General features: G+C 39.8%; 12 protein-coding genes and 2 pseudogenes across 18 annotated transcripts in view; 4 read left to right on the top strand and 10 right to left on the bottom strand.

Moving 5' to 3' along the window:
* LOC135318647 (uncharacterized) overlaps positions 1-1026 on the bottom strand; it is a 1393-nt pseudogene extending 367 nt beyond the window's left edge.
* LOC116147779 (histone H2A type 1-B) overlaps positions 1-1607 on the bottom strand; it is a 1688-nt gene extending 81 nt beyond the window's left edge. Inside the window, exon 1 of the mRNA XM_031435487.2 lies at positions 1-1607. This exon is cut by the window's left edge and continues 81 nt beyond it. Coding sequence (XP_031291347.1) covers positions 1215-1607 — 393 coding nt within the window. The 3' untranslated portion in view covers positions 1-1214.
* LOC116147067 (histone H1.4) overlaps positions 1-10423 on the bottom strand; it is a 16460-nt gene extending 6037 nt beyond the window's left edge. For 5 of the 6 annotated variants that reach the window (XR_010376716.1, XR_010376717.1, XM_064476011.1 and 2 more), the window contains exon 1: positions 9809-10423. Coding sequence is in view for 4 of the 6 variants with exons in the window: in XM_064476011.1 (XP_064332081.1) it covers positions 9809-10369 (561 nt within the window). In the remaining 2 variants the exon portion in view is untranslated. Of the gene's footprint in view, positions 1-7792; positions 8161-9808 lie in introns of those variants that run through there. The other variant, XM_064476009.1, reaches the window with a different exon arrangement.
* Positions 1937-2317, top strand: LOC105089179 (histone H2B type 1-C/E/F/G/I). Its single transcript, XM_031435499.2, has one exon. It carries the CDS (start codon positions 1937-1939, stop codon positions 2315-2317), a length of 381 nt encoding a protein of 126 aa, XP_031291359.2.
* On the bottom strand, positions 6079-7660 carry LOC105089180 (histone H2B type 1-M-like; annotated as a pseudogene).
* LOC105089181 (histone H2A type 1) lies at positions 6769-7161 on the top strand. The gene has a single exon (XM_010980189.3). It carries the CDS (start codon positions 6769-6771, stop codon positions 7159-7161), a length of 393 nt encoding a protein of 130 aa, XP_010978491.2.
* On the top strand, positions 9170-14459 carry LOC105089183 (histone H3.1). Its single transcript, XM_031435505.2, has 3 exons — positions 9170-9514; positions 12801-12806; positions 14099-14459. The coding sequence occupies exons 1-3, from the start codon at positions 9186-9188 to the stop codon at positions 14418-14420; spliced, it is 657 nt and encodes a 218-aa protein (XP_031291365.2). The 5' UTR covers positions 9170-9185; the 3' UTR covers positions 14421-14459.
* A 5738-nt stretch (positions 14460-20197) lies between these two features.
* LOC116147081 (histone H2B type 1-C/E/F/G/I) lies at positions 20198-20740 on the bottom strand. Its single transcript, XM_031435498.2, has one exon. The coding sequence runs from the start codon at positions 20612-20614 to the stop codon at positions 20234-20236; it is 381 nt and encodes a 126-aa protein (XP_031291358.1). The 5' UTR covers positions 20615-20740; the 3' UTR covers positions 20198-20233.
* An 8693-nt stretch (positions 20741-29433) lies between these two features.
* Positions 29434-36312, bottom strand: LOC105089163 (histone H2B type 1-C/E/F/G/I). 2 transcript variants are annotated; one of them, XM_064476015.1, is made up of 3 exons: positions 36164-36312; positions 34888-35278; positions 29434-31569 (listed from the first exon to the last, which is right to left on the bottom strand). In XM_064476015.1, the coding sequence occupies exons 1-2, from the start codon at positions 36193-36195 to the stop codon at positions 34897-34899; spliced, it is 414 nt and encodes a 137-aa protein (XP_064332085.1). In that variant the 5' UTR covers positions 36196-36312; the 3' UTR covers positions 29434-31569; positions 34888-34896. The 2 variants fall into 2 exon arrangements, with proteins under 2 accessions (XP_064332085.1, XP_031291340.2); XM_031435480.2 differs by having other exon boundaries at positions 29434-31132; positions 36164-36305.
* Positions 36313-36339: 27 nt separating this feature from the next.
* On the bottom strand, positions 36340-37046 carry LOC116147775 (histone H1.4-like). Its single transcript, XM_031435474.2, has one exon. It carries the CDS (start codon positions 36973-36975, stop codon positions 36340-36342), a length of 636 nt encoding a protein of 211 aa, XP_031291334.1. The 5' UTR covers positions 36976-37046.
* A 2106-nt stretch (positions 37047-39152) lies between these two features.
* LOC116147798 (histone H4) lies at positions 39153-55802 on the top strand. The gene is made up of 2 exons (XM_064476029.1): positions 39153-41190; positions 55516-55802. Exon 1 carries the CDS (start codon positions 40763-40765, stop codon positions 41072-41074), a length of 312 nt encoding a protein of 103 aa, XP_064332099.1. The 5' UTR covers positions 39153-40762; the 3' UTR covers positions 41075-41190; positions 55516-55802.
* LOC105089160 (histone H2B type 1-C/E/F/G/I) lies at positions 45896-46406 on the bottom strand. The gene has a single exon (XM_010980167.3). It carries the CDS (start codon positions 46299-46301, stop codon positions 45921-45923), a length of 381 nt encoding a protein of 126 aa, XP_010978469.1. The 5' UTR covers positions 46302-46406; the 3' UTR covers positions 45896-45920.
* Positions 55803-56031: 229 nt separating the features above from the next.
* On the bottom strand, positions 56032-61790 carry LOC105089161 (histone H2B type 1-M). The gene is made up of 2 exons (XM_031435493.2): positions 61339-61790; positions 56032-56430 (listed from the first exon to the last, which is right to left on the bottom strand). The coding sequence occupies exon 1, from the start codon at positions 61726-61728 to the stop codon at positions 61348-61350; it is 381 nt and encodes a 126-aa protein (XP_031291353.1). The 5' UTR covers positions 61729-61790; the 3' UTR covers positions 56032-56430; positions 61339-61347.
* Positions 61689-63383, bottom strand: H1-4 (H1.4 linker histone, cluster member). Its single transcript, XM_010980166.3, has one exon. It carries the CDS (start codon positions 63331-63333, stop codon positions 62677-62679), a length of 657 nt encoding a protein of 218 aa, XP_010978468.2. The 5' UTR covers positions 63334-63383; the 3' UTR covers positions 61689-62676.
* Positions 63384-69412: the final 6029 nt, after the last annotated feature.

Genomic DNA, 69412 nt, shown 5'->3' with positions numbered 1-69412 from the left:
ATCCCGGCGAGAGACCAAGCGGCACTCGGATGGTTAGAAAACTCAGGTTTATTACGCCGGCAGACCCATAGGAGTTAACACTCCAACCTCTGGACCCCGTTTATAAGGTTTAAGAAAATTTTAGTTTTCGAGAAGATTCGCGCCATATGCAAATGAGGTGTTATAAATGGACCAATGAGGAGTGAGCTTTGGGAACATATAGAATTTTAGGGCTAAGTATGACTTTCCTAGAAGCAAGCGGTTTACAGAAGCACAGAAGTCAGATAATGCCGCCGGGCTGGGGAACCAGATGGCGCTGGAGTAAAGTAGTGGCCCTGCCTGTGGGTCCTGCTGGTCTTTTAAAGGGGCTTCCCACCTCACTTACTGCAAGCCATTATAACAGAAAAGGAAACTGGCTGGAGAGCATACCGTGCTGGTGCTGTTTCTGACCTTATTTATAAGAGCAGGTCAGTCTGGTTCCTAGTGTCCCCGCTGTGATTTGTTCTCAGGTTTCCTTCTGGAGAAGTACAATTGGATTTCCACTAGCATTTGAATACAAGTCGAAATTTTATTCATAGTCCACTTTGAGCCCGTAACAGCAAGGTTTCATGTAGTATTGATTTTAGTGTACTTCATTTATTACATTTTTTCTGAAGAGAAATAACCAATGGATAAAATGTCTCACAATTAATGGTCGCATCCTCCAAATTTAAAAAGCCCGCCCTAACATGTCATTGGTCAGCTATTCCTTTGTTCTCTCATTTATTCATATTTTACTTTTTGAGAGCAAGTTTATTTGTATATACACATATATACTGCACATATATTCCAACCTTAAGAGGCATCATGGTCTTGTCATTTACATGTCACCTAGAGCCCACAAGTCCTAATTTATGCCCTGACACAGAATTCGTTTATCAACGATCCTTTCTGCTCAAACCTATTTCATCATTCACTAAAAGGGAATGACATTTAACTTCATAAATTCTTAAGATATTACGGTGCATAGTGACCAACAACTAAACTGACCCTATCTGTGGTAAACATGGGAGCGGATCTCCATTTTCAAACTCAAAACATTATCAGACTAGCATGAACAAAATGAAAAGACAAGCACACATTAAGCATTGAGACATGTCTCCTGGACTTATGAAGTGTTTCAGCGCTTTCCAGAAAAAGTGGGTGGCTCTGAAAAGAGCCTTTGAGTTCCGGAAGCAGAAGTTAAGAACTATGTTTCACTTGCCCTTGGCCTTGTGGTGGCTCTCAGTCTTCTTGGGCAGCAGCACCGCCTGAATATTGGGCAGGACGCCGCCCTGAGCGATAGTCACGCGACCGAGTAGCTTGTTGAGCTCCTCATCGTTGCGGATGGCTAGCTGCAGGTGGCGCGGGATGATGCGGGTCTTCTTGTTGTCGCGGGCCGCGTTGCCCGCCAGTTCCAGGATCTCGGCCGTCAGGTACTCCAGCACCGCCGCCAGGTACACCGGCGCTCCAGCACCAACACGCTCGGAGTAGTTGCCTTTGCGGAGCAGGCGGTGCACTCGGCCCACGGGGAACTGGAGCCCGGCCCGCGAAGAGCGGGTCTTGGCCTTGGCGCGAGCTTTGCCGCCCTGTTTACCACGTCCAGACATACTGAATCTCAACAGTGACAAAATAACCACAAGAATGGCACAAAAGAAATGTACTAAGAGGAGCAACAAGATGACAGTTATAGTGCTGAATGGAATACTCAAATGCGAGATTGGATTGGTTAAAAATCATCTTTGACTATGAACCAATAGGAAAGGAGACTGACGCAAGTAAATTTGCATAATCTCGTCACTTATATTATCAAATCAGAGCTGGATATTTTTCAATACCTTATTTGCATAGGCCGGCTATAAAAGACCACAATTTCTTTGTGTAAGCAGTCATTTCGAGACCTGTTTTTTTCGTTGGGCGGTTTTTGTGCTTTGCTGAAATGCCTGAGCCAGCTAAGTCGGCTCCAGCCCCGAAGAAGGGCTCCAAGAAGGCGGTGACTAAGGCGCAGAAAAAGGACGGCAAGAAGCGCAAGCGCAGCCGCAAGGAAAGCTACTCGGTGTATGTGTATAAGGTGCTGAAGCAGGTTCACCCGGACACCGGCATCTCGTCCAAGGCCATGGGCATCATGAACTCCTTTGTCAACGACATCTTCGAGCGCATCGCGGGCGAGGCGTCGCGCCTGGCGCACTACAACAAGCGCTCGACCATCACGTCCCGGGAGATCCAGACAGCCGTGCGCCTGCTGCTTCCCGGGGAGCTGGCTAAGCACGCCGTGTCTGAGGGCACCAAGGCCGTCACCAAGTACACCAGCTCCAAGTAAATGTGCTCGTAGGCACTGTCAAACCAAAGGCTCTTTTCAGAGCCACTCACGCATTCACATAAAGAGCTCTAATCCTGAGTACTGCTGTAATATGTAGGGTAGAATGAGGCTCTGTTCTTAGTCATTCGCTCTACTGAAATAGGAATTTTAGTAAACAAGATAAGTGGTCCTAACAAGTCAGCTTAGTGCTGAATTTTTCTAAGTTTTATATTTTCATTTTCTCACTTTCTCAAGTTAGTAGTTGGCAATACAGCCTTATTACCTGGTTGTCCTTACCTGCAGAATTTCCCAATTTGTCAATCTCATCTAAAGTTGGATGTGCTATATAGTGTTTCTTTGAGTATCTATAGAACCTCTGCTCAGTAAAGGAGGCTTTTGTTTTTCTCCAAGTCTTTCCGGGATCTTCCTATTTTCTATGCTAAAGAAGGCAAAGTTTATGTATACCGCAATTTATTTTCAGTTAGGAAATCTAGAGAATGGAAGGATAGTTAAGAGAAAACTTCTGTAATTCTAACAATGGCTTGCACGCCAGTAGCAGTAATTGGTGTCAGTTCCTTGTTTGCCTGGGCCCTCTATCCAGATTGCATTTTACACTCCTAGAATTATCACCCTGCGCCACAGAATTCAAATGCTTAACCCCTACCAGTTCTCCCCTACTAAGATTCTTGTAACTGCCTTTTTTTGTGTGTATGCCTGGAGCCTTACACGTGGTTCTTGTTTCCTTCAGTTTCTGAAACAGATCAGCTCGGGTTTTGCTCTTTATTCCAAAACTTGTTTCTTTTGTTAAATTAACTTTGTAAAATTAACATCTTTTTCTGCTTTCCTAGCCGAACATTGGCTAATACATGATGCCAAGCCTCCCGTGATTTAAACCTTTTGCTTATTTCACTTTCAGCATCAGGCACTTTAATAATCATATTGCATTTTCTTAACTCTTAAGGAATTAAATCTTGGAAGGGTTTATCACCGTCCCTTCTCCCAAGTAGGTAAAGCATTTACTCCAGGAGACAGGAGAAGTGAGTTGCAGTTGAATGCAGCCTACAAGTGTCTGGGATATGCGGCTTCATCTAAGCTAACCAAAGCTTCCTTTTTGATTGACTCAGAACACTTTATAAAAGATGAATAAGAAGTGCCCCAAGAAAAGAGACAGCCTAGTGCGGAGAGAGGAGATAATTCATTTAAAAGTACTTCCTAAAGTTGAGACATCTGTATGTGAAATGGCTTTTGAATTCTATCTGTACATCTTTGAAAGTGTATTGGATCAGAAGACATTGGTTGGAATTTGTGTTCTGCCAGGTAAATAATCTTTGGTTTTCACACCCTCTGTGCCTTATAAAATCAGAAAATTATTAAAACCAACTCCATTGACACTTTTGTGAAAATAAATACTATAGTTATAATAAAAGCAATCATTTTATGAGAATTTACAACTCATGAAGTTGTTTATGGACAGTATGAGGTAAATGTTTCTATTTCTCCACTTATAAAGACAAGCTTTTTGAAGTGGTATTATAATCAGAAGTAAAAATGATACTATACTGAGTGAAGAAACTGCTGCTCCAAGAAAGTTGACTTTCTGCTATTACAGACACCCTGGACACTCACAAAAAGGAATATGTAAATGGCTACTATTAAAATAAAAGCAATTTAAAAATTATGTGAGCCTGCTATATTTAGAGACTTTACTTGCATCTATAGTGGTTTTTATATTTACACATTTAAATTTAAATTGATGTAGTTACTTTAAAGAATATTGAATACATTAATCTATAATTCCTAACCTTATGTGGGTGCATTAAATTCCTATTGGTGATCTGACAAATTATTTCAGGGGGAGGGTATATTTCAGTGGTAGAGTTTAGGCCTAGAATGCATGAAGGCCTGACTTAAATCCCCAGTACCTGCACTAAAACAACAAATAAGCTAATTAACCCCCACAAAGATTAAAAAAACAAGTTATCACAAATATGGTGGCTTCAGATAATAAATTTATAATTTTATGGCTTTTTAGATCAACATTTGGGCACAAATCTCACTGAGCTAAAATCAAGCTGTCAGAGGACCACATTTCCTTCTGGAAACTCTTAAGAGTGAATCTTGTTCTTTGCCTTTTCCAGCTCCTAGAGGGTCATCCTTGTTCTTTGGCTTATGGTCCCTTTCTTAGATTTCAAAGCCAGAAATCTCTGGCCACATTCTCACACTGCCATCTCTGGATTTATATTCTAATTTCCTCCTTTACTGTTAAGTGTCCTCATAATTATATTGAGTTCAACTGGATAATCTAGGATAATCTCCCTATTTTAAAGTCAGGTGATTAGCAACTTCAGTGCCATCTGCGCCCTTAATTCCTCTTTGTTATGTATACTAACATATTCACAGACTCCAAACATTAGAAGGTATACATAATTAGGGAGGTGTTACTCTGGATAGCAGCCCTAGCAGACTAAATGAAAGTATTTTTAGAATTTAATAAAATGTTATATACTTTCTGCTCCAGGAGAAGGAATATACGGATTCACTTTTGTGTAATTTCTGGGTTTTATGAACTCCCCTAAAGCTCATATAGACCTGGTTTAGATATTTATGTCTGGGATTATAGAAAGCAAAAATTAACAATTTATGACCATATAAATTCTCATATACAGATATCTGATATTTTTAGTTTTCATTCATTTACATTTTTCTTGTTGCTTTCGCTTTATACGTTTATTTTTTGTTTGAATGTTTACATATTTTCTGAGTGTGATGTGTTGTGCATGTGTGTATTCATGTTTTGCTCTGGGAGTTAAAAGCCTCTTATTCAATACAGCAATTACACAGGAGTATAGAATATTATTACTTTTTTCATACCAGGGTTGAAATCCTAAAAATACTTTGAATATAAATTCTTAGCATTTATTTCAAATGAGAAGCCATTTATGGTGGTATATAACCTTAAGTAGGTTTATAATTGCAAGGAGAAAGGTGAACTGTAAATTTTCCTGGCAATGGTATTTCTCTACATAGGACAAGACAGTGGTGGTGGTGAACTAAAATTATGTGTGACTTTTTTTTTTTTTTTTTCATTTTAAAAGTAGGATTTTTGCTGACCCGGGTAAAAATACATAAAACCAACCTCAGAAAAAAAAAAAAATAAGGGAGAGGCAACAAAATATCTAAAGCACATATATTTTCTGGACTGCTAGTGTCTATGAGCCCCATCATGGTATTTTAGCAATGGTCTAACTTTTTAGACAAGCTTTGGAAAAATCCTAATATTAAATTGCCCTGTCCTTAAGCCTGTGATGTTCGTTTTTCAACTTCCATGCACATCAGTTGTCCCACTACTATTAATATTTAGGAGTCCTATTGCTTTAGCAAAATAAATGAGTTACACATTTCCTTCTTATCACATCACTAACAGAAGAGGTGCTGCCAAGTTTTAAGTCACTTCATGGAACTAGTGTGTAAGGTACACTACATCACAGGAGGTTGAGTGATAGTCACATGTCCAATGTCCACAGCTGGCCAGCTTTGCAGCCAAAGTGAGTACCCTATCACTAACCTATAAAGAATAATATTTGCTTTCAACGGATCAAAAGGTCTGTGTATTCCAAGGTTTTAACACCCCAAAGCAGCAACCTTAAGTTTCAACAAAGTAAACAAAACCTGTTCTACCAGTCCTATTAAATATAAGTGATTACAATTCTTATGCTGAAAAAAGTGGATGCCTCTTAAAAGAGACTTTGGGGTTATATAGGAAAACCTTTTATTCTTTGCGATTATTTGGAGCTGGTATACTTGGTGACGGCCACGGTGCCCTTGGACACACCGTGCTTGGCCGACTCCCCGGGCAGCAGCAGGCGCAAGGCCTTCTGGATTTCCCGGGAAGTGATGGTCGAGCGCTTGCAATGCGCCAGGCGCGACCCCTCGCCCGATGCGCTCGAAGATGTCGATGACCAACGAATTCATGATGCCTATCACCTTGGATGAAATGCCAGTATTAGGATGTACCTGCTTTAGCACCTTGTAGATGTACACCGAGTAGCGGGCCTTGCGGCTGCGCATGCGCTTCTTGCCGTCCTCCCGCGTCTTGGTCATGGCCTTCTTGGAACCCTTCTTCAGAGCCAGAGTGCACTTAGTTTCTGGCATGAGCGAACACAAAATACACTACTCAGCTAAAGAAAAGAAGCTGGGACTTGTCTACAACGCTCATAAAATTCGTAGCTCTCCTGAGCAAATATAGTGTTTAAAAGGTTACACTTCGATTGGATAGATTTTTCCAGATTGGAAGCCGGTATGCAAATTAGGTGACTCTAGTTCTTCTTTGTAATTGGTTGCAAGCGTAAAGATTGTTTAGCCAATCAAACATCTGAATTTACAATTCGGCTTGCAACTACAATTGCTTCTCATTTGGTAAGAAATTGTGTTCTTTTCTGTTTTTCTTTGTTAGTCTTCATGAGATTGCTGAAATGTCAGGACGTGGAAAACAAGGTGGTAAGGCTCGGGCTAAGGCGAAGACCCGCTCTTCGCGGGCCGGGCTCCAGTTCCCCGTGGGCCGAGTGCACCGCCTGCTCCGCAAGGGCAACTACGCCGAGCGGGTCGGGGCCGGCGCGCCGGTGTACCTGGCGGCTGTGCTGGAGTATTTGACGGCCGAGATCCTGGAGCTGGCGGGCAACGCGGCCCGCGACAACAAGAAGACCCGCATCATCCCGCGCCACCTGCAGCTGGCCATCCGCAACGACGAGGAGCTCAACAAGCTGCTGGGCAAAGTCACCATCGCTCAGGGTGGTGTTCTGCCTAACATTCAGGCGGTGCTGCTGCCCAAGAAGAGCGAGAGCCACCACAAAATCAAGGGCAAGTAAACTGTAATACTTGGATTTTTGGTCTTTTAAGTCAACATTAATTCAAAGCTCTTTTCAGAGCCACCCACGTAGTCATTAAAAGGGCTTATCGTTATGCGTATTTAAGCAGGTACCTGGAAACTTTTCAGCACAATATGTCAATCTGGAAGAAGATGTCAGTATTTAAACTCCTGAGAAATCCCAAACTACTCTAGTTTAAGTTTATGAAACTACAATTCCTTTCAACTAAGTAAAGGATTTAGACGGATCTTGTATCACAAGTAATTAAGCTGATCACTTAACAGGCACTCAGAATTGTAAACCCGAGAAAAAGACAATGGGTAGAATGAATGGTAAGTGTTGATAGTTTAGATGCAAATCTTGTTAGTGACCTACAGATTCTAAAACCACTCCTTCAGTACTGATGGTGAAGGGAAACTGTTTTGAATGTTGCCAGTCTTCAACTCTACTGAACTGGGCCTTAATCAATTCTAAATGGGTATACAATACTTGGTATTCTTGGTAACCTAGAGTCAGAAGTCATTTAAGGCAGAGCTTAACACGGTTCAGCATGACTTTTACGGGATGCACAGTACCCTGTATCATTTACATCTGATTGAGTATTTTTAACACCATTTTACACAACGCTCAGTTGAAATTGTGAATCGTAGTTGGGTGCTTTTATGTGAGGATGTTACAGTAAATGAAAAGTAAACGTGTTAATGTTATAGCAAGTGTGAAATAATTCTGTGTTAATCGTCTCAGTGCATTCAGAAAAAAAATAGAGGGTTTGACTTCTGGGAAGATAAAGTCGTCTTCTCTAATAAAACGTCTCACATAGTTGGCTTTGAAATCTTGCAGCAAGGAGTGAAGAGACTGAGGCCTCATTTATCTGGATTTTCAGTTGAGGTAGAGAAGCTCGAGGTTATAATCAGAACCTCCAGAGTTGGGTATATTTCCCTTCAGAGTTTGTCACTGTTAATCCAGCCTGGGCTTCATGACAGACTTAGAAGAGGATTCCTTAAGAAAAAAATAATTTCTAAAAGATGGTAGGTACTTTTCTCCTTTCTCTTTTCAAAATATGGCTCCAAAGAATCCTAAGACATGTGATCACATCACAAGATATATAGGTGTAAATCTTTTACTTTTGTAAATTCTGCAACTTGTATGTCTTTAAAATACAATGCATCTTAACCCTAGAGATTTCTTCCTCTTCCCGTGGCCACAGCACTCACCCCAATCCAGAAAAGTGACACTGGCACATAATGGCTTGCAATGCAATGCAAGGTTTCATCCAGTGAACAGCTGTGAGCAAGCCACGATAAGTCTTATGGTAGAAGACTCTGTTCAGGGGGCCTGGTTTGGGGATGACAGTGTTCAGGTTTCTTTCCAAATTCTGCTTTGTTATGATCTCTAGACCCCTAAACTGATGGTTCTCAATCCCATCAGATTCAACTGAAAACTTTTCCTGTAACAAATACTTTACCAACTTTAGTAACCTGAAATGAAATTTACAGGTAGTACAAACCACCTAAGCATGTCTTAATTGTAATACATAAGGGAGAAATAAAAGGAAAATATGCTATTTTTAAAATATCAAAATTAAAGAGTAATCAATAAATTGATGTGAAATTTGCCTTACTAAACTTCAATGAGGGTATAAAAATCACCTGGCCAATCCCATCTAACTCGCCTTTTCAAAACGTTGATCAAAAGAAAGCCATTTTCAGGTGCCAAAATTAAAATATACATATTTTTTACAAACAAGATATAGCATTGTAATAATTTGTTTTAATTCGACGGAGAAAAACCAAAGAATATTTTAAAGAAACGGCTTAAAAATACAGGCGAGCAAGGATTGAAAACGGTCTCTCAAAGGGAGGCTCATGTGATCAGAGAGTGAACCTCGCTACCAATACCTTCACTGTGAGCAATAAGGAACATGTGCCTTGTCCAATCAGAACGGGACTCCCTTTATATATATGGGTAGACGGAGCTTAGGCTTTCATTTTTCTATCAGCTAGCTGCTTTTTCGGAAGTTTGTTATGGCTCGCACCAAGCAGACGGCCCGCAAGTCCACCGGCGGCAAGGCGCCGCGCAAGCAGCTGGCCACCAAGGCGGCCCGCAAGAGCGCGCCGGCCACGGGCGGCGTGAAGAAGCCGCACCGCTACCGGCCCGGCACGGTGGCCCTGCGCGAGATCCGCCGCTACCAGAAGTCCACGGAGCTGCTGATCCGCAAGCTGCCGTTCCAGCGGCTGGTGCGCGAGATCGCGCAGGACTTCAAGACCGACCTGCGCTTCCAGAGCTCGGCCGTGATGGCGCTGCAGGAGGCGTGCGAGGCCTACCTGGTGGGGCTCTTCGAGGACACCAACCTGTGCGCCATCCACGCCAAGCGTGTCACCATCATGCCCAAGGACATTCAGCTCGCGCGCCGCATCCGCGGGGAGAGGGCGTAAAATTTGTATTTCACGATTAAGTGCCAACCTTAAACCCAAAGGCTCTTTTCAGAGCCAACCACCTTTTCTGAAAAGAGTGCTGTGAACTGATGTTACAAGCTCTTTAGTAAGTTAAGTAGGCAGCTCTGAAAAGAGCCTTTTAATTAAGTATTCAACTAGTCTTAGTCTTATCAATTCTCTTTTTTGGGGGTTGACTTTCTTGACTTGCTTACCTTGGGCTTAGGAGCTTTGGCCTTGGACACTTCCTTCGGTTTGGTTGTTTTAAACTCCTTCGGGCTCTTGGCCACCTTGGCCCGGATAGTCGCTACTGTCTTTTTCACCTTCTTGGGGGTCGTCTTAACGCTTTTTTCCGGGGTGGTCGCGCCCCTCGCCTTGGACTTAACTGCCCCAGCAGCCTTTTTAGGATTGGCTGTTCCTACTTTCTTAGCCTTGGGCTTGGCATGCCGGGTGGTCGCCTTTTTGTTGAGTATAAAGGAGCCCGAGGCGCCGGTGCCCTTGGTCTGCACCAGAGTGCCCTTGTTCACCAGGCTCTGAAGTCCTAACTTGATGTGGCTGTTCTTCACGTCGTATCCGGCGGCCGGCAGCGCCTTCTTCATCGCAGCCAGGGACACGCCACTGCGCTCCTTGGAAGCAGAGACAGCCTTGGTGATGAGCTCCGACACCGGGGACGCGGACGCCTTGCGCTTCGTGGCACCGGCGGGCTTGCGGGCCTTTTTCTTCCCAGGAGTCTTTTCCGCAGGAGCAGGAGGTGCGGCAGGTACGGTTTCAAACATGACTGTTGCTCGAAGTGTCTAACCGTCCAAATAAAAGGTCTTAAATTTGAGTAATAGGCGTGGGACTGTGTATATATACGCAAAGCGCTACTGCGCGCTGATTGGTTCCCAGCTGTCTTCCAGCTTGACGGCAAGCTAGTCTCAGCTCTGCCCCTGAGTTGTGTTTGTTACAATTCAGGAAAGCCAAAATATTAAAATTTCCTGCTTAGGAATCACACCACTTATACTCTGTCATGAACCAGGACAGGTTAAGGTTTGAGACCTTCGTAGTTTCTTCCTCCAGTGTTTATCACGTCGGTCCCAGCCTTTTTCAAAAGCCCCTGACACTCCTAGAGATTCACAGGTCAGGAAGGCAACTTTTTGATTTTCATTTAAAATAGAAATTCTTCCCTTGTGTTTTGAATAGCTTGCTCTCCAGTGACATTCTACACATTCTTGGATTTCCATCTGTTCAACAACTGCTTGGTTCTCATTGAGATTTACCCCCAAAATATGCTTCATATGAGGAGAAATAACACAGGCTGTTTCAGGATTTCTCTACAAGAAAGGATGCTTGGAATAACAGCATTTTCTGATGTCAAGTTATTTTCTCTGAAAAAGCTTTATCATAGCTCCCTGTTACTAATTAGAGTGTTAGTTAATTGAGGGGCTTCAGACATTCAATATTTGTTTAGGAAAATGTCAAAAGCAACAATCAGTGATGCTTTTGATATATTGGTTGGGTCTGTGTTTCAATAGCTGATGGCAGAGGACTTCCAGGTAAAGATGTAAAGGAGAGTTGGGCCCCTTTATGGGTTTAAAAAATTCTTTTATTTACATTGACTTTATCAGGGAGGATCAGTTATTAAAATGTTCACCAGCTCTTGGGTACAGAGGTCTGTCATTGTTCAGGAAGGTAAACTTTAGCAAAGTTTTCAAGTAACAAAATTAAGGAATATATACATGTACAACACTGTCACACATGCTTATGTAGACTTTCCTTAAGAGAGGGAAATTTCAAAACAAGCATATTTTGTATTCACCACTACAGTTCTTACTTAAAAAAGGATATAGTTTTATAAGAAACAAATTATAGCTTATGATATATATTCGGTAGGAAATAGACTGATGGTAGAAAGTGAATTTTTCACTCCAAAACTATGTTTTGTTTTGTTTTTTTAAATTACGTTTATTTTGAAGCATGTAGAAGTCTGTGTTTCCCTAGGACTATGAATGACAGAAATGCTGGGAGCAGATAGAAGAAAGCCCAAGAGGTAAGGGTTTAATATTCCCCTTTGGTACCATCAAAATCAACAAATGACAGATCACTTCATGTAGTACATTCAAGTTAAACATGAAAACATTAATAAATATTAATAAAATTGAAAATTTTTAAACAATTTATTTGGAGTGTGTATTTACTTGTTATTGATTCATGCATTCCTAACCTAAAAATGACCTTAACTCATAGTTGGTTTTCTGCAGCAACACAAAGAAAGAGTTCTCTCTTAGCTATCTAGATATAGATAATCTTCAAGGTACCACCCCATTCACCTTCATGGGTTCAGCTCTCATGTGTAATTTGTAAAAGACTCCTAAGCTAATAACAGACGTATATTTTTACATATCTAGAGATTATTTGGTTTATAAACTAGGAGATTTCTTTCATTGTAAAAACTGGAGACTGGGCTTAATCCCTAGAAAAATATAACTGTATTCCTAAGGGAAGAGTGAAAGCTCAGACTCGCTATTTCTCCAAGAAAACTCTCTAAGAGGAAGAGGAAATGACCTCTTACTATTCATAAGTGGAGAAAATTGTTTTCATTTACCCTTAGCTCTATCAGAGTACTCTTACTAATATATCAGTTTCATTCCAACATTCATGGAATTTCCCAATGTTTCTTTCTGCACACTTTTGAAACCCAGCATCTTTCCAGACTTTCAAGATCCTGGAGAAGAGAGATTCTTAAACATTTTTGTAACACAGGCTACTTTGTATGTCTCATAAATTTCATGAACCCCTTCCCAGAAAAGTACTTTTAAATGCTTAAAATAATATGCACAATTACAAAGGATAACACTTATATTAAAATATCATTGCCAATTTTAACAAAAATCCAAAATTGTGAAGTATTAATATGTGCTTCTTTTTTAATACTCTAAATAATAAGATTATCCATATGACCATTAATTACCACATTTTAGAAAGAGTAACATGTTTAAAGAATATTTTGAGATATTGACAGCTGTGACTGCAGCGTGATAGGAACAGAGCATGGGTCCTGCCAATCACCCTGTTTGTTGACTACATTTTCACAAGAGGAGGAAACGCTAAGATTCAATTGGAGTATAGTGAAAATAAAGATGGAATTTTTTTTCGATATAAATTCCCAGATACTCTAAGCCCCTATGTGTATCCAGATTAACAACTCCATTGTAGAATTTGTTTTAGAGCACTGTAAACTCTTGGAAGAGCTTTGATAACAGGGTCCTCCTCACCATGGAGGAAAAAGCCAAATCTATCCAAAGTCAGCTGGACCTCAAGGGAAATAACGAGAAATTAAATTGTTATGTGTTTATTATTTTGAGGAGTTCGCAAAAGAAGGTTTTCCAAATTAAACACTTGCTTAGGCTTCTCACTTTAGAGGGGTGAATACTTAAAGGAGGATTTGAGAGCAGCCACGATAGTATAATATTTCATAATAAATAATGTTGAGTCATTGCTTATTTGCTGGTATTATTTTAAACATTTTGGATTATCTCTTAAATTTAAGTACTCTGTTATTCATAACTACCTATACATTTTTTTTGGGGGGGTGGGAATTAGCTAGCTTCTTAATTTTTAGAGAAGGTGCTGGGGATTGAATCTAGGACATTGTGTATGTTAAGCAGGCACTGTACCACTTAAGCTATACCTTCCCCCATTACCTTTGTATACATTTAAAATGAAAAAAGAAAAGAAAAAAAAAAAAAAGTAAGTATAGATTGCCCAAGACCACAAGCTTCTATCTGGAGGAGGCTGTCTCTGGAGCTTGGCTGGACACTGAAATGCCACGTGGTTGGAGAAATAGAATGTGGTGACAGATACAGTGCCAGATAAAACCTGTCCATAATTAAATACACAATCAAACCATAAATCTTAGACTTACAGTAGAGTACGTTTCTTATCACTTTGAGATATACATATTTATAAATCTCCAATTTAGCCCTCAGTGATTTTTAACGTTACTTGATCTCTCAAACACGTAAACTTACATTCTTAATTTCCTCGGTTGGGTTATCCAGCCTGTGTGACAAAGAGCTCTGCTTAGTTAACGGATCAACCAGAAATGGATAAAACTTATGGAAACTTAATAAAGATAGGACTTGCTTAAAACTGCATTTAAAGCGTTTAAGGGGCAATAGCGTGTATTAACTATTTCATATTCTGGGAAATCTGAAGTAGAACGATCGGGTTTCTTTATGGAAAGTCTATGAATTATTGCCCTATTTAATGGCTTCACGTGTTGTATGCATACACAAAAACACATCTCCATGTATAGAAGCCTTTATTAAATTTCACCTCCAGGATCCATTGTCGTTTTAGGCGCCCCACCTAGCCACCACCGCTCTAAGCGAGGGACAAATAAGCGAAGGGCGGGACTAGCTGCGGTTCCCGCCCCCGCTTTTGCAGTTTTCAAACAGGTCCGTCACGGTTCTATAAAAGCACTAAGTGGCGCTGTGGATACTAGCATTTTGCGAAGTTGGTAGTTTTTTCGCGATGTCTGGGCGTGGTAAAGGCGGGAAGGGCCTTGGCAAAGGAGGCGCTAAGCGTCACCGCAAAGTTCTACGCGATAACATTCAAGGTATTACTAAGCCCGCTATTCGGCGTTTGGCTCGTCGTGGGGGCGTCAAGCGCATTTCCGGTCTCATTTATGAGGAGACCCGCGGGGTGCTGAAGGTGTTTCTGGAGAACGTGATTCGCGACGCAGTGACCTACACCGAGCACGCCAAGCGCAAGACGGTCACGGCCATGGACGTGGTCTACGCGCTTAAGCGCCAAGGACGCACTCTCTACGGCTTCGGCGGCTAAGCTTCCGCTGATCGCCTCGCTTAACACGGCAAACCTCAAGGCCCTTTTCAGGGCCACTTATCCGTTCACTTGAAAGAGTTGTCACTTTTTATTTCAGCGTGATAAACGAAGATGTTTGGACTACTAGTGTTCTCAACCTGTAAACTTCACCTGATGGTAATAAGATTTCTGTAAGTTTCAGCTTACGTGGCTTGCAGATAGTTCATAGTTGGTTTGATCTACGTACCGTAGACTATCTTGCTTTGTAGCGAGGAGGCTGACTTCAGGTGATAAACTAGGTTACATTTTGTACAAACGTCAGTGAAGCTGGGAAGTTTTGCAGAAGACGAGGTAAACGTGTACATAGGTTGACACTCGAGAGTTAAGGACATTAAAACAGCCTGACTGACATCACATGATAAAGGGGAGAAAGGAGAGGACTAGTCATGTTGAAAGTAATCAGTTTCTACGAGAGAAAAAGGAGTTAAGAGTATGAGAGGTACTCTCGAGTTTAAAAACGGAATGGAGACAGGCTGACTTGTCTTTCCCATCCATCCAGAGCTACTGTTTTACAATCAAAAAGAACCTATTGATGCATCTATGTCTGGTATAAGTATGCCGGTTTATGTTTACCAAGTTATTTTGGCTCTATCTTGAGTAACAGACTTAACTACAGTCAATTTTGAAATACTCTAATAAACTGGTTGCGTGCCACATACCCTGACAAAAAGGCTGGAGTGAGCCTTTCAAACGCAGGTTTTCATGATCCCAGTCTTGTTCCCTTCACAGCAGAAAATGAGGCAAAACAAGCAGTTCTCAAGTGCGTTACCCGTTTCTTGTTACCTGTTGTAAACTGTCTACAATCTCAGGACTGTCAGCCTGTCACTGTATTCTTTAGTGTCCTCAGAATGGGTTTTATTCTGTGAAAAAATCTTAGGTTATTGTAGTACAACTGGCATTTTTTCAACTAAAACTTGTTCTCTTTGTTGTAAGAAAAGGAATACCTGGACAGATAACTCCCGGGCCTGAAGCAATATTTCTGGCTTATCTGAGAGCAGGGGTGAGCATGTGGCTACCTGCTCCCTAATAAGCACAAGTAGAAGACATTCCTAGGCTTTCGAGCCTTCATCCTTCTTGCTGCCTTCTATGAAGGTGTTGATCTTGTCTGGGCAAGCAGAGAACTTCAGGCGCTAGGGATGGCAGAACAATGACTTGGAAGGAACAACAGATCCCGATCAGGAGGAGCAGCGCTGCACCACAGAGCTGGACTGATCACAGTGGATCTGTTCCAAGTGACAAGACTCAACTGTCTTTAAGCTAATTTACTGTTGAGTCTTTATTATAAGAACTAAAGTTTACCATACCAAGTATGTTTTTTTCAACTCATTTTTTTCAACTCTTTCCTTGGTATTTCTTCCATCGTATTCCATGCTAGAACACAGAATAAGGGCTCGTTACCTGTTAGGGATGGATGAATGGAATATCCACATGCCTTAAACAGATGTAATCTGGATATTTCAAAGTACTGTCTCTGGGGGAGGGTATAGCTCAAGTGGTAGAGTGCATGCTTAGCATGCATGAGGTCCTAGGTTCAATCCCCAGTACCTCCTCTAAGAATAAAATCAATGAATAAACCTAAATACCTCCCCCCACCAGAACAAACAAAACAAAAACCAAAACAAAGTACTGTCTCCCTTAGGAGTGTAGTTCTCAATATGTGGATCAGAAGCTCCTTTGAGAATATGTGCGTATATATGTGTGTGTGTGTGTGTGTGTGTGTGTGTAATACAGGTATTTAATGGAGCTCATTCAAGCAATTCCCAGGGCTCCATGGATTCCTGTGAACAACTTGGAGTCTAGGATTTTGGAGTCTGAGGTTGTAGAAATCCAAAATTTAGGGCTACAGAGAAAAGGGCAGACCAAATGCATAAGAACACATCAAACAGCAGTAAATTTGGCACATGTATTTATTCACTGTGTGCGATAGATCTATATATTCTTGACAAGTGAGATGAGTCCTTTACACTGTAACTAGAATGCAAGAAAGATAACCCATTTTGAAAAATTTTGATTCTCAGAGGCGTTAAGGCCCAAACTGTATCTCATAAGATTTAGGAGTAAATAAAAATAGTGGGGAGTTTATTTTTAGGCTGTTTAAGGCAGAAGTCCGTGAACTGTTTCTTAAGGCTTTCTTTGAACTTACCTTCCATTGCTATTCTTGGTAAATATATAGTAGGGTCTAAATATTTAGTAGTCAGTGTCACTGAGTAAATCATTTGTTCTGTTTACAAGAAACAGTCCCAATATCCCTCTTCAAAGATAAAAAGGAACCGGAAAACTTGTACAGAAGGTAGTTTGTACTCTTTGTGTCTTTGGTTAAGTCACTTAACCTCCCTGTGCGCGTTTCCTCATCGGTAAAATGGAGATAACAGTAGTTCCTATCTTATTGGTTTGGGGGTAAATAACATTAAATATTAAGCATTTTGGCCAGTGCATGGCCATGGGAAATGCTCTGTTTTGATGACTGGTATTATTATTATTAGGGTTCTTATTTCTCATGACATGAAAGAGGCCCAGAGAAAAAGAAAGGGGGCATTTGAACCATGAAGATATACACTTTAATCCTGAACTACCATTTCCTATCTTTGTGATCTGTGGCAAATTACTAACCACTGTTCCCTTATCTATAATGTAGGAGAAACTTCGTGTTTTTGTGAGGACTGAGTGAGACAACATAGGATAATGTTTTTATGTATGTGTTAAAGAAATATAAGTTTACATATGATGGGAAACAAGCTGCACCTAAATTTCCATGAGCTTAAAATATTATATTCACACTTACTTGCTTAAAATGCACATGCTTGCTTTGTTTTAATTGTTTACGTAGATGACCTATAACATGTATTATGCTAAAGAAAATTTGTGAGGGGCAATCCTGATGTTTACCATAAGGGCACGAAGGAGGGCAGATTTTTCCTTAGGGTAAAACAATGGACGGTCCTGGAAAGCCAGATCATCCATTAATAGAACTTTGTTTTGGCATGAAAGCATGAGGTTTAACCCAGGGGATATATTTGCTATCTCGAGATGTCCTGGAGGTAATAACAGGATAGAGTTAGAAATTTTGCATACACTGAGGAGGGTGATTGTTCCTGGAAGGGATAGGCCTGGAATTTATCAGTAAGCAGAACTTAGTGCTTATTGCATGGAATGTCCAAAGCCCCACCTCTTTGATTGCATTTTTTTTCTGAGCTCTATACTCCTAAGAAATATGATGTTGGCCAGGATTTCAGCACTCTAGATCCATGAGATCTTGAGTTCCCTGGTCCCATCTTTGCTCTTTATTTTGTCTCTTTGTTTCTTAAGTCTTGCGCCACCCGTCCTCAGACACGGGCCAGAGCTGCGCTGGATGCAGCATACATGTATTCTTGAGAAGTGGCAAATGTATTAATGAAAGTTCTTTTGGATGCAAACATTAAACAATTCCAGGTAATTTAAACAAAATAAGAAGCTCTCTTGAAAGTTGTTTGCTAACCACGCTTAGGGAAATACTGAACACTCAGGCCTGTCTTTTTCTTTAGTCCCTTTTCTCAAATTCTAGGCAAAGAAATCTGATTTATCCAGCAGGCAGATATCTGCATTAATGAGATACAGTGGCACAAGAGAAAGGGTATCATGAAGGTGTCCCAGAAGATGTCTGGGTTGCCCTTTACTACCTGTAACCCAAGTTCCCAGTGCTCTCCATTTCCTGTGTCCAAAGCTCTTGTTTGTTCTCAGCCAACTATATACATCACACCAGTTTGAAAAAAGGCCTTTTTCTTGAAACCCTCTATTTTCCTGACTTTTGTGACTCTGCTCTCTTAGTTTTCTTCCAAGCTTACTTGTCACTATTTAGAATCTTTTTCTGTCTTCTTTCTCACTAAAATTTGGATTGCTTCCAGGATAAACCCACTTCTTTATTCTTTCTCCATGGGTCATCTCCAATCTCATGCCATGCTGACATTGAAATATCTATTGCGAAAATGTTCAAAATTTGTATGTCCATTCCCCATTTGCCTCTGAATTCCAGACTCACATATTTGTTAACAAAAGATAATGCAAGCCATATCAATAAACAACAAATCCTGAAGCCATCAAGTCATCAGCTGCTGCAGCCAACCACCACAGTGAAGAGAAGCAGGCAGCTTGGCCTTTGCATTTGAAAAACTGTAGGGATGGGGAAAAAAACTAAACAAAACAAAACCCAAAATGAGAAACAACAAAGAAACAAATAAAACAAAATAAAAAACGAGAGAGAAAAAGTTCTCTGAGTTTGGCTTGAAAAGTTAGGTGAGGACCGGACTTTCCAAGGCCTGTGGCCATAGCACAGAATTTCTAGTTTTGTGCGGTGGGGTATCATCCAAAAGCTGTGAAGAGAAAAAAAAACAAAAACAAAACAAAAAAACCAGGGTGACTCTGGAATGGAAACAAAATTCACTATGGATGATGGAGTGTAAGTATTAACTTAAACTAAAATCAAGGTAATAAGAAAAGTTGAAATTCCATTGTAATTTGGTAACCTGAAAAATATAGACTTGTTTCTTTGTGCTTATTTTATTTACCTTTTTGAGACAATAAAGGGGAGACCAGATAGACTAGCCGAGTAGGCTGATTAGGAGTGTTTCTCAGGAACAGTGGGAGCGATTCTTGGGTGTCTTGATATTTCCATTTATGAGTGAGATGCCCTCCACTGAACCTTTTCCACCCAACTTCCTGAAGGAAGCCCCTACATTGCAGTTTCCGGAGAAATAATGGAGCGCCTGACTCAGTCTCCCAGGGTTTAGTCTCTTGGGCATTATGTGATCACAAACCTCAGAATTCAGCCCAAGACTGTTAAAAGACATCTACTTCCAGGGTTCTTCCTGTCTGCCTCCTGAACTGGCATTGCTTCATGGTTTCTGAACTGAGCAGGGAAAGGGGAGCTGGAGGCAGGAGAGGGGGATGGGCTCAGAAGAGACTTCCCAAGAGAAAAAGAAAAGGGTGGTTAGAAGGCTGAAGAGCTGACCTTTATATTATGTGACCACACAGGTGAGAAGACAGTTGGTGCTGAACATTGAAAATTCTGTGAATTTTGTAGGTTTAGCCTGCAAAACGTCAGTAGAGTGCGTAGAGGAATGTAATCTTCAAAAAAAAAAAAATCCAATGACAAGAGGTTTTCAAAAATTTAGTAAAGTGATAAAACGACAGTAAAAATTAATAACTGCTGTTCCTTTACTGGAGAACTACAGCCAATATATCAGGTTTGTAAAGAATCTTAAAATACTTAGCCAGGATTCGAAAGCCCTAGGCAAAGGGCTGGGGGAGTGAAAAGGAATTAGATCCACACAAAAGGACATGAGAAGGCGGGAGATCCGCAACATCAGAGAGAGGAAGTTCCGCTTTTGAAGAGCGGGAGATTCAAATGTTGTTCTGACCTATTAGACGCTACAAGGTGGTATTTTTACCAAAAACATAGACGAGAGTTTCCCGAAGCTCGCTAACAGCCCACAGAGCATCTGTGTATGTTCCATAAAGGTGATCAGGAAGTCAAATAACTAGGGGTTAGTGCTAGGACGTCAGCCCATGTTCGCTTACGCTGCTAGGAATCCTCGTACACGGGACGGTAATCAGAAAAATACGCGAATTTGCCCCCCTGAGAACCGTTAACTTTCTAACTGCATTTTAAGTACTACCTGTAACAGTGATTGGAAGCCTAGCTTTCAGGAAATACCACTTGCTAGTGCACAGCTCTTACTGTGTAAACGTGAAGTGGCTCTAAAAAGAGCCTTTGGGTTTGACCGTGCCTATGAACACATTTACTTGGAGCTGGTGTACTTGGTGACGGCCTTGGTGCCCTCGGACACGGCGTGCTTGGCCAGCTCCCCGGGAAGCAGCAGGCGCACGGCCGTCTGGATCTCCCGGGACGTGATGGTCGAGCGCTTGTTGTAGTGCGCCAGGCGCGACGCCTCGCCCGCGATGCGCTCGAAAATGTCGTTGACAAACGAGTTCATGATGCCCATGGCTTTGGACGAAATGCCGGTGTCCGGGTGAACCTGCTTCAGCACCTTATACACGTACACCGAGTAGCTCTCCTTGCGGCTGCGCTTACGCTTCTTGCCGTCCTTCTTCTGCGCCTTAGTCACCGCCTTCTTGGAGCCCTTTTTCGGGGCCGGAGCCGACTTCGCTGGTTCAGGCATTTTCAGTCGTTCTTTTTCGTAAACAAAATGGTGTCTGCTTTATCGGCTCCGGCCTATTTGTAGGCAGTATTATGCAAATGAAGTCTTTGCTTCGCAACTGCTGATTCGTTCATTTATCGATACGTTTGCATGCAAATAATAAACTCGAGATCTACTCTCCCATTGGATATATCATGAGACAGTTTTCCAGCAATCAGGCCGGCTACTTTAATCTAGTTAACCTAATTTGTGAATTCCGAGTCGTTTATAATAATTCAGATTAGTTTGCTAAATTTAAAAGCTAGAAGTCACTCTCCGCAGTATTTTGAAATACCAAAGAGGCAGAGCTCATTCACTGGTCAACTCTCAGATTTGCAAGGCCCTTTGAAACTCCTGGAAAATCTGTACCTCTTCATTTGAATCCAGACTCTAGACCAGTGACAGGGAAAGGAAGAAATAAGCTATCTACGGTCATCCAAACTATTCCGAAGACAGTGTTTCCAACTGTATCCAAAATGCAAAACTATAGTGTGAAAATATATGTCAGTGATTAAAATTACGTGGCTTGAAGGGAGGCAAGAAAGACAAGAATTTCATAGCCAATACGCTGCAGTGCTTTGTATTGGAAACGATCATATCATACCCAGTTTATCCACAAAAGTGGATGAGAAATTGTTCTTCCCTATATCTAGTGAAAATATCAACAAAACAAAAGAAAACAAAAACCACAAAGCAACTAAAACAGTAGATCGTGTTGTTTAACAGCTTTATTTACAATTTACTATTATCACTATTAGAAACCGGCTACTTAGCTAGTTCTTCCATTACCATCTTTCCTTTCTGTAGGGAGGTGTTTCCCCTGAATTTCACTTTGATGTTTGTAAGACTTTCTAGACTGCCCCACCTTTCAGTTTCCCCTGCTGGCAGTAAATTCAGGGCAGCAAGTTGCATGCGGCAGGCTGGCAACTAACAAAGGCACAAAGTAGTTAATTTGTTTTTCTCACTTTGGTATTGAGGAGGAAATCTACTGAAGAATTATTCAACCTCTATATTTTTCCTTATCACCAATTTAGCCCATGTAGCAATGTTTGGAATAATAGATAACATCCTTTATATGTATTATATTATTTAATCATAAAACCCTACCTGATTTTTTCTACCCTCCGTTTAGCAAAAAAGGAAAGGAGAGGATATGAGACAAGGCCTTTACCCCAAATCCCATGTAAATTGTGGAGCCAGAATACTGATTTAAGCAGTCTGGCTTGAATCTGAATCCTTTATAAGTCTCCCACTTGCTTATGGTAGGCTGTTTTAGGAAAAAAAAGAAAAGTTTTTTGTGGTTTCATCTAACTTTAGAAGCATGGAAAATAGAGCATTTCTTAAATGACTGAAAGAGACTGTTAAAAATGAAAACAAAAACAAAAACAAAAAACAAACAAACAAACAAAAAACCCCTTGATTCTATGATATACCTAGTCTATGTAGGAAGAGGAGAGAGAAAAATGAGAAAGAAAATTACTAGATTAAAGAAAAAATGGCAAAGGCATAGGGAGAGAAAGAGAAAAAGACCCAATGGAAAAAGAGGCAGAGGGGGAAGAGTGGGGCAAAAGGAGAAATTTATCTGGAGAATGAGACAGTATTTTGGAGAGACAAAATATAGATAAAGCAAATCATAGAGAGAGGGATTCAGTGATTGCTATTAGCTCTATCTATTTTTAGTTGATATTAGCTTCACAATATCATCTACTTAATAATTTACTAGTTGAGAGTTTGATGTATTTCCATTATACATAAAGTTGAAAACCACTGATTAAGACCCAAAGCTGTAGAGTTAAATCAATATCCAATCATTTTGGGTTTGATTTCTCTAAATTTACACATATTTCAGCCACCCCATGAAATTTCACCCCAAAATTTCTGTCATAGCACTTGTGTCAGTGCCATTTACCATGATAATATATTACAACGAGCATATAATTAAGCTCAAGGTGTGCTGGAAGTCAAATCTTCTACTCTCTTGGGCCTCAAGATCTACTGGGAATTGAATCTTTGGCCATCTTGGTGCTCATTACTGTGTTATTCTTTTAATAGGTGTGCCCTGCCCCCTTCCCTCCTGTCTCAAAGGAAACAGGCAACTAATTTAAATGTAGTAATCATCAATAGAGGCTATAACCTCTACACAGGTGAACAGATCTATATAACACTGAAGAGTGGTGAGGACTGACCCAAACTAAAGTGTTTATTCCATACCTACGTGAATTTAGTAATAACACACAGTGTACAGGGCAAAATAGTCCATGAGTTGTTTTAAATGAAAAACAGATTCAGACTTGGTAAAGAGAGCCTTTTTTTAAAGGACTGTTGATAGGAGGTGAAAGGGACTACTGCATATGATCATTAAGCTTCTATTTGGCTGAAGCCAAAAGGAATTTCCTTCTTAGGGAAGAGTAAACAAGACTAAAAAAAAATTGAGTATGACATAGGAAAAGTGGGATGAAAAAGTGCCTTGATGAAACATTGGTAAAACATGTTTTACCTCCAGGCCAGCCAACTATCAGAAGGGACCCTTAAGAAGGGATGGTAAAGTGGCTCAGGCTGAGGGTGGGTCAAAGTTCTAGGACCTGGGGGGATACAGAAAATGTAACTAGGTTTTGGTTGACAAAGTATATTGCTCCCATTTATCAGTTCAGGTTATCAGTTTTGAGGCAAAGAATGGGAATTTAGGGGTTCCTGTGTCTTGCCTTGTCCTAGGTAGACAAGGAGTTGTTTTTTAAATTTAATTAATGTTTTTAAATGGAGGTACTGAGGATTGAACCAATGACCTCTTGCAAGCTAAGTAGGCACTCTACCACTGAGCTATATACCCTTCCCACCAGGAGTTGGTTTTTTTGAGTCTTATCTAAGTCACAGGGGGAAAAGGTGGTTCCTTGCAATAAATCATTTTTGGAACACAAAAAGGGGGAGAATTTCTTTAATAATCACTATTTCCCAGGACACAAGGCTCAGATTAAAGGTCAATATTGTTTGTTATAACCAAAGACATCTCCTTTAAATCTTGCTGGGTCTGATGTTTAAAAAAAAAAAAAGTAAAATAATAAACACATTTGGTTTTATGTTAAGTGTATTATTAAGTGAAATTAATGAACTATAATAATTATTTATAGAAATATATGTTGGAGAACATGAAAATTGTCTGTCTAGGCAAAGCTCCTGAATCCCAATTGTTCTAAACTCCTCTGAGGCAGTGATCATTTGATGATGAGGTGAAAGGTGTTACCTGGACCCCAGGATTGTTAATTTTAAAACAAAATTGACTGCTATTCTCTTAATTAAATACATTTCCCCATATAAATTCTCTCCAGACCCAAGAACAGTGATTTCTTTTTTTTAGGATTACAAAAAATGTAACTCCAAAATAATGATAGATATTAACTGAAATAATGTATATTTTGCTATATGATTGTGATCACATGGGAGTTTTATACGTTGTCTTTTCTCTCTCAGAAAAGTATATGCTAGAGTTCTTGCAAAGGTACAGTAGTTTATCTTTTAGATGTTTACTTTTTTTATAAAGCAAAAGAATATGTGTAATAAAAATATGCATTAAAAGTGCTCCTCTTACTTGATTTGAAAATAAATCATGGATAGATTCAAACAAAAGAAAAGAATGAGAGGAAAACATGCCTGGGGAATGGTTACCTAGAGCAAGTTAGCAATATTAATATCAGACACACTTTTAAGCTAAAAGTATTAGTAGGAATAGAGAGAGACATTGTAAGAAATTTTATTTCCAATACAGAAAACAAGATATTCTGGATACAAAGCCCTCCTGAAGCAAAACACCTAAAGACCAGATAAACTACAACAAAACAGTAGCACATCATTGCCCAGCTAACAAGAAACCGCGGGAAATTCCCGGAAACCTCCAAAGCAATGAAAAACCTAGGAGCTGAAACCAGAGTGATAAATACACTTGATTGGTTCCCGGAGGCAAATATCATTAACAAGATTCTGGGCTTTGTCAATTAATGTCTTCTCCTTGGAGAAGACTTAAACTAAACTCAGGACCCTTGGAGAAACGATAGGTTAGAGGAAGGTTAATCTAGCAAAGATTCCGAAGAAAACCTGTCTGTCTCTGCAGGACTGTGTGGAGGACAGAAGAAATCTGCCACTGGGATTTAACCATTTATGAAGAATCTGGGGTTTCAATGAAAGATTCCTGAAATTAGTGATACAGGTTCAGAGCGCCTCCTAGTGCCCTGTGAAGGCAAAGGCAAACCCCTTCAGGAAGAAAGCATCTTGAATTCAATTTCTCTCTATATACACAGAGTGTTTGTGATTTATTTATTCAGCAATTATTTATTGAGCACCTCTTACGTGCCAGACACCCTACTATGAACTAGGGACTACCAAATATAAGCTTATACTAAATGTTATCACATAGAAGAGGAAAACAGATACTGGAGAGTCACGTTTCCAAATAAATAAGAGTCTTAGATCCCCTTTCCTTAAGACTAATAATTTCAGATATTGAAATGATGAGAGACAGTAAAGTATTTACTGAAAGCTTAAAGAAATAAATCAAAATAGGATTATACAATCAAGGAACAAGGAGAAATAAAATAAGTTAATCAAAAATAATAAAATAGAATTTCTACAAATAAAATAACCCCTACACTCCACAATGATCAAATAAAGATCTACTACTAAGATGTAACATTCAGGACCTTGTATGCACCTGACCACACAACCAGTATGTAACTCAATAAATGGGAGACATAGGAGAATTTCAAGTTCATGATTGTAGGGCAAATTTTCAATATACTCCTCAAAAATTCACATAACAAGAATAGAAAAATGTGCATAGTTATAGAATATGTGAACACCACAATGAATAAACTTGATCTGTCTATTATTCCTGCACTTAACACATAGAGAATATCCAATATTTAAAAGCACACATTTAACCATTTCAGAAATTCAATCTTGGCTTTAGAAAAAGTCACAATAGATACCAAAGAAACAGTTTCATAAACACTGCACTCTTTTTTCATAATCCAATTAAATAGCGATAAAAAATAATTTTTTAAAGATAGTAAAAATAAAACAATCATCCCATATCATTGAATACTAAAAGCACACGTCTAAATATCATGGATTAGAATGAAGTTCATAAGGGAAACTATTTAATATTCTGAGATAAATATGAATGAGACTAATACATGTGAAAATTGTAGGATATATCTGAAGTGGTAAGATTGGAAATATACAATATTAGATGAATGCATGAACACGAAACACTGAAGACAGGAACTAGGTATTTATCAAAAAAAAAAGCTAGAAAAAGAACAATAGAATAAATCAAAATTAAGCAGAAACAATTGGACTTAGAATTCTTAGAATGTGTTGCACTCTTCTGAATGATTCCTGGTTCTTCTATTACAAGGTAGGTCTCCGCTAACAAGTAGGAAGGCCATAAATTTTTATGTGGTGCTCATATATCCATCAAATTGTTGAGCTCTATTACATCTAACTGTTCATATATTCTCATGGATTTGTACATTGACATTTTATTTTCAATGTCAATTTTTGAAATTTAAAAGGAAGACAAAATTGAAAAGGAAAAAAATGGAGATGATCCATAAACCACAAGTTTGTTCTCTGAAAACCTAGTTATAATATGCAAACCTCTAGAAAGACTAGTCATGAAAAAAAGTGTGTGTAGGGGAGAGGGGGAAATAAGTTATAGAAATAAAAAAGGGAAATTACCTACTGAAAGGGGGATGGAAAGAACCATGAGAATGTTATCAACAACTTTTACAAAAAAAAATTAATCTTAATAGAAAAGTATAGGCTGAATAAACAAGTTATGATTAAGGAAATATGATAGGTGGTTTGAAAATATATCTCTCCTATAGTCTTGAGCCCAAAGCTTTCCAAGCACACTTAGATTTTATAGGTTTTAGTGAAATTTAAGTAATTGATAATCCTTATTTTGCATAAGCTGTTTCAATAGAAAAATAGCTATCTTCCTTTTATTCTTCGCAAGTTATGTAACTTCACCTAAACTGGACAGGAGCAACACACACACAGATTTCTAGGAATATAACTATGAAGTGTTATTAAAGGACATGAAAGAAGACTCACCTAAATTAAGTGATGGACTATTTTTATGTTTGGAGTGTCTCAATAGGCTAAAATGTCCATAAATTTCAAAATAATCTAAAATTTCAACTTTATGTCACAAAGCCTCACTGGATTTTTTGATGGAGCACTGTCAAATTCATGTTGATGAGCAAAAATGTCAAGATGATTCTTTAAAAAATGACAAACAAAAACAAAACAGAAAAGGAAAAACATGAAATGAATAGTAGGTCTTGACTTGCGTAGGCTCTTTAAGAGGGGCTGGGGGCATCCTAGGCCTTGAGCTGCTAAAAAGTCTGCTAGTGTTTGTTCAAGTCTATATTGGCAAAGTGGAGAAGACTGCTCACATTAGCTTGTCTAGAGTTAAGTGGTTATCTTATCTGCTGTTTTTTTGGATTAACTGTTTAGAGTTATCTCGAGATAATATCTTTAGTGCAATGGTTTTTAGGTTAGGGATCCTGGAGCTAAACAGCCTGGGTGAGAATACCCTCTGCTATATATACATATATATAATTTTTTTCTTTTGCCACGGGAGGTAATCAGGTTTACTTGTTTATTTACTTTTTAATGGAGGTATTAAGGATTGAACCCAGGATCTCGTGCATGCTAAGCATGCACTTTACCACTGAGCTATAACCTCTGCGATTTATTAGCTGAGTAACATTGGGTGAATTATTTTGAGCTTTGGGTAACTCATATATCCAGATAAATTGGGGTAACAATAGTTCACAGGTGTGTTATGAAAAGTAAATCAGTTAACATCTAGAAAGCACTTAGAATTTTGGGTGTTTATTTACCATTATTTATTTAGTTATTTTTAAATAAAAAAACTGGAAACAGGTCCGTGCTACCTGAACTCAAGGCTGCATTATCTTTTGTGGGTCCTATGCACATCTGCCTTTCTGGATCCCTTCCTCCATAAAAATAACAAAAATAATATAATTACTAAAGTTATATAAAAATCAAAGCATCAATATATTAGAACGTTTCCATCAACCTAAAAGTTTACAAATTCAAGTATCTTAGTAAGCCTCTAAAAGTACTGTGGGCCGTAGGCCCTGTGTCCACTATGCCTAATGGATGCCACATATACACGCACTTAATACTCACACAAAGTGCCCGATAAAAGTGCTGACAATAAGCAGAGAGGTGGCGCAAGGCAGGGCTCTTGGGGATTAGCTATGAAGGAAATGACAACTCAGAAAAAGTTGGGAGAGGAGGAGAAAAACCAGTGCAGGGGGTGAGAAGGAGGGGCTGTTGCCTTGCTTCTTTGTCTTCAGACTGCTCGGTTCTGTGTCTTTATCTGCGGATGACCCGGCGCATCGTTCGGACTCTCCGGCGTCCTGTGGTTGCCAGAAGAGAGAGGCTGCGTCGGCAGAGTCTGCGCACTAGCAGGGGCGGCCACAGGGAAACCTCGCGGGTTCAAACTGCAGGCCGGAGAGGAGGAGCGCGAATGGCGTTACCCGGTGTATACGTAACTTGCGGTTCTGCGGGCAGCGGATGAACGGGTGGCTGAATGAGACGCCCCAATGAGGGAGCCGACATTGAGGGGCGCGACGGGTCGGCCCAATGAGGGAGCCGGTATGGAAGGGGCGTGGCGGGAGGGCCCAATGAGAGAGTTGGCGTGGAGGGGTGGAGGGGAGCCGGCAGAGGCAGGGCATGTAGTGCCCACATTGTGATGTGCACCCTAGCTTGGCCGCGCGGGGGGAGGAGGTGCTCATTTTCAGTACACACTTCCAGTTTAAACTTCAATGTGTTTTTTCAGTTTTGTGGGGCTGTTTGGTAGTATCTCAAGGAAACCTCATGTCCTAAAGCACAGTTCTCCAAGTGTTATCCCTAGACCAGCAGCAACAGCACCATCTTCTTAATTTAGAAATCCAAATGATTGGATCCTCCTCCAGTTGTAGTGAATCAGAACACTATGAGGTGGGGCCCAGTGATCCTTCAGGTGATTTTAGCGTACGTTTAATTTTGAAACTGCTTCAAATTATTGTGTTCCCCTTAATTCAGATGTTGAAGTGTAACCGCACAGTGGGCACAGTGATTATAGTCACTTAATAGTAACCTCAAATGATTTCTGTGAGATATCCTTGAATCTGGTTTTATTTTAATTGCACATACTTTTTCTTTTCCCAAGATGTATACCACCCGCCCCCCCTTTCCTATGAGTGCCCTTTGTTCCAGGCACAAGAATGTCAGGAGATAAGGCTGGTGAACTCCCAAGAACAGAAGACCTTGTCACCAGATTACCCTGTACACCACTGTAATTGTATCAGAGAAGAAAGGAATGAAGCCCTGCATCTTATCTAAAGCCCTGTTCCTTGGATTTTCACTATAAAACTCCCTACCACTCCTCCCCAAACAGCCTCGCACACCTGAGGCAACAGCCCACTGTGACCCACTTTGCCTGGCAAAGAAATAAAGCTATTCTTTCCTCTTCCCCAAAACTGCCTCTGAACCTTGATTCGAAAAGAGGGTACAGGGGCCAGGATTCAGCAACAGAAGGCGACTTCTCAAACATCAGCTTAGCTACACTAAGTTGTTTGTTTCAAGTTCGTTACCAAAGCCAAATCAGTGCTTAGGCCTTATCTACTGAGAAATTAATGCCAGAAAATGAAATGAAAAATAAATAAATTGTATGTCTAGAAGGGGGAGAGATCTTAGAAGAAGGATTTGAATCAACAATGAATGAGGCATTCCAATTATCCACAGATTTTATTAATTATAGCATCTCATTTACATACAGATATTTTGCCATCCTTTCATTCAGGCTTTCCCCAGCAAAGGTAGGTAGTCCACAGTAAGTAATGAATTCTTGTAATTAGGCCTGTTACAGAAGTAAATTCTATTTCTTTAATTCAAATATAAATACAATGAAAAAGCTAAAACACCTTGTTTATGCTCTTCCACTCAGGTAATGATCGCCTTTTCATAAATCAGTGTGCAGTAAATCAGATGGATAGGATTTGGGTGGGATATACAGACTAATCAATCATCTCAGGCAGACTGGACATCATACTTCATAACTTCTCAGCCAGATTCTCATTTTCACTTTCTGCTGGCATTCAGTTCTTTGCACTTATATTGCTGCCCTGACTGAAGTAATTTAAAAAGTTTATATGTTAGGTGCCATTTTGCCATCAGCATTAATATCTGCTACACAATGAAGAGGGTTCTGTTTACATATGCTTGTATAATGTGCTACAACGAATCTCCGCTCCAGTGTTATGCACATTTTAGTCATTACTAACATGAACAGATAATGACTTAAATTATATTGAGTCAAGAGATATTCCTGAATAATGTGATCTTTGTTCCAAATTCCCCAACTACCCCACTTGGGGTGGAATTCAAATAGATCAAAAGCTTATATTGTTTCCCTTTAGTTTTTCATCTGAAGAGAATCAGCTTCTCTGATTTTCGTTTTAATTCAGTGACTAAGGAAAAGATAACAATTTCCAAGTGCCTACAAAATGTCCATAACTTTTTAAAGAGCTTTAGCTTTACACAAATGATCCCTTCTTTAAAAAAAAGGTTATAATTCTTTTAAACTTAAAAAAAAATTTTTCTTCCTAACTTTTGAGGGCGTAATTATTTATTTATATATTTAATAGACATACTGGGAGTTGAACCCACTCTACCACTAAGCTATATACCCTACGCTTCTTAAACAAATTATCTCAGTCCTTAAAATAACTCTAAGAAGTAGTGTATGATTTTTATTCTCCTTGTATAGATGAAGAAAGTGAGACCCAGAAAGGCTGAGTCACTCATTCAATTGAATATTTTCAACAATCAGCCCTGCGCTCTATCTTTATTATTACAGACTTATGTGTATTTCAATTAATTGATTACATCGTGCTGCAAATATTTACTGAGAGCGTAGTCTGTGTCTGAAACAGCCAAAGCATTAGGGACTCAGTGGCAAAAAAAAGACTAACCCTGCCCCAGTGGAGCTTAACAGTCTTGAGAATGGGAAGGGGAAACAAAAAATAAACAAACTTATGTCAATTAGTTCTAAGTATAATGAAGAACAATTAATAGAGCAAGTTAAAAACGGGAAGAGAGAGGTACCATTTTACATCTACTGGTCAGAAAACATCTCCCAGATATGATATCATTTTAATCAATCTATTCAACTCAAAATCCAAGAAACGTGGAGCAGATTTGTCTTATACATGGCGAAAATACTAAATACATCATAAGGTCAATCCAGCCATCTTCCTCTTTATTCTTCCTGCCTCTCTCCCATCACAGTCCGCTATAGGCTTCTCTTTGGTCTCCAGGCCCTTCCTCTCCCTTCTGTAGTAGCAGTTTGCTTCTTCCAATCTTTTTCTGAGTCCTCCTCAATTTGTCTCACCTTTCTTTTTGTCCCATGATCCTCCTCCTTCTTTCCTAAAAAACAGCCACAATTTGGCTGGATATGTATATTGTCTTGTATTTATAAAACACAACTTAACATTCACTGTTAAAAACTTAAAATAAAATCCTAAAGCATAACTCCTTTATTTTTCTACAATTCCTGTTCTCTGTGCATGGCAGGAGATTTCATCGTTTATGAAAGGGAAAGTCAAGTGCTGTTTTCATGTCAAGAAACTGAGTTTTTTCTTCTATGTAGCACTAAATGCCCATGCCACCAACATGAAGGTGAAGAACACCTACATTCCCGCAATGTAGACCTTCACCTTTCCTAAGTCTTCTTTTCCTGCACCTAGGGTTTGGAGGGCAGTTAGGAGTACAAATCAAGAGGACTGCTGATGCTGTTCATCTGAATAAAGTATGAAAAATTGTCTTCCATTAGAAATCTCATAATCTCTGGGTCCACAGGTGACCTAAATATACAAAACTATGTGATAGAACAATCATAAAAAAGCAAATAGTTGTAGAACTCAAGTTATGGTCACTGATAGATATATAGTTCAAAATTGGAAAAATAAAGTCTTTCTTATATAGTTTCTTATGATTGCATTCAGAATTAACCTTATTGAAAGAGGTTTAGCCTTTGCCCTTTGCTGGAAGGTAACTTGTAGGCCCTTGGAATGCATGTTAAGAATATCTTTGTTTACCAGGAGGCCTTGAGCTAATAGGATCATAGGTCTAATAGTCTAATGGACTAGTGGAATAATATTATTCATGTTGTGGGCTTTAGGCCATGCTGTATCTGCACTACCTCCAGAGGAACTGGAGACTAAAGATCAGCCATTCAGGTGTTTTTTGTTGTTTTGGGTTTTTTTTTAACTTTTTTATTGAGCTATAATCATTTTACAATTTTGTGTCAAATTCCAGTGTAGAGCACAATTTTTCAGTTATACATGAACATACATATATTCATTGTCACATTTTTTTTTTCCACTGTGAGCTACCAGAAGATCTTGTATGTTATTTCCCTGTGCTGCCGTTCAAGTGGTTGATTATGTGAAAGACGTAACAGAAGTCTGGACACCAAGGCTTAGGTGAGTTTCCCTAGTTGGTGATATGCATTGTGCTGTCACACATTGTTGCAGGGAGGTGTTGTTAGTGCTCCATGACTCCACTGGGAAAAGACTAGACTCTACTTCATGTGTCTCTTCCCTTTGCTGACTTTGCTTTGTGTCCTTTAGTATAATAAACCCTAATGTTGAGTATAATAGCTTTTGGTGAGTTCTGTGAGTCCTTCTATTAAATTATCTAATCCAAGGGTGGCTTTGGAGAGAACTCTGAACCCTGCGGTTGGTGTCAGATATGAGTGTAGTCCTATGGACTGTTCCTTAGATTTGCACTGTGTCACAATAGTATTAATATTACTGTATATTGTTTATTACTCAAAAATTGAGATGATTTTTTTTTGCCTCAATTGCATGAATATGGTAGTTCCCATAGGAGCCCAAGTCTGTTTACCCGCCTGTAGGTTTGCAAGGAGTGATAAACACTTTTTTGGTTCTTAGTGAAAGATAAAGGAAAATGAAAGTAGTTAATTGTAAGCTTCCTTGACAGCCTTACAAAACTGAGGGCTTCCGGTCAAAGACGACCACTATTTCCCTGAATCTCCAGTGACCATGCAGATGACTAAGCCAGAGATAGTCAATGACTATCTATTAAATGAATTAACTTATACTCTTTCAATGACTTATTTTAAAAAAAAGGTATTTCCATGGTACAATTTACTAGGGCTTTTAGGCACACATCAAGAATCTCCTTATACACTTTCATGACTCAATTCTTTAGTTTCTTCTTTTATTTTCTGCTAACTCTTAATTGTTAACTTACACTTTAAACATTTTTTTCCTATTACTCAGTCATCAGTTTCAATATCTGTATTTTAAATAAATTTTCATGTTAGCTTTTTTTTTTTATCATAGTTCATTGCTCTTGGTCAAGGTTACTTGTTTCATGATGTGTTTGGTTAATTTTGGTTGTGAAACTGCTTTCATTTTCTTGTATATTTATCTGTGGAGATTGATTGAGACCTAAAGTGAAACTTATTCAAGAGAGGACTTGTATTTGCTTTTATCAGGTGCTCAGGGGCGCCAAACCAGTCGGGGTTATCTCTAAATTAAATTCTCAGCCTAGGTGTTTTGAATCCCTGTGGTATTAATGCTGAAACAAGTTAAGTGTGAAGGCTGGCTTATAGGCCAAATTCTCAGTGGTGGAATCTCCTTGTTCAGCACCAAGGGTAGGGCAGATTTTGCAATCATTTGTGGTGAGTGTGTGTTTATTTCTAGTTCATTTTGGTCTAGTGTCTCAGCTTCAGTGGGAAAGAGTCCTTATCATGCTCCCCACCACGGACAGGCTTCACATAACACTCTAAAAATCAAAGCTCAGGTTTGGGTGAAAGCTAGCTGTGGTGTTTGAGGTTTCCCTGGGTCAAGCACCTGGGAATGAGAGTTCCTTATTTCATAGTGGCTCTTCACAGTGTTTTGTAAATTTAAGTATTATTTTGGATTTTAATTGTCCATCCAAGTACCCACTTGCCCTATTATGGAAAATCTATCCCCGTGATCCAGAGCACCTGTTTAGGGTTCTCACCTTCTCCCAAACCCTAGGGTTTCTAAATTCATTCCTCTCTTAGACAACAACACCCCCTTTCTAAATTCTCCACCTCAACCAGCACTTGCTTCCCTTTCCAGCCTCATCTACTTTGCAGTTTTCTTGGTGACCTCTGACCACTGATTCCTTTCCTCCAGGCCACTCCCTCCCGGCCCCTTTTTCGAGATTCCAGAGATTTAACTTGCACACAAATCTATTCCAGCAGCGAACACCCTTAAAGCTATGCTACATCGTGCAGCAAAACCACATCCAGCCAGAAGGGGCTTTTCTTCCCTTTCTACTTCCTCTCCTCCCTCAATGCTCGGGGACATCCGGGAAAGAGGAAACGGTGCTGTAAAGGGGGCGTCAGTCCTGAGTCAAGACATCTTAACGGATTGAGGAGTGGGTTTCTGTCTTGTAACCCTGAGGACCTTAAATCTGAATGCTACCGAAGAAGGACTATGAATTGAATAGGACTTTCAGAGAATGAAGGTAAAGTAACTGATAGGATTGACTGGAAGTCGTGTCAAAGAAGGCTTCCCGTTCTTATCCCTCGGTGTCTTTAGGATACAGCACAGGCTCCTTCCCCACCTCCCCCACCCGCTGTTCAGAGCCTCAAGAGGAAATCGGACCAATTTTCAAGAAAGCAAACCAGAAAACCCTTTATAATTATTTCTGTGAAACTTCACAGTCTTTAGCCTTTTTTTTCAGAAACAATGTCTATACGCTTAAAAAAAGAAAAACGGAAAAGAAAAATTCTAAGCAGAATGAGTTGATCGCCAAATCCCGGATCAATGGCAGGATCAACATGCAGACCTATACACGGAAAGGAAAGCTGTACACTTGAAATGGCATTTTCAGTGCAAGTTAATTAATATCTGGCTATGTGATACTACATAATTCATGGTTTTATGTAACTGTACTTGCTTAGAGTGAGCGCGCAGTTTATGGCACACATTGGCTAGGTTTCCTACAAGCATTTCCTACGCAGGTACATTAGCAAATTAAACAATGGTGGCAGAGCTTTAAATTTGGCAGGACAAATCTGAAAAGTCGCCCATTGGAATAAAAGAATTACAACTCACTTAGTAAAAACATACACGGTTCTTAAAAGAGCCTTTGAGATTAGGTGTAAAAACGCTTACTTGGGAAGTTTATTTGGAGCTGGTGTACTTGGTGACGGCCTTGGTGCCCTCGGACACGGCGTGCTTGGCCAGCTCCCCGGGAAGCAGCAGGCGCACGGCCGTCTGGATCTCCCGGGACGTGATGGTCGAGCGCTTGTTGTAATGCGCCAGGCGCGATGCCTCGCCCGCGATGCGGTCGAAAATGTCGTTGACGAACGAGTTCATGATTCCCATGGCCTTGGACGAGATGCCGGTGTCCGGGTGGACCTGCTTCAGCACCTTGTACACGTACACGGAGTAGCTCTCCTTACGGATCCGCTTGCGCTTCTTCCCGTCCTTCTTCTGAGCCTTGGTCACCGCCTTCTTGGAGCCCTTTTTCGGGGCCTGAGCGGACTTAGCCGGTTCAGGCATTCTGGCGTTAAAAGTTAACACTATCAATGCCAACCCCTGGAGAAATAATCATCCGCCACGATGACCCATATATTTATAGATGTGGTATTCAAATAAGGTTAGTAAGATTTCGCTCGTGATTGGATTAATTTTACTGTAGCGTCACAAATGAGGAATGTAAATAATTCTTCAGGTCTACCTTTTCATTGGCTATTTCTTTTCTTTGCTTTACCCAATCAGAGGGCATAGAGTAGGCTAGTATTGCTAGTATACCCATAGCTAGTATAAATAGGCTTTTCAAGCAATTGCACTGTTTGTTTCATGGCAAGCAGGGACGTTTAAATAACAGCTTAGTTTTCCATGTGGCCGGAGGCAATTTCTCTGTTCCCTTGGAAAATTTCCTACATTTGGTCTCGGTCCCTGCACCTAGGGGTCATGTGATATACAGCTGGGGTGGGTGGGCAGGCTGTTTGATAAGCGCATCGTCCCTGGCCCTGAGCAGTTGACCATCCGCAACCACCACCTCTGGCCTTTGTCATCCTCTTAAAGCTCACATTCCCTAATCAATAGTCCCGGGAACTTCTGTTGCTTGTAAAAAACAACAACAACAACAACAAAACCACAAAACCCATTGTTTGAGAAATGAGTACGGTGGTTCCTCTTTTCTACTCCGAGTAAGTAGTTAAGTAACACATCTAACATCGACAGATTATAGTGCTTGGGAAACGGCGAAAGCGACAGCACTTTTGTCCCCAAATCTTTCCTTTTCCGTAAAGCCAACTGCTACTGGCCCACTGAACACTTTTTCTCAGGGCTCCAGAATCGGAGACAAGGTAAACTTTAATGTCCAAACCGATTTCCCCGTCCTTCTATCCCCGATAAGACAGATTCTAAAAAAAGCGCCTACCTATTTCGGTGCAGGCGCTGCGTAAGACCCATTTCTCAGGCCATCCTTCAAGGCCCGCCCCTCACTGGCGACCTTCTCACAGCCACGCCCCCTTCTAGAGTGCAACAGCTCATTTCCTGAGCTCTTTAGGTGGCTCTGAAAAAAGCCTTTAAGGTACTCAGCTAGTTTTAATTTTCTTACTTTTTTTGGGCCGCCTTTTTTGGCTTGCCTGCTTTAGGCTTGGCTACCTTGGGCTTGTGAGCTTTGGCCTTGGCTGGGCTTTTAGCCACCTTCTTTGGTTTGGCTGTTTTCAGCTTTTTCGGGCTCTTGGCCACTTTCTTGGCCCTGTAAGTCGTTACTGCCTTCTTCACCTTCTGGGGGAACTTACTAGTGCTTTTTTTCGGGGTAGCCGCGCCCGTCGCCTTCTTGGGCTTCTTAGCTGCCCCAGCAGCGTTAAGTTTGGCTGCTCCCGCTTCCTTAACCTTAGGCTTAGCCTCCCCGTTGGCTGTCTTCTTGTTGAGCTTAAATGAACCCGAGACGCCAGTACCCTCGGTCTGCACCAGGGTGCCTTTGGTCACCAAGCTCTTAAGTCCTAACTTGATGCGGCTGTTGTTCTCTACATCGTAGCCGGCGGCCGCGAGTGCCTTCTTGAGCGCAGCCAGGGACACGCCACTGCGCTCCTTGGAAGCGGCGACAGCCTTGGTGATCAGCTCCGACACCGGGGGCCCGGAGGCCTTGCGCTTCGTGGCAACGATGGATTTACGAGCTTTTTTCTTCACAGGAGTCTTTTCTGCAGGAGGAGCAAGAAGTGCGGCAGGTAAGGTCTCAGACATTATTGTTGGTCAAAAGTAGTAATAAAAAAGGAAATACAGTCTCAAGAGTTGAGTAGCCTGGTCCGGGAGTGTGTGTATATATAAACACAGAGCCACTGCCCTCTGATTGGTTCCCAGCTGACTTCCAGCTTGACAGCAATTTAGTCTAAGCTCTGCCCCTGAGTTGTGTTTGTTACAATTCAGGAAAGCCAAAATATTAAAATTTCCTGCTTAGGAATCACGCCACTTATATTCTATCATGAAACAGGACAGCTCAAGGTTTGAGACCTTCGTAGTTTCTTCCTCCAGTGTTTATCACGTCGGTCCCAGCCTTTTTCAAAAGCCCCTGACATTCCTAGAGATTCACAGGTCAGGAAGGCAACTTTTTGATTTTCATTTAAAATAGAAATTCTTCCCTTGTGTTTTCAATAGCTTGCTTTCCAGTGACATTCTACACATTCTTGGATTTCCATCCGTTCAACAACTGCTTGGTTCTCATTGAGATTTACCCCCAAAATATGCTTCATATGAGGAGAAATAACACAGGCTGTTTCAGGATTTCTCTACAACAGCTGTAGTAAAGGATCCTTGGAATAACAGCAATTTCTGATAAGACAGGTTATTGTTTTGTCTGAAAAAGCTTTATCATAGCTCCTTGTGAGTATTTCGAGTGTTAGTTAACTGGGGAGCTTCAATCTTTCAAAATTTGTTTAGGAAAATGTCAAAAGCAACGATCAATGATGCTTTTGACATATTGGTTGGGCCTGTTTTGCAATAGCTGATGGCAGAGGACTTCCAGGTAAAGATGTAAATGAGAGTTGGGCCCCTTTATGGGTTTAAAAAATTCTTTTATTTACATTGACTTTATCAGGGAGGATCAGTTATTAAAATGTTCACCAGCTTTTGCGTACAGAGGTCTGTCATTGTTCAGGAAGGTAAACTTTACCAAAGCTTTCAAGTAACAGAATTAAGGAATATACACATGTACAACACTTTCACACATGCTTATACAGAATTTCTTTAAGAGAGAGAAATTTAAAAGCAAGTATGTTTTATATTCACTACTACATTTCTTACTTAAGCAAGGATATAAGTTTATAGGAAGCATTATAGCTTATGATTTATATTCAGTGGGAAATAGACTGATGGTAGAAAGTCATTTTTTTTTTTCACTCTGAAGCTATGTTTTTTTTTAAAAAAATATTATGTTTATTTTGAAGCATGTTTCCCTAGGACTATGGAAAACAGAAATGCTGGGAATGGACAGAACAAAGCCCAAGAGGTAAGGGTTTAATACTCCTCTTTGGTCCCATCAAAATCAACAAATGACTGATCACTTCATGCAGTACATTCAAGTTAAACATCAAAACATTAATGAACATTAATAAAAATTAAAAATTAAGAGCAATTGAAATGGATGATATGAGAGGAGAAATAGTTCAATATAAACATTTTTACTTGGAGTGTATATTTACATGTTATTGATTCATGCATTCCTAAGCTAAAAATGACCTTAACTCATTATAGTTGGTTTTCTGCAGCAACACAAAGGAAGAGTTATCTCTTAGGTATCTAAGTGTAGAGAATCTTCATGGTATCGCCCCATTCACCTTGACATGTTCACCTCTCATGTGTATGTTGTGAAAGACTCCTAAGCTAATAACAGATGTATATTTTTACATATCTAGAGGTTATTCGGCTCACTACCTAGGAGATTTCTTTCCATTGTAAAAACTGGAGACTGGGCTTAATCCCTAGAAAAATGTCACTGTATTCCTAAGGGAAGAGTGAAAACTCAGACTCACTATTTCTCCAAGAAAACTCTCTAAGAGGAAGAGGAAATGACCTCTTACTATTCATAAGTGGAGAAAATTGTTTCCATTTACCCTTAGCTCTATCAGAGTACTTTTACTAATATGTCAGTTTCATTCCAGCATTCATGGAATTTCCCAATGTTTCTCTCCGCACATTTTTGAAACCCAGCATCTTTCCAGACTTTCAAGATCCTGGAGAAGAGGGATTCTTAACCATTTTTGTACCATGGACTTCTTTGTATGTGTGATAAAGTTTATGAACTCCTTCCCAGAATAATGCTTTTCAATGCTTAAAATAATATACACAGGATTATAAAGGAAAACAGTTATATAAAAATACCATCGTCAAATTTAACAAAAATCCAAATTAGTGAAGTATTAACATGTGCTTCTTTATTAATATGTTAAATAATAAGATTACCCATATGACCATAAATCACCACATTTTAGGAAGAGTAATATATTTAAACAATATTTTGAGACATTGACAGCTGTGATTACAACGTAATAGAACAGAGCATGGGTCCTGCCAATCACCCTATTTGTTGACTACATTTTCACAAGAGGAGGAAACACTAAGATCCAATTGGAGTATAGTAAAAATAAAGATGGAATTTTTGTTCTATGTAAGTTTCCAGATGCTCTGAGCCCATCTATATATCCCAGGTTAACAACTCCATTGTAGAATTTGTTTCCATGCACTGTAAACTCATGGAAGAGCTTTGATGAACAGGGTCCTCCTTACCATGGAGTAAAAAGCAAAATCTATCCAAAGTCAGCTGAACCTCAAGGGAAATAATGAGAAATTAAATCTTTATGTATTTATTATTTTGAGGAGTTCACAAAACAAGCGTTTTGCAAATTAAACACTTGCTTAGGCTCCTCACTTTAGAGGGGTGAGTACTGAAGGGAGGAGTTGAGAGCAGCCACAGTAGTACAATATTTCATAATAAATGTTGTTGAGTAATTGCTTATTTCCTGATATTATTTTAAAAATTTTGGATTATCTCTTAAATTTAAGTGCTCTGTAATTTATACCTTCCTATACATCTTTTGGAGAGGGAGGGTTAGTTACATTTAATGTACTAATTTTTAGAGGAGGTGCTGGGGATTGAACCTAGGACCTTGTATATGCTAAGCATGCACACTACCAATTGAGCTATACCGTCACCCAACATCTTTGTGCACATTTAAAATGAAAAAAAGTATAGATTGCCCAAAGTCACAGGCTAGTATGTGGAGCAGGCTATCTCCAGAACTTGACTGGTCACTGTAATGCCAAGTGGTTGGAGAAATAGAATGTGGTGACAGATACAGTGCCAGATAAAACCTGTCCATAATTAAATACACAATCAAACCATAAATCTTAGACTTCCAGTAGAGCAAGGTTCTTATCACTTTGGGATATACATATTTATAAATCTCCAATGTAGCCCTCAGTGACTTTTAACGTTACTTGATCTCTCAAACGTTTAACTTTATATTCTCAGCTTCCTCAGTAGGGTTATCCAGAGTGTGTGATAAAGAGCTCTGCTTAGATAACGGAACAACCACACGTGGATAAAACTAATGGAAAATTAAACAATAAATATAGGATTTCTTTAAAACCGTGTTTAAAGAGTTTTGGGGACAATAGCTTGTATTAACTATTTCATATTCTGGGAAATCTGAAGAACAAGCATCGGGTTTCTTTATGGAAAGTCTATGAATTATTGCCCTATTTAATGGCTTCACGTATTGTATGAATACACAAAAACACGAATTCACGTATAGGAACCTTGATTAAATTTCACTTCCAGGATCCATTGTCGCTTTAGGCGCCCCGCCTAGTCACTACGGCTCTGAGCAAGGGACAAATAAACGAAGGGCTGGACCGACTGTGGTTCCCGCCCCTGCTTTTGCTGTTTTCAAACAGGTCCGTCAGGCTACTATAAAAGCTCTTAGTGGCGCTGTCGAGAGTACTACACTCGGAGGTTGATAGCTGTGGTTTCGCCATGTCTGGACGTGGTAAAGGCGGAAAGGGTCTTGGAAAAGGAGGCGCTAAGCGCCACCGCAAGGTGCTGCGTGATAACATTCAGGGTATTACTAAGCCTGCGATCCGGCGTCTTGCTCGTCGTGGTGGTGTCAAGCGTATCTCTGGTCTCATCTACGAGGAGACCCGCGGGGTGCTGAAGGTGTTCCTGGAGAACGTGATCCGCGACGCCGTCACCTACACCGAGCACGCCAAACGCAAGACGGTCACGGCCATGGACGTGGTCTACGCGCTCAAGCGTCAGGGACGCACCCTCTATGGCTTCGGAGGCTAAACTACCGATCGCCCTGCTTCGCACGGCAAAACCAAAGGCCCTTTTCAGGGCCACCTATCCGCTCACTTAAAAGAGTTAACGCTTTGTTTTAGTTTTATAAGAAGGTATTTAAACAGGTAAGTACTGTCGACAACCTGTAAACTTAAATGTGATTTACGTATGTTTCAGGCCTTAGCAGGTTTGCACTTAATCTATAGTCGGTTTGGTGTATGTGCGATGTATTATCTTTAGAGCAAGAAGGCTAATCTATGGTGATAAAACTATTTTGCACAACTGTTAGCGAAACCCAGCTGGGAAGTTTTATGGAAGACGAGGTCAAGTCTTGTGGTAGAAGATCGGGAAAAAGAACTAATGTAGACACTCCTCAGCTAAGGATATTGAAAAAACCTGTTAAAAGTCACATGATAAAGAGGACCTGAGAAAGGGGAGGACTGGTAATGCTGAAGACAGTCAAGTTCTACCAGAGAAAAGTGTGAGGTCTCTTGTTTAAAAGTGGAATGGAGACAGGCTGACTTATTTTTCCCATCCATCCAGAGCTACTGTTTCACAATCAAAAAGAACCTATTGATGCATCTATGTCTGGTATAAGTATGCCGGTTTATGTTTACCAAGTTATTTTGGCTCTATCTTGAGTAACAGACTTAACTACAGTCAATTTTGAAATACTCTAATAAACTGGTTGCGTGCCACATACCCTGACAAAAAGGCTGGAGTGAGCCTTTCAAACCCAGGTTTTCATGATTTCCAGTCTTGTTCCCTTCACAGCAGAAAATGAGGCAAAACAAGCAGTTCTCAAGTGCGTTACCCGTTTCTTGTTACCTGTTGTAAACTGTCTACAATCTCTCAGGACTGTCAGCCTGCCACTGTATTCTTTAGTGTCCTCAGAATGGGTTTTATTCTGTGAAAAAAATCTTAGGTTATTGTAGTACAACTGGCATTTTTTCAACTAAAACTTGTTCTCTTTGTTGTAAGAAAAGGAATACCTGGACAGATAACTCCCGGGCCTGAAGCAATATTTCTGGCTTATCTGAGAGCAGGGGTGAGCATGTGGCTACCTGCTCTCTAATAAGCATCAGTAGAAGATATTCCCAGGCTTTCGAGCCTTCATCCTTCTTGCTGCCTTCTATGAAGGTGTTGATACTGTCTGGCCCAGCAGAGAACTTCAGGCGCTAGGGATGGCAGAACAATGATGGAAGGAACAACAGATCCCGATCAGGAGGAGCAGCGCTGCACCACAGAGCTGGACTGATCACAGTGGATCTGTTCCAAGTGACAAGACTTAACTGTCTTTAAGCTAATTTACTGTTGAGCCTCTATTATAAGAACTAAAGTTTACCATACCAAGTATGTTTTTTTCAACTCATTTTTTTTCAACTCTTTCCATGGTGTTCCATGCTAGAACACAGAATAAGGGCTCGTTACCTGTTAGGGATGTGGAATATCCACATGCCTTAAGCAGTTGTAATCTGGATATTTCAAAGTACTGTCTCCCCTTAGGAGTTTTTAACAGTATGTGGATCATAAGTTTCTTTGAGGATCTGTGTGTGCATATACTTATATGTGTGTGTGTGTGTATAAAACGTATTTCATGGAGCTCATTCAAGTAATTCCCAGGGCTCCATGGATTCCTGTGAACAACTTGGAGTCTAGGATTTTAGAGTCTGAGGTTGTAGAAATCCAAAATTTAGGGCTACAGAGAAAAGGGCAGACCAAATGCATAAAGAACACATCAAACAGCAGTAAATTTGGCACATGTATTTATTCACTGTGTGCAATAGATCTATATATTCTTGACAAGTGAGATGAGTCCTTTACACTGTAACTAGAATGCAAGAAAGATAACCCATTTTGAAAAATTTTGATTCTCAGAGGCGTAAAGGCCCAAACTGTATCTCATAAGATTTAGGAGTAAATAAAAATAGTGGGGAGTTTATTTTTAGGCTGTTTAAGGCAGAAGTCCGTGAACTGTTTCTTAAGGCTTTCTTTGAACTTACCTTCCATTGCTATTCTTGGTAAATATATAGTAGGGTCTAAATATTTAGTAGTCAGTGTCACTGAGTAAATCATTTGTTCTGTTTACAAGAAACAGTCCCAATATCCCTCTTCAAAGATAAAAAGGAACCGGAAAACTTGTACAGAAGGTAGTTTGTACTCTTTGTGTCTTTGGTTAAGTCACTTAACCTCCCTGTGCGCGTTTCCTCATCGGTAAAATGGAGATAACAGTAGTTCCTATCTTATTGGTTTGGGGGTAAATAACATTAAATATTAAGCATTTTGGCCAGTGCATGGCCATGGGAAATGCTCTGTTTTGATGACTGATATTATTATTATTAGTGTTCTTATTTCTCATGACATGAAAGAGGCTCAGAGAAAAGAAACGGGCATTTTTGAACCATGAAGACATACAGTTGAAATTCTGAACTGCCATTTTCTTTGTGATCTGTGGCAAGTTACTAACCACTGTTCCCTTATCTATAATGTAGGAGAAATTTCATGTTTTCGTGAGGACTGAGTGTGACAACATAGGATAATGGGTTTATGTACGTGTTTAAAGAAACATGTTTACATATATTCTTAAGTAGCAAGTGTATTAATGAAAGTTTTTTGGATGCAGACATAACAAAACAATTTCAGGTAATTTAAACAAATTAAAATCTCTTGAAACTTTTTTGTTGACCATGCTTAGGGAAATGCTGAACACTCAGGCCTTTTTCTTTTGTCAGTTTTCCCAACTTCAAGGCAAACAAATCTGCCCTATTTGGGCAGATGTCTGCATCAGTGAGATACAGTGGCACAAGAGAAAGGGTATCAACATAATTCTCACACTTTGGGCTCAGCTCTAAGTGGAGGTTTTTCCCCACGGAAGAGGTAATAATCATGAGCCCTGAAGGTGTCCAGATGGTGTGTGGGTTGCCCTTTAGTATCTGTAACCTGAGTTCCCAGTGCTCTCCATTTTCTGTGTCCAAAGCTCTTGTTCTCAGCCTACTAGGCATCACACCAGTTTGAAAAAGTCTTTCTTGAAACCTATTTTCATGCCATGCTGACATTAAATTATTTTAAAAATTTTCAAAATTTATAAGTCCAGTCCCCTTTTGCCTCTGAATTGCAAACTTACACATCTCTGAATGAAAAATAATGCAAGCCATATCAATAAACAAAGAGCGCTGAAGTCATCAAATCAGCTGCTGCTGCCATCCCACAGTGAATACAAGCAGGCAGCCAGGCCTTGGTAGTTGAAAAACTGTAGAGGTGGAGAAAAAAGAAACCAAAAAAACCCAAACCAAAAAATAAGAAATGAACAAAAACAAAAGAAAAAGTCCTCTGAGGTTGACTTGGAAAGTTAGGTGAGGGCTGGACAATGCAGGGCCTGTGGCAATAGCACAGAATTTCTAGTTTTGTCAAGTTCGGAACCATCCAATGGCTGTGAAGGAAAGATACAAAGCCAAAAAAACATGGCGAATTTGGCATGAAAACGAAATTCGCTATGGATGAAGGAGTGTCAGTATTACCTCAAACTAAAATCAAGGTTATGAGAAAAGTTGAAATTCTGTTGTAATTTGGGAACCTGAAAAATAAAGACTTGTTTGTGTCTTTATGCTTATTTTATTTATGTTTTTGAGACAATAAATGGGAGACCAGATAGACTGGTCCAGGAGGCTGGTTAGGAATGTTTAAGGACAGTGGTAGCCATTCTTGGGTGGGTTTGATATTTCCATTTATGGGTGATGCAAGCCACCGAACCTTTTCCACCTAACTTCCTGAAGGAAGTCCCTACCTTGAAGTTTCCGGAGAAATGAGGGAAGCGCCCGACTCTATTTCCCAGGATTTAGTCTCTTGGGCATTATGTGGTCACAAACCGTAGGCTTCCAAATCTCAAGAGCTCAGCCCACAACAGTTAAAAGTCATCTCCTACTTCCACGGTGCTTCCTCTCTGAGATCTGAACCGGCCGTGGGTCCCTCTTTTGTCAAGATCGCTCCACGGTTTCTGAACTGTGCAGGGAAAGGGGAGCTGGAGGCAGGAGAGGGGGATGGGTTCGGAAAAGACTGCAAGTTACAGAAAAGGGTGGTTAGAAAGCTTCAGAGCCGACCTTTATATTATGTGACCACACAGGTGAGCTGAACACTGAAAATTCTGTGAGTTTTGTAGGTTTGCAAAAAGTCTGTGGAGTGGGGAGATGACTGTATTAAAATTTTTTTAAAAATCCAGTGATAAGAGCTTTTTAAAAATTTAGTAAAGTGACTAAAAGGACAGTAAAAATAACTGCTCTTCCGTTACTGGAGAACTACAGCCAATCTACCAGGTTTGTGAAGAGTCTTAGATAAAATACTTAGCCAGGACTCGAAAGCCCTAGGCAAAGGGCTAGGGGAGAGAGAAGGAAATAGATCCCACAAAACAACATGGGCAGGCGGAGGATCCGCAGCATCAGAGAGGAAGTTCCGCTTTTGGATAGCGGGAGATTCAAATGTTGTTCTGACCTATTTGACGCTACAACGTGGTATTTTACCAAAAACAGACCAGTTTCCCGAAGCTCGCTACCAGCCCACAGAGCATCTGTGTAAGTTCCATAAAGGTGACCAAGAAGTCGAAGAGCTGGCCGTTAGTGCTAAGATCCATGTTCGCTTATGCTGATGGGAATCCTCGTACAGGGGACGGTAATCAGAACAATATGCAAGTTTGAACCCCAAGAACCGTTCGCTTTCTAACTGCATTTTTAAGTGCAACCTGTAACAGTAATTGCAAGCCTAGTTTTCAGGAAATACCACTTGCTAGTGCACAGCTACAACTGTGTGAACGTAAAGTGGCTCTGAAAAGAGCCTTTGGGTTTGACTGTACCTATGAACACATTTACTTGGAGCTGGTGTACTTGGTGACGGCCTTGGTGCCCTCGGACACGGCGTGCTTGGCCAGCTCCCCGGGAAGCAGCAGGCGCACGGCCGTCTGGATCTCCCGGGACGTGATGGTCGAGCGCTTGTTGTAGTGCGCCAGGCGCGACGCCTCGCCCGCGATGCGCTCGAAGATGTCGTTGACGAACGAGTTCATGATGCCCATGGCCTTAGACGAGATGCCGGTGTCCGGATGGACCTGCTTCAGCACCTTGTACACGTACACCGAGTAGCTCTCTTTGCGGCTGCGCTTGCGCTTCTTGCCGTCCTTCTTCTGCGCTTTAGTCACCGCTTTCTTGGAGCCCTTCTTCGGGGCCGGAGCTGACTTCGCCGGTTCAGGCATTTTCGGCTACTGCTTTTTCACAGACAAAATGGTGTCCGCTTTGTAGGACCCTGCCTATTTGTAGGCAGTATTATGCAAATGAGGCCTTAACTCGGCAACTGCTGATTCGTTCATTTGTTAAGAGGTATGCATGCAAAAGATAACTAGGGGAGTGCCCTCCCATTGGCTATCTCCTGAGACAGTTTTCCAGCAATCAGGCCAGCTACTTTAATCTAGTTAAATTATTTTAAAAGTTCTGTAGTTGTTTATAACAATTCAGATTAGTTTGTTAAGGATATAAACTAGATAGCACTCTCTACAGTATTCTGAAATATCAAAAAGGCAGATTTCATGGACTGGTTATCTCTCCGATTTGCAAGGCCTGTTTACAACTCCTAGAAAAGCTGTCACTCTGCCTTTGAATCCAGATTCTAGATTAGTGACAGGGAAAGGAAGAACTGAGAAGAAATAGGCGATCTACGGTAATCGAAAAAATTCCTAAGACAGTGTTTCCAACTATACCAAAAATGTAGAAATATAGCGTGAAAATAAATGTCAAAGTTTAAAGTTACGTAGCTTAAAGGAAGGTAATAAATGCAAGAATTTCGTAGCCAGTATCGCTGCAGTGCTTCGTATTGGAAACGATCAAATCACATCCAGGTTAGCCACTAAAGCGGATCAGAAATTACTCTTCCTTCTACTTAGTTAAAAACAGAAACAAAAACCCCAGAAAACAACTGAAACGGGAGAACATGGTGATAAATACTTTTATTTACAATTTACTATTATCACTATCAGAAACCGGCTTTTTAGCTAGTTCTTCCATTAACATGTTTCCTTTCTATTGAGACCTGTTTCCCCTGAATTTGATTTAGATGTTTCTAAGACTTTCTACGCTGCCCCACCTTTTGGCTTCCCCTGCTGGCAGTAAATCCAGGGCTGCAAGCTGCACGTGGTAAGCTGGCAAACAAAAAGGGCACAAAGTAATTAATTTGTTTTTCTCACTTTGGTATTGAGGAGGAAATCTCCTGAAGACCTATTCACTCTTTTATTTTTACTTTTCCCCAATTTAGCCCGTGTAGCAATGTTTGGAATAATAGCTAACATGCTTTATATGTATTATTTTATTTAATCATAAAACCCTACCTGATTGTTTGTTTGTGTTTGTTTTTTGCCCTCCATTTTATAGAAAAGAAAACCAGAGAACATGAGACAAGGCCTTTTCCCTCAAATCCCATTAACATGTAAATTGTGGAGCCAGGATAATGATTAAAGCAGTCTGCCTTAAATCTGAATCCTTCATAAGACTCCCGCTGGCGTTTGGTGGGCTGTTTTAGGAAAAAAAGAGAAAAGTTTGTTGTGATTTCTTCTAACTTTAGAAGCATGGCAAATAAAGCATTTTTTAAATGACTGAAGGAGAATGTTAAAATGAAAAAAAAAACGTTGATTCTCTTATATACCTAGTCCATGGAGGAAGAGGAGAGAGAAAAATGAGAAAGAAAATTACAACTAGATTAAAGAAAAAATGGAAAAGGCGGAGAGGGAGAGAAAAAGACTCAGTGGAAAAAGAGGCCGATGGGGAAGAGTGGGGCAAAAAGAGAAACTTATCTGGAGAATGAGACAGTATTTTGGAGAGACAAAATATAGATAATGTAAATCATAGAGAGAAGGATTCAGTGATTGCTATTAGCTTTATCTATTTTTAGTTGATATTAGCTTCACCATATCACCAACTTATTAATTTACTAGTTAAGATTTTGATATATTTCCATTATAGATAAAGTTGAAAGCCACTGATTAAGAGCCAAAGCTGTAGAGTTAAGTCAATACCCAATAATTTTAGGGTCGACGATTTCTCTAAATTTACTCATATTTCAGCCAACCTATGAAATTTCACCCCAAAATTTCTGTTATAATGTCTATGGGAGTGCCCTTTACCATGCTATTATTGCAAAATGAGCATATAATGAAGGTCAAGGTTTGCTGGAAGTCAAATCTTCTACTATCTTGGGCCTCAAGATCGACTGGGAATTGAATCTTTGGCCATCTTGGTGCTCATTGCTGTGTTATTCTTTTAATGGGTGTGCCCTGCCCCCTTCCATCCTGTCTCAAAAGGACCAGGCAACTAATTTAAATGTAGTAACCATGAATAGAGGCTATAACCTCTACACAGGTGAACAGATCTATATAACACTGAAGAGTGGTGAGGACTGACCCAAACTAGAGTGTTCATTCCATACCTACATGAATTTAGTAGAAACACACACAGTGTACAGGGCAGACAAAATAGTCCATGAGCTGTTTTAAATGAAAAAGATTCAGACTTGGTAAGGAGAGGCTATTTTTGAAAGGACTGTTGATAGGAGGTGAAACGGACTACTGCATATGATCTGTAAGCTTCTCTTTGGCTGAAGCCAAAACAGATTTTCTTAGGGAAGAGCAAACAAGACTAAAAAGAATTGAGTATGACATAGGAATGGTAGGATGAAAAAATGGCTTGATTAGATATTAGGAAAACAGATAATGTTTTACCCCGAGTCCAGCCAACTATCAGAAGGGACCCTTAAGGAGGGGTAGTAAAGTGGCTCAGGCTGAGGGTGGGTCAAAGCTCTGGGACCTGGGGGGATAGAGAAAATGTAACTAAATTTTGGTTGACAAAGTATATTGTTTCCATGGATTAGTTCAGGTTATCACTTTTGAGGCAAAGAATGGGAATTTGGGAGGGGTCTGTGTCTGGTTGTGTCCTAGATATACAAGGAGTTGCTGTTGTTTTTTAAATTTATTTTTTTAAATGTAGGTACTGAGGATTGACCCAATGACCTCTTGCACGCTAAGTAGGCACTCTACCACTGAGCTATATACCCTTCCAACCAGGAGTTGTTTTTTTTTTTATCTTTTCCAAATCATAGGTGAAAACAGTGCCTCCTTGCAGTAAATTATTTTTGGAATACAAAAAGGGGGAGAATTTCTTTAATAATCACTATTTTCTAGGATCACAAGGCTCAGATTAAAGGTCAATAATGTTAGTTACAACTAAAGACATCTCCTTTAAATCTTGCTGGGTCTGGTTTTTTAAAAAAAGTAAAATATTAAACACATTTGGTTTTATGTTTAGTGTATTATTAAGTGAAATTAATGAAATATAATTATTTATAGAAATATATGTTGGATACCATGAAAATTGTCTGTCTAGGCAAAGCTCCTGAATCCCAATTGTTCTAAACTCCTCTGAGGCAGTGATCATTTGACAAAGAGGTGAAAGGTGTTACCTAGTCCCCAGGATTGTTAATTTTAAAACAAAATTGACTACCACACTCTTTATTAAATAATTTCCCCATATGAATTGTCTCCAGACTCAATAACAGTGATTTCTTCTTTTAGGATTACAAAAAATGTAACTCCAAAATAAGGGTAGATATTAACTCAAATAAAATATATGCTTAGTTATTGTCCTGTATGATTGTGGTCACCTGGAAGTTTTATAGGTTTTCTTTTGTCTCCCTCAGAAAAGTATATGCTAGAGTTCTTGCATAGGTACAGTAGTTTATCTTTTAGATGGTTACATTTTTTTATAAAGCAAAAGAATATGTGTAATAAAAATATGCATTAAAAGTGCTCCTCTTATTTGAATGAAGATAAATTATGCATATATTTATATAATAACAATAAATAAAAAATAAGAATGAGAGGAACACATGCCTGGGGAATGTTTACCGAGAGCAAGTTAGCAATATTAATAGCAGACACATTTTTAAGCTAAAAGTATTAGGGATAGAGAGGGACACTGTAAAAACTTATTTCCAATACAGAAAACAAGATATTCTGGATACAAAGCCATCTTGAAGGAAAACACCTAAAGACCAGATAAAGTACAACAAAACAGTAGCACATCATTGCCCAGCTAAGAAGAAACTGAGAAAATGCCTTGAAATATGCAAAGCAATGAAAAACCTAGGCGCTGAAACCAGAGAGATAAACACACTAGACTGGGTTCTCTGGGGCAACTATTATTATCAAGATTCTGAACTTTGTCAATTAATATCTGCTCCTTGGGGAAGGGGATTCGAAACCCTTAAACTAAACCCAGGACCCTGGAAGAAAGGATAGGTTACAATAAGGTTAATCTAGCAAAGGTTCCCAAGAAGAAAACCTGTCTGTCTCCGCAGAACTCTGTGGAGGAGGACAGAGGAAATTTGCCACTGGGATTTAACCACTTACATAGAATCTGGGGTTTCAAGGAAAGGGTTGTGAAATTAGTGATGTAGGTTCAGAGCGCCTCCTAGTGCCCTGTGAAGGCAAAGGTAAACCCCTTCAGGAGGGAAGCATCTTGAATTCAAGTTCTCTAGATTCATACAGATTGTGATTTATTTATTCAGCAATTATTTACTGAGCACCTATTACTTACCAGGCACTCTACTAGGAACTTGGGATTACCACGTATAAGCTTATAATAAATGGTAACAAACAGAAGAGGAAAACAGACACTGGAGAGTCAGGCTTTCAGATAAACAGGAGCCTTAGATCCCCTTGCTCTCTCCTAGGAATTTCAAATATTGAAATGATCAGAAACAGTAAGGTAACTATTTACTGAAAGGTTAAAGAAATAAAGATGGAATAATACAATCAAGGAACAAGGGAAAATCTAAGTAGGGTAATCAAAAAATAACAAAACAGAACCTCTAGAAATAAAAAAAAAAAAAAAAAAAAAAAAAAAACCTACACTCCACGGTGACCAAATAAAGATGTACTGATAAGATGTAACATTCAAGACCTTGTATGCACCTGACCACTCAACCACTACGTAAGGCAATAAATGACAGAATTGGGGGAACTTCAAGTTTATGATTGTAGGGTAAACTTTCAATATACTACTCAAAAATTCACATAACAAGCAAAGAACAATGTGCATGGTTACAGAATATTTGAACAACACAATGAGTAAACTTGATCTATGATTCCTGCACTTAATACGTAGAGAATAAACAATTTTGGAAAGCACATATTTAATCATTTCAAAAATTCAACCTTGGTTTTAGAAAAAGTTACAATAGATACCAAAGAATCAGTTTCATAAACACTGTACTCTTTTTCATCGTCTAATTAAAGAGAAAAAAAAAAGGTTATTTTAAAGATAGTAAAACTAAAACAATCTTCCCATATTACTGGATACTAAAAGCACACCTCTAAATTTCATGGATTAGAATGAATATCATTAAGGGAAACTTATATTCTGAGACAAATATGAATGAGAATAATACATGTGAAAATTGTAGGATGTATCAGAAGTGGTACTGAAATGGAAATATACAATATTAGACGTATGTATGAAGGAAAAGAAACACTAAAGACATATGAAATAGGTATTTATCAAAAAAAAAAAGCTAGAAAAAGAACAAGAGAATAAATCAAAATAAAGCAGATAAAGTTGGACTTAGAATTCTTAGAATGTGTTGCACTCTTGTGAATGATGCCTGGTTTTTCTATTTCAATTCAAGATAGGTCTCTGCTAATGTACAGAAAGGCCATAATTTTTTATGTGGTTCTCATCTATCCATCAATCCTGTTGAGCTCTATTAGATCTAATTGTTTATAGGTTCTCATGGATTTGTATGTTGACATATTATTCTCAATGTCAATTTTTGAAATTTAAAAGGAACAATTAATTAAATAGAAAAAATGGAGATGATCCATAAATCACAAGCTTGTTCTTTGAAAAGTCTCATGATAATAGGCAAACCTTTAGAAAGACTAGTTAAGGAAAAAAAGTGTGTGGGAGGGAGGGGAAAATAAGTTATAGGAATAAAAAAGGGAAATTAGCTACCAAAAGGTAGATAGAAAGAATCATGAGAATGCTATGAACAATCTTTAGAAAAACATTATTCTTAATAGAAAACGATAATTTCAAGAAGAAGAATAGGCTGAGAAAACAAAGTATGATTAAGGAAATATGATGGGGGTTTAAAAATGTATCTTTCCTATATTCTTCAACCCAAAGAATTCCAAGCAAAGTTGGGTTTTATAGGTTTTAGTGAAATTTAAGTAATTGATAATCCCTATTTTACATAAGCTGTTTCAATAGAAAAATAGCTATCCTTTTTTTCTTCTCAAGTTTTATAACTTCACCTAAACTAAACAGGAACAACACACACACAAAGAAACAGATTGAGAGAAAATTATAGCCTCATCTTACTTACAAATTAAAAAAAATAAATAAATAAATCTCTATTTTAAATGTAAACAAATGGAAAGCAAGAGACCAAACTGTTTAAAAAACAATAGTATGTCTTGTAGGGTTTATCCAAGAATGCTTCCATGTGTTTTACATCACAAATTTAAGATATTAATAGATAAAAACTGTTATCATCTCCAAGGATACTGGGAAAGTATTTGCTAGAATATAATGCTCCTTCATCACAAACATTTTTCAACAGACTAGAACGAGAAGTAGTAGCTACTTACTTCATAAGGAGTAGCTACAGTGAGCTTAACATTTAATGGTATAATTTTAGAAGACTCCCCAAAGAGCCAAAAGAAAGACAAAAATTCCGTGGTATCACTCCTATTCTGCATGGCACCAAGGGTTCTGCCAAAACGATGAGACAAGGACTAGAAATGAGAAGGGTAAGAATTCAATAAGAAAAGATGTTATATTTATTCTTTGAAAATAATATGTCATTGTAAAAAATCCAGGAGAAGCTATAAACAATTATCTCTAATAAGCTCAACAGGGTTGGTGAATAAATGCGCACCACAAAACAATAATTCATGGCCTTTTCTATACATTAGCAAGCAATGATCTATCTAGAATTGAAATAAATAAAACAGACATCATTCACAACAGTACAACACATTCTAAGGATTCTAAGCCCAAGGGAATGTATTGCAGATCTCTAAGAATAAAACTATGAAGTGCTGTTAAAGGATATGAAACAAGACTCACCTAAATTAAGTGATGTATGCTGGACTATTTTTATGTTTGGGGATGTCTCAATATGCTAAAATGTCCATACATTTAAAAATAACCTAAAATTTCAATGTTATGCCACAAAGACTCACTGGATTTTTTGATAAAGCACTGTAAAATTCATGTTGATGAGCAAAAATAGTCAAGATGATTCTTAAAAAACTAACAAAGACAAAACAGAAAAGGAAAAAGATAAAAGGAATAGGTCTTGACTTGGGGTAGGCTTTGTAAGAGGGGTCATCCTAGGCCTTGAGCTGTTACAAAGTATGCTAGTGCAGTATAATAGTGTTCAAGTCTTGTTCAACTTTGTTAAAGGCCAAGTGGAGAAGAGGGCTCAGAGTAGCCTGTCTAGAGTTAAGTGGTTATCTTACCTGCTGTTTTTTTGGATTAATTGTTTAGAGGTATCTCAAGATAGTATCTTTAGTGTAATGGTTTTTAGGTCAGGGACCCTGGAGCTAACCAGGCTGGGTTAGAATTCCCTCTGCCATATCTGTATCTATATCTTTCTTTCTTTTTTTGCCGGGGGAGGTTATCATGTTTATTTATTTACTTACTTTTTAATGGAGATACTAGGGATTGAACCCAGGACCTTGCGCATCCTAAGCATGCACCCTACCACTGCGCTATGTACCCTCTGCCATATATTAGCTGGGTAACATTGGGTAAATTATTTTGAATTTTGGGTAATTCATACAAGCAGGTAAAGCTGGGATAACAGTTCACAGATGTTTTATGGGAATTAAACGAGTTAACATCTAGAAAGCACTTGAAAATTTGCCTGGGTGTTTATTTACCATTAAAAAAAATTTTTTTTAACTAAGTAGAAACAACTGAAAACGGGTCCGTGCTACCCGCACTCAAGTCTGCATTATCTGTTGTGGGTCCTGCGCATCTGCCGTTCTGGATCCCTTCCTCCATAAAAATAATAACAAAAAGGATATTATTACTAAAATTATATAAAAATCAAAACATCAATATATTAGAATGTTTCCGTCGACCTAAAAGTTTAGAAGCAATTCAAGTATCTTCGCGAGCCTCTAAAAGTACTCTGGGTCGTAGACCCTGTGTCCGCTATGCCTAATGGATGCAGGCTCTGCGTGCATCCACGTATACACGCACTTAATACTCACACAAAGTGCCCGATAAAAGTGCTGACAATAAGCAGAGGTGGTGCAAGGCAGGCCTCCCGGGGATTAGCTATGAAGGAAATGGCAACTCAGAAAAAAGTTGGGAGAGGAGGAGAAAAACCAATGAGGGGGTGAGGAGGGGGGCTGTTGCCTTGCTTCTTGGTCTTCAGACTGCTCGGTTCTGTGTCTTTATCTGCGAATGACCCAGCGCATCGTTCGGACTCTCCGGCGTCCTGTGGTTGCCAGAAGAGAGAGGCTGCGTCGGCAGAGTCTGCGCACTAGCAGGGGCGGCCACAGGGAAACCTCGCGGGTTCAAACTGCAGGCCGGAGTGGAGGAGCGCGAATGGCGTTACCCGGTGTATACGTAGCTTGCGGCTCTGCGGGGAGCGGAGGGACGCGTGGCTGAGCGAGACGCCCCAATGAGGGAGCCGACATTGAGGGGCGTGACAGGAATGCCCAATGAGGGAGCCGGCATGGAGGGGCGTGGCAGGACTGCCCAATGAGGGAGTCGGCGTGTGGGCCTTGGTTACTAGGAGCCGGCAGAGGCGGGGCGTGTAGGGCCCACTTTGTACTTTGCACCCCAGCATGGCCGCACCGGGAGGAGGTACTAATTTTCAGTACTGACTTCCAGTTTAAACCTCAATGTGTTTTTTCGGTTTTGTGCAGCTGTTTGGTAGTATCATCTCAGGGAAACCCCATGTCCTAAAGCACAGTTCTCCAAGTGTTATCCCTGGACCGGCAGCATCAGCATCAGCATCACCTTCATAATTTAGAAATCCAAATGATTGGGTCCTCCTCCAGTTGCAGTGAATCAGAACACTGTGACGTGGGGCCCTCAGAGTGATCTCAAAGCGATCTTTTTAAAAAATCCTTCAGGTGATTTTAGCGTACACTTAAGTTTGAAACTGCTTCAAAATACTGTGTTCCACTTAATTCGGATGTTGAAGTGCAACCGCACAGTGGGCACAGTGGTTATAGTCACTTAATGGTAACCTCAAATGGCTTCTCACTCTGAGACATTTTTGAGCCTCTGTGTGTGTGTGTGTGTGTGTGTGTGTGTGTGTGTGTGTGTGTGTGTGTGTGTTTAACTGCACGTATTTTTTCTTTTCCCAACATATACACCCCTTCCTTTCCTTTGTTCCAGGCACAGGAATGTCAGGAGATATGCCTTGTTCACTGCCAGGAACAGAAGACCTTGTCACCAGATTACCGTTTACCACTGTGATTGTATCAAAGAAGGAAGGAATGCAGCCCTGCGTCCTATTCCAAGCACTGTTCCTTGGATTTTCACTATAAAACTCCCCACAACTCTTCCCCAAACCAGCTTCGCACTCCTGAGGCAGTAGCCCACTGTGACCCCCTTTGTCTGGCAAAGAAATAAAGCTATTCTTTCCTCTTCCCTAAAATTCTGTGTCTCTGAGCCTTGATTAGATACCAGGGTACAGGAAACAGGATTTGGCAACAGAAGGTGACCTCTCAAATGTCAGCTTAGCTAAACTAACTCGTTTGATTCAAGATTGTTACCAAAGGCAAAATAGCACTTAGGACTTATCTACTGAGAAATTAATACCAAAAAATAAAATGAAAAAATAAATAAATTGTATGTCTAGAAGGGGGAGAGATCTTAGGAGAAGGATTTGAATCAACAATGAATGAAGCATTCCAATTATCCACAGATTTTATTAATTATAGCATCTCATTTACAGATGTCTTGCCATCCTTTCATTCAGGCTTTCCCCAGCAAAGGTAGGTAGTCCACAGTAAGTAGTGAATTCCTGTAATTAGGCCTGTAACAGAAGTAAATTCTATTTCTTTAATTCAAATATAAATACAATGAAAAAGCTAAAACACCTTGTTTATGCTCTTCCACTCAGGTAATGATCACCTTTTGATAAATCAATGTGCAGTAAATCAGATGGATAGGATTTGTGTGGGATATACAGACTAATCAATCATCTCAGGCAGATTGGACATCATACTTCATAACTTCTCTAGCCAGATTCTCATTTTCACTTTCTGCTTGCATTCAGTTCTTCTTGCACTCATATCGCTCCCCTGACTGAAGAAATAAAAAAGGTTTATATGTTAGGTGCCATTTTGCCATTAGCACTAATATTTGCTACACAATGAAGAGGGATCTGTTTACATATGCTTGTATAATGTGCTACAAGGAATCTCCCCTCCAGTGTTATGCACACTTTAGTCATTACTAACATGAACAGATAATGACTTAAATCATACTCAGTCAAGAGATATTCCTCAATAATGTAATCTTTGTTCCAAATCCCCCAATTACCCCTCGGGGTAGAATTCAAATAGATAAAAAGCTTATATTCTCTCTCTTAATTTTTGATCTGAAAAGAATTAGCTTCTCTGATTTTCGTTTTAATTTAGTGACTAAGGAAAATACAACTGCCAAGTGCTTACTAAATGTCCATAACTTTTTAAGAGCTTTACACAAATGATCTCTTCTTAAAAAAAAACAAAAAAAAAAAAACAAAAAAAAAAACGGTTTCAATTTTTGTTAAACTTTAAAAAATATTTTTTCTTCTTAATTTTTGAGGGCATAATTAGGTTTCTTTGTTTGTTTGTTTGTTTGTTTAATGGAGGTACTGGGGATTGAAACCCACTCTACCACTAAGCAATATACCCTCCCCTCCTTACATAAATTATCTTAGTCCTTAAAATAACTCTAAGTAGTGTATGATTTTTATTCTCCTTTTATAGATGAAGAAAGTGAGACTCAGAAAGGCTGAGTCACTCATTCAGTTGAATATTCTCAAAAATCAGCCCTGTGCTCTATCTTTATTGTTATAGACATATATGTATTTCAATTAATTCATCACATCGTGCTGCAAATACTTACTGAGAGCCTAGTCTGTGTCTGGAACAGCCAAGGTATTACAGAGTCAGTGGTAAAAAATACTAACCCTGCCCCAATGGAGATTAACAGTCTTGACAATGGGAAAGGGAAACAAAAAATAAATTTATGTCAATTAGCACTAAGTATAATGAAGAAGAATGAATAGAGCAAGTTAAAAAATGTGAAGAGAGAGGTGACATTTTACATCTACTGGTCAGAGAACATCTCCCAGATATACCATTTTAATCAATTCAGTCAACCGAAAACCCAAGAAATGTGGAGAATATTTCAGTTGTGTTGCAAGTCTTATACCTGGCAAAAATACTAAATATATCATAAGGTCAATCTAGCCATCTCCCTCTTTTCTTTTCCTGCCTCTCTCCCATCACAGTCCGCTATAGGCTTCTCTTTGGTCTCCAGGCCCTTTCTCTCCCTTCTGTAGTAGCAGTCTACTTCTTCCATACTTTTTCTGAGTCCTCAATTTCTCTCACCTTTCTTTTTCTCCCATGATCCTCCTCCTTCTTTTCTTAAAAAATACCCATAATTTGGCTGGGATACTTGTTTTGTATTTATAAAACACAACTTAACATTCACTGTTAAAAACTTAAATAAAATCCTAAAGCATAACTCCTTTACTTTTCTACAATTCCTGTTCTCTGTGCATGGCAGCAGATTTCATCGTTTATGAAAAGGAAAGTCAAGTGCTGTTTTCATGTCAAGAAACTGAGTTTTTTCTTCTATGTAGCACTAAATGCCCACGCCACCAACATGAAGGTGAAGAATACCCACATTCCCCCAATGTTGACCTTCACCCTTCCTAAGTCTTCTTTTCCTGCACCTAGGGTTTGGAGGGCAGTTGGGAGTACAAATCAAGAAGACTGCTGATGCTGTTCATCTGAATAAAGTATGAAAAATTGTCTTCCATCAGAAATCTCATAATCTCTAGGTCCACAGGTGACCTAAATATACAAAACTATGTGATAGTACAATCATAAAAAAGCAAATAGTTGTAGAACTCAAGTTATGGTCACTGATAGATATATAGTTCAAAATTGGAAAAAAAAAAGTCATACTTACATATTTTCTTATGATTATGTTCAGAATTAACCTTATCGAAAGAGGTTTAGCCTTTGCCCTTTGCTGGAAGGTAACTTTTAGGCCCTTGGAATGCATGTTAAGAATATCTTTGTTTACCAGGAGGCCTTGAGCTAATAGGATCATAGGTCCATATTCCACTAATGGACTAGTGGAATAATATCATTCATGTTGGGGGCTTTAGGCCATGCTGTATCTGTACTACCTCCAGAGGAACTGGAGACTCAAGATCAGCCACTCAGGTGGTCGATCGTGTCTACGTGATAAAGGCCTCATAAAATGCTTAGGTGAGTTTCCCTAGTTGGCAATATGCATTATGCTGTCACACATTGTTGCAGGGAGGTGTTGTTAACGTTCCATAACTCCGCTGGCAAATGACTAGACTCTGCTTCATGTTCTCTTCCCTTTGCTGATTTTGCTTTGTGTCCTTTGGTCTAATAAACACTAACGTTGAGTATAATAGCTTTTGGTGAGTTCTGTGAGTCCTTCTATTAAATTATCTAATCCAAGGGTGGCTTTGGAGAGAACTCTGAACACTGCAGTTGGTGTCAGATGTGAGTGCGGTCTTATGGACTGTTCCTAAGCATTGCACTGTGTCACAATAGTATTAATATTACTGTATAATATTTATTACTCAAAAATTGGGATGAATTTTATCGCCTTCATTGAATGAATTTGGTAGTTCCCATAGAAGCCCATCTGTTTACCTGCCTGTAGATTTGCAAAGAGTGATAAACACTTTTTTGGTTCTTATTGAAAGATAAAGGAATATGAAAGCAGTTAAGTCTAAGCTTCCTTGACAGCCTTACAAACTTGAGGGTTTCAGGAAGTCAAGGACGACCATGTTTCTCTGAATCACCAGTGTCCATATAGATGACTAAGCCAGAGATAGTTAATGATTATCTTTTAAATGAATTGACATGTAAGTACTCTTACCATCATTTATAAATAAAAAACTAGTGCCATGGTACAATTTACTAGGGCATTTTGACACACAAGAATCTCCTTATAAGCTTTCATGACTCAATTCTTTAGATTCTTCTTTAACTCTTAATCAGTTATCTTACACTTTAAACATTGTAATTTTTTTAGTATTTCTCAATCATCAGTTTCAATACCTATATTTTAAATAAATTTTTATGTTAGCTTTTTTCTCATAGTTCATTGCTCTTGGTCATGGTTACTTGTTTCATGGTGTTTCTGGTTAATTTTGGTTGTGAAACTGCTCATTTTTTTTTTTCTTTTTGATATTTATCTGTGGAGGCCTAAAATGAAGCTTATTCTTCGAGAGAGGACTTGTATTTGCTTTTACCAGGTGCTCAGGGGCACTAAACCAGTCGGGGTTATCTCTATATTAAATTCTCAGCCTAGGTGCTTTGAATCCCTGTGGTATTAATGCTGAAAGAAATGCGTGTGAACGCTGGCTTATAGGCCAAATTCTCAGTGGTGGAATCTCCTTGTTCAGCACCAAGGGTCAGGGCAGATTTTGCAATCATCTATGGTGAGTGTGTGAGTGTTTATTTCTAGTTCATTTTGGTCTAGTGTCTCAGCTTCAGTGGGAAAGAGTCCTTATCATGCTCCCCACTACGGACAGGCTTCACATAACACTCTAAAAATCAAAGCTCAGGTTTGGGTGAAAGCTAGCTGTGGTGTTTGGGGTTTCCCTGGGTCAAGCACCTGGGAATGAGAGTTCCTTATTTCATAGTGGCTCTTCACAGTGTTTTGTAAATTTAAGTATTATTTTGGATTTTAATTGTCCATCCAAGTACCCACTTGCCCTATTATGGAAAATCTATCTCCGTGATCCAGAGCACCTGTTTAGGGTTCTCACCTTCTCCCAAACCCTAGGGTTTCTAAATTCATTCCTCTCTTAGACAACAACACCCCCTTTCTAAACTCTCCACCTCAACCAGCACTTGCCTCCCTTTCCAGCCTCATCTACTTTGCAGTTTTCTTGGTGACCTCTGACCACTGATTCCTTTCCTCCAGGCCACTCCCTCCCAGCCCCTTTTTCGAGATTCCAGAGATTTAACTTCCCCACAAATCTGTTCCAGCAGCGAACACCCTTAAAGCTATCCTACATCGTGCAGTAAAACCACATCCAGCCAGAAGGGGCTTTTCTTCCCTTTCTACTTCCTCTCCTCCCTCAATGCTCGGGGACATCCGGGAAAGAGGAAACGGTGCTGTAAAGGGGGCGTCAGTCCTGAGTCAAGACATCTTAACGGATTGAGGAGTGGGTTTCTGTCTTGTAACCCTGAGGACCTTAAATCTGAATGCTACCGAAGGACTATAAATTGATTAGGACTTTCAGAGAATGAAAGTATAGTAACTGACAAGATTGACTGGAAGGCGTGTCAAAGAAGGCTTCCCGTTCTTCTCCCTCGGTGCCTTTAGGATGGAGCACAGGCTCCTTCCCCACCTCCCCCACCCGCTGCTCAGAGCCTCCAGCGAAAATTGGACCAATTTTCAAGAAAGCAAACCAGAAAACCCTTTATAATTATTTCTGTGATAACTCACATTGTCTTCAGCCTTTTTTTGTTCAGAAACACATGTCTATATACTTAGAAAAAGAGAAGAAAAACGGAAAAGAAAAACTGAGCAGAATGAAGTAGTCAGAGCATGCTTTTGTGCTCTGAGTAAGCGGTGATCGCCAAATCCGGGATCAAAGGCAGGATCAACTTGTAGACCTACACACGGAAAGGAAAGCTGTACACTTGAAATGGCATTTTCAGTGTAAGTTAGTATCTGGCTATGTGATACTACATAATTTATAGTTCTATGGGACTGTACTTGCCCGTAGTGAGCGCGCAGTTTATGGCACGTTGTCTAGGTTTCCTACAATTACTTCCTCCATAAGTACATTAAAACATTAAAGAATGGTAGTGGAGCTTAGAATTTGGCAGGACAAATCTGAAAAATCGCCTTTGGAATAAAAGGATACAACTCATTTACTGAAAACATGCATGGCTCTTAAAAGAGCCCTTGAGATTAGGTGTAAAAAACGCTTACTTGGCAAGTTTACTTGGAGCTGGTGTACTTGGTGACGGCCTTGGTGCCCTCGGACACGGCGTGCTTGGCCAGCTCCCCGGGAAGCAGCAGGCGCACGGCCGTCTGGATCTCCCGGGACGTGATGGTCGAGCGCTTGTTGTAATGCGCCAGGCGCGACGCCTCGCCCGCGATGCGCTCGAAGATGTCGTTGACAAACGAGTTCATGATGCCCATGGCCTTGGACGAGATGCCGGTGTCCGGGTGGACCTGCTTCAGCACCTTATACACGTACACGGAGTAGCTCTCCTTGCGGCTGCGCTTGCGCTTCTTGCCGTCCTTCTTCTGCGCCTTGGTCACCGCCTTCTTCGAGCCCTTTTTAGGAGCCGGAGCGGACTTGGTCGGTTCAGGCATTGCGGCGCTGTAAGTTACAACAACGCTAACACCTGGAGAAATGATCACCCACCACAAGGCCACATTTATTTATAGATGTGGTATTCAAATAAGGCTCATAAGATTTCGTTCGTGATTGGATTAATGTTATTGTGGCGTCACAAATGAGAATGTAAATGATACTTGCAGGTCTACCTTTTCATTGGTTGTTTCGTTTCTTTGCTTTACCCAATCAGAGGGCGTAGACTAGACTACCCATAGCTAGTACAAATAGACTTTGAGATCTTAAGCTGTTTCTGAAATGAAGGCAAGCAGACAAAACTGAATAGCTTGCCAGTTTTGTTTGTAGCCGGTGGCAACTGCTTTGTTATCTAGGAGTATTTCCTGCGTTGATTCTGGGTACCGGCACATAGGGGCCATGTTGATGTTCAGCTGGGGCGGGTGGTCAAGGCTGTGGTTTGTTAAGCGCTTTGTCTGGCTTCCAGGTGCTAACAATTCGGAACCAACACCTTCGCCGTGCCGAGTTAGTCACCCTCTCAAAGCACTGCTTAATCTTCTCTAAAGTCCTAGTTAACTTTTGCTACAGGTAAAGTTACATTTGGGTAACTCGTCTAACAGTATAGTGACGGAAAAGGCGGAAACGAGGGCACTTTTGAAGGCGACATTAACTGCTACCGACTCCCTATCCTTTTTCTCAGAGTTCCGGAGGCCGAAACAAGGTATAATGCTCAACTCCGTTTCCCCATACATCGACGCTGAGAACCGCTCTTTAAAAAGCGCCTGCATATTCTAGGAGGCGCGGAGTTAAGCACCTCGCATCCCAATCCCCGAAGGCCCGCCCATCACTGTCATCCTCCCAGCCACGCCCCCTTCCAGTGTGCAACAGCTCTTTTCCTGAGATCGGTGGGTGGCTCTGAAAAGAGCCTTTGGGTTGTGTTGAGCTTCGAAGCAGTTGGCCAAAGGAACTTCCTACTTCTTCTTGGCTGCCGCCTTCTTTGGCTTGGCTGCCTTGGGCTTGGCGGTCTTTGGTTTTGCCGCCTTAGGTTTCACCGCTTTGGCCTTCGCTGGGCTCTTGGGTGCTTTCTTAGGCTTGGCTGCTTTTGCCTTTTTCGGGCTCTTTGCTTTTTTGGCTCCTGCAGCCGCAGCAGGCTTCTTCGCCTTCTTTGGGGTCTTCTTGGCGCTCTTCTTAGGGGTGGCTGCTCCAGTCGCTTTCTTGGGCTTCTTAGCTCCTGCGGGCTTCTTGGGTTTGGCCGCGCCCGCCTTCTTGGCCTTAGGCTTGGCTTCACCAGTAGCTGCCTTCTTGTTGAGCTTGAAAGAACCTGAGGCGCCAGTGCCCTTGGTCTGAACCAGGGTGCCCTTACTTACCAGGCTCTTAAGACCCAACTTGATGCGGCTGTTGTTCTTCTCCACGTCGTAGCCAGCAGCCGCTAGCGCCTTCTTGAGCGCAGCCAAGGATACGCCACTGCGCTCCTTGGAAGCGGCGACAGCCTTGGTAATGAGCTCGGACACTGGGGGCCCAGACGCTTTACGCTTCGCTGCACCTGCAGACTTACGGGCCTTTTTCTTCACTGGCGTTTTCTCGGCAGGGGCCGGAGCAGCTGGTGCGGCGGGCGCAGTCTCGGACATGTTGAAGACAAGCGTGGGGAGCACAATTCGAGCCGGAAGCAGAGGCACTGGCCGGGACTCGAGCCGCGACGCTGCGCCCGCCCGTTTATATAGGGCGGAGCTGCGCCGTGATTGGTGCGCTGTCCAGCCCGCCTCGCTGGCAGCCTCAGAGTGTCCTCTCGGATCCCGAGTTGTGTTTGTTACACCTCAAAAAATGCCAAAAATATCAAAATTCTCTACACCGAATTGCCCGATTTTTCTCAGAAAATAATCCCCGAAGCCTCAGGCTTCACACAGGTCTCAAATTAGGAGGAAAGCACAAAACCTTATGCCAAAAACCAGCAATATTTCCCGCCGTGCTCGTCAAATTTCAACTCAGAGAAACAAAACTTTCTATTTTCTTCGTAAATTATAAACCGATCTTTAACTCTGGAGTTTTCTGACCTCTCAAGTATGATTCTCCAAGTGGTTAGGTTCTTATATGTCCAAAAACCATGTCACTGACATTAAGATTTTTATTACAAATCTGCGCTTAAGTGATGGAAGTAACACAGGCTCCTCGGAGAGTCCTGACTATTGAGCCGAGGGCATTTGAGTTCATCAAACTGGTTTAGTTTAATGCTAAACAGATTATTGACCATATGGGGTTAAATTTTGGACCCCTGGGACATCAATCTATGCAGCCATCGTTTTATTTCTGTCTACTGCATCAGGGTTTTTAAACAATTCCTTAGGATAATTCTTTTCCTTTCTGTTCCCAAGGGTTGGGGGCGGGGCTGTTGCTTCTCTTCCTCTGGACAACTGCTCCATGAGTTTAGATACATTGAATTCAAGATATTTGGAAAAGGAGGGGGTCCAAAATAGTCAGGGCACACAGATGGAAAATGATTAATTTTCAAATAACATGAAGATGTCCACAAAGTCACTGGAAGTGGAGGCGCACTTTGAAGTATTTGTCTGCTGTCTTACTGAATTCTTCTGGCTTGTGCTTCAGGATCAAATAGTATTATACTTTTTAGAAATGAAATTCAAGTGTTGATCATAAGAAGGAACTAAATGAGTAATACAGAGTATAACATATCTATTTCCATTACTAGAGAAACCCAGACTCTCCTATCACTAAATAACAGATGAATGACTACTCCACATAGCAAATATGGCTTCAGTCTTGAAGACTATGGCCCTATGCTTCCCAGAGCTCCACAAAAAAAGAAAACAAGTTACGTGTAGGATTGAATGAAAAGTTCAGATTTCTATTTTAGAAGCCGAGCTTTGGAAGACCATCCAAATTAAGTTCTTGTCCTATGAAGTCATCCTTTGCAAGTTCTCTGAAAATAGTGGTTTTGTTTAGGTAGTACACATTGGCAATCAACAAAGAATACATGTTGGCAATGAAAACTCAACAAAGGAAATTATTCCTGGAAACTGGTCTGGATGGGATTCTCTTTTAAAACTGCAAGCCATTTGAAATAAAATACAATTTTAGCTGGTGCTATAAGGTGGTATGATACAATTCTGTGGGTGTGGCTGATTGTAACATAGCATTGGATATCACATTAAGTTTAGTTCCATTGCCTCAAATCTTCTCCATACACAACAGTCTCTACTATTGCAATAAATGAGAATATATATCTTTGATACAACATTAATAAAATATTTCACAGTCTCATTTAAAATAATGCTGAATCTGGTATAAAAGAAGTGTAAATTATCTTTTGTAAAGCCTTAATGTGTAAACATTTTTAAAGTAATTTTTGCATGCTAGTGAAAAATAAATATATCCTTTGTATATATTAAAATAAAAAGAGAGGGGATAAGGTTCCAAAACAGACCAATTGATGGTTGCTAAGGAAACTGATTTTGTGGACACTTGATCCTAGAGTAGTGGGGTTATATTCATTTTCAATAACAAACAAAGCCACTTCCCTAAATAGTTGAAATTTTCTGAATACATTGAAGTTTCCTCTTAAATGCCTTGCTTTATTCTATGTATTCCATACTACTTCTGACTTGGCGCTATTTAGCTCTTTAAATTCTGTGTTCTTGTAACTCATGCTCATCTCCTACAGAGCATGGTGTTTTCTACAAATAAAACTATGACAGACTTAAAGAAAGCATTGAGGATCTGCCACTATTACATCAAGCATTTATTTGAAATAAGAATAACAACAGAAGTTTCCATTTCTCTGATGATCTGTCAGCTATATCAGAACTATTTAGGGTGTTCGTATGTGTTTGTTTGTTTGTTTTAATGGAGATACCGCAATTTGAACCCAGGACCTTACACGTGCGCTCTACCATTGAGCTATATCCATCTCCCTGTACATGGGTTTCAAATGTAGATTCCAAAGTCTTTCACCAGATGATTGTGAATGGATAACTTCAGGGAGTCTCAGAATCTGAATATTTAACAAGGTCCTCAGGTGTCTCTGATGCCAGCCAGTTCTGCGAACCACTGCCATTCTTACTTGGATCTGACCAACAGGTCAAAAGTATTTCCTGTCATGAGTATTCCTGTGGATTTCTGAATTGCCTGCAAGACCTTCAAAGAGAAGTCCGTGCTGGATATGACCACAGGTTGGGAAGATGGGGGCAGCAACACTATAATCCTCACTTCCTTGGATTCACAACCGACGGGGCAGTAGAGTGGGCTGGAGAAGAAGAAAGAAGAGTAACTGAAAAGGATCCTCTGCTTTGTTATTCTCCATCTATAGCAGATGGATTGGACCTTGGCTGCCTGTGAACCACCAGAATTCCCCAGTACAGATCCCCACTTCTTGTCACATTTTATTATTCTTAATAAAAATTACGTTTTCCATTTATTGGCTGCTGGACTATGTGCTACCTGCATTCTTACTCAGCAAAAAGTAAGATAGAGATATACTCTTATCCTGCTAGATGGTATACCCATTTTATATACAAGGAAATGGATTTACATAGGTTAAGAAATTCTCCTGTGAAGACTATTGGTAAGATGTGCATTCAAGATTCCAGCTCACATCTGTCTGACTTCAAAGTACATGCTCTTAACGAACAGTGTTTTTCTGGTTGCAGTTCTGAATGATCATTAAAGGCTGTGAAATCAATTTTGTAGCACAAGGCCAAAATGCTGTGTGTTTTTTTTTTTAATGAACTAGAATAGAATGTAAAATATCAGAGCCCAACCCATGTAGTTTCAGTTATGGACACAGCTTTTGACTGGGTGCTCGGTGCTTTGGTGTAAAATGTATTTTTTTTTTCAGCATGAACTCATATGGCCAGAGTAGGCAGAGTCTTCCTCATGCAGTTTCTTGAACTTTTGTAGCCGTGATATATTCTCAAGTGTATTACTCTCTAATAAACTAAAAAAGTAATTTCCTATTATTGACTTTTTTAAGCCTCTAAGGAACCCTGAGTCATTAAAAATGGGGAGCCCTCTGTAACATTTCCATTTTGAACATGATGGCAGCTGGGATAAGAGGAACAATGTGATTTATAGAAAAGCTGAAAGGAAAGAGAAGCTTATGCTTGGTTCCTTTTACTCCCAAATTCTGGGCTCTAACTGCTTGCTTCTGGATTTTTCTATTTTATTAGGTTACCATGATTGGACTATTGAAGAGAGTTTGGGGAAGGGGTGCTTTTTTGCTTAGCCCCTCCCCAGCTTCCTCATAAGGGGCGTGTTGAATGAGCACAGACATGGTGACACCATGAAGACCACCTGTAGATCTCTATCTGTTGGTACAGACTTTCTCCTAGTGAACTCTTTTAAGAGGCACTCTGTCTTGGTTTTTGGTGTAGAGCATTTCTGGAAAGGTTTTCTTCTAAAGGGCTATTTATTATTTCAGAAATTGTGATTCTTTTTGTTTAATTCAATAATTAAAATGGGAGGGTCCATACCCAGGGTTATTCACTTATTGCAGCATCATTTGGAACTGTAAAATATTGGAAGGAGCTTTAATATCCACATATAAAAGTGACTGAATCAACTAGGACACATCTGCACAATTGAGGAATATGCAGCTGCAATAATGAACGAGGAAGATCCCTATGAATGAAGAAGGAATGAATTCCAGGCTACATGGTTAAGTGAAAAAGCTAACTGCAAAAGAATATCTACCGTATGATACCCTCTGTAGCAGAATGAAAAGGATCTAAAAAAAACACATTTTTTGGCTTGTTTGTGCAAAAGATACACAGAAAGAATAAATTAAAAATGAATGAGATTGGTTATCTACGATAGGGGTGTGGGTTAGGAAGGAGTGGAAAGAAGAGGAAGATGAGAACAGAGTCTTAGGGATGAGAAGGGATTGACAGTTTTCTGAGTATGTCTTCTTGTGTAACTGTGACTTTTACAACTACAGTACTGTTTCATATAGCAGCAAAATAAACAAACTATTAAAAGCAATAGGTATGGGGAACTCAAAACAGAATTTAAGCACCTAACAAATGAACCAAACTGCATTTAATTAACAACACACTAACACTAAAGGGATTGGGGAAGATAAAAATTAACTTAAGCAACTGCAGAAAACAGTATCTTGATGGGATAGTACAAGACTAAAGACAAAAGTAACTATATATAAAGGTTGTAATCTAATGAAAGCGTTTCTCTTAGGAATTTGGGTTAACCCCAATTCTGAAACTATTTTTGTGTCTACTAGAATTGAACAAAGAAGCAAATATGGTGTAGAAAATGAGATCCAGTGTTCTCACTAGTGAAAAAAGAAGTATTTGGCTAAAATGAACCTCGTTGTACTGGATTAGAATCGGAAATATTAATATAAATGCATATTTTGAAATATACCTAGTTTTATAGATATAGAAACATATGTGTGTGTGTGCACATGAATTAACTTATTCATATACTGTCTTGCACTGTCAGCTGAGAAGGCCTATGAGCAGTGACACCCTAGAAGCAGTTAGCACACCTGGCAGACAATCTTTGTTTCTTAAGTATCGTTCTCCAATCAAAAGAACCAGGTCTCCTTGGAGAAGTGATAGACAACAAGGCTGGAGAAGGGAAAATACAGGGTGGGCCTGGAACACCTTGTGGTGTCAGAAAGTAAGATGTTTAAAACAGAATGAAAATTTGTTGAAAACAAAACAAAATAAACAAACAAACAAAAAACCATGCAAACCAGTCAAAGGAGCTAGTAATACCTGAAGCCGTTACCATGAGCAAAAAATAAAAATTGATAATATTGGATTTTAACTCATAGACAAACTATATATCCATAAATAAATTTATACATAAGGAGAAGGGACAACTATTCCCTGCTGCAGATAAAATCCACAGGATGCTAAAATCATTGAATAAAACTTTAAGCAGAATTGGGATTTGCATCGTCTTCAAATATCTTCCCCAGGATACCTATCTACTACAAAGAGAAAGGTAGTGAGTTTACAGTGGAGAAACCCAGCAGACACCGCTTTAACTAAGTGAGCAAAGTAAGCCTCATAAGTAGTAAGACCTATCAACATCACGATGTCCTTGCATTGAGGACACTATCATTTTTGTGATATTTCCTGGCAAAATGCATAAGCTACTGCAACGATGAGAAAATATCAGACAAATTCAAATCAAGGGACATTCTTTAACTGATCGATACTTTTCAAAAATGTAAAGGCCATGAAAGAAAAGGATAGACTAAGGAATCATTACAGACTGGGAGAGACTAAGGACAAATATTAAGTAAAGCCAATGTGGGATCCTGAATAAGATTCTGGTACAGAAAAAGTACTTGGTGGAAAAGTTTGTTAAATTTGAATAAAGTCTAAAGTTTAGTTAACAATATGTTACCAATGTCCATTCCCAGTTCTTCATAACTGATTTTGGTTACACAAGACATTAACATTAGGGGAAGCCAGTTGAGGGATATAAGGAATTTTTTGGTACTATTTTTGCAGCTTTCCTGTAAATCTAAAATTAGTTCAAAACAAAAAGTTTCCTTAAGACAAAAAACAGTTTCTCTCTGTATGTCATCATATTATAACACTTTTGACAGAAGGGGAAAATATACCTAAATGTGACATAGATTCTCCAAAGTTGAGGAAATGGAGATGACTTTTATTCTTATGTCAAAACTTTAATGGCTTTTCAAAGTTTCTACCGTAAGTATGG

The sequence above is a fragment of the Camelus dromedarius genome, chromosome 19, assembly GCF_036321535.1.
Source record: "Camelus dromedarius isolate mCamDro1 chromosome 19, mCamDro1.pat, whole genome shotgun sequence".
NCBI lineage: Eukaryota > Metazoa > Chordata > Mammalia > Artiodactyla > Camelidae > Camelus > Camelus dromedarius.
Note: the sequence above shows the minus strand (reverse complement) of the source record. Positions and strands in the feature narration are given on the sequence as shown.

Coding starts and splice junctions, on each gene's coding strand:
- LOC105089179 (XM_031435499.2), top strand. CDS start 1,937: ATGCCTGAGCCAGCTAAGTCGGCTCCAGCCCCGAAGAAGGGCTCCAAG.
- LOC105089160 (XM_010980167.3), bottom strand. CDS start 46,301: ATGCCTGAACCGGCGAAGTCAGCTCCGGCCCCGAAGAAGGGCTCCAAG.
- H1-4 (XM_010980166.3), bottom strand. CDS start 63,333: ATGTCCGAGACTGCGCCCGCCGCACCAGCTGCTCCGGCCCCTGCCGAG.
- LOC105089181 (XM_010980189.3), top strand. CDS start 6,769: ATGTCAGGACGTGGAAAACAAGGTGGTAAGGCTCGGGCTAAGGCGAAG.
- LOC116147775 (XM_031435474.2), bottom strand. CDS start 36,975: ATGTCTGAGACCTTACCTGCCGCACTTCTTGCTCCTCCTGCAGAAAAG.
- LOC105089163 (XM_064476015.1), bottom strand. CDS start 36,195: ATGGGTCTTACGCAGCGCCTGCACCGAAATAG. Junction 35,279..36,163: donor CAGCGCCTGCACCGAAATAG/GTAGGCGCTTTT, acceptor TTTTAACGCCAG/AATGCCTGAACCGGCTAAGT.
- LOC105089161 (XM_031435493.2), bottom strand. CDS start 61,728: ATGCCTGAACCGACCAAGTCCGCTCCGGCTCCTAAAAAGGGCTCGAAG.
- LOC116147798 (XM_064476029.1), top strand. CDS start 40,763: ATGTCTGGACGTGGTAAAGGCGGAAAGGGTCTTGGAAAAGGAGGCGCT.
- LOC116147081 (XM_031435498.2), bottom strand. CDS start 20,614: ATGCCTGAACCAGCGAAGTCGGCTCCGGCCCCGAAAAAGGGCTCCAAG.
- LOC105089183 (XM_031435505.2), top strand. CDS start 9,186: ATGGCTCGCACCAAGCAGACGGCCCGCAAGTCCACCGGCGGCAAGGCG.